This window comes from Chelonia mydas, chromosome 14 (genome assembly GCF_015237465.2).
Source record: "Chelonia mydas isolate rCheMyd1 chromosome 14, rCheMyd1.pri.v2, whole genome shotgun sequence".
NCBI classification, from domain to species: Eukaryota; Metazoa; Chordata; order Testudines; family Cheloniidae; genus Chelonia; species Chelonia mydas.
In genome coordinates this window covers 41,420,712-41,491,118 of record NC_051254.2, presented here as the reverse complement: position 1 = coordinate 41,491,118, position 70,407 = coordinate 41,420,712, and the positions used below count along the sequence as shown (strand labels likewise).

Genomic DNA, 70,407 nt, shown 5'->3' with positions numbered 1-70,407 from the left:
GTCTCTATGCTCCTAGGAGGCCAACTCGGTGTGCATGGGTGGGGGGGGGGGGGGGAGTCCCACCAAGGAAGGAGGGAGCCCCCCTGTGGGAGGGACCCAGCCGAGGGCCAGGGAGAGACCCCTCAACTGAGCGGAGGGGAGCCGGGGGAGCCCCGGGGGAGGGAGCTGGGGGGAGGGGACCCAGGCAGTGGGGAGCTGGAGCCGGTTGTTAAATTTGGAACCGGTTTTAGAACCGGCTGTTTCGCCGCTGCCCTGCAGGGGGCGCTGAGGCTTTGCTGGGCTCTGGCCGGGAAGTGCTGCAATTCCTCCTCCGGCCGCCGGGGGCGCTGCGCTGCGGGAGCCACCTGGGCTGCCGCCTGGTCCTGGGCACCAGCCCTGGGGCTGCCGCTGCTGCCAGGTGGGTCCCCGGCTGCTCTGCTGGGGCTGGGCTACGTCCTGCTGCTCCCCCCGTGAGCCCCCCCCACCCTGCCCACAGCCAGCCCCTGCCTCCAGCCAGCCCCGCACCCCCTGCCCTGCCTCCAGCCAGCCCTGCACCCTCCTGTCTCCAGCCAGCTCTGCACCCCCTGCCCTGCCCACAGCCAGCCCCGCACCCCCTGCCTCCAGCTAGCCCTGCCCCCCGCCCCTGTCTGCAGCTGGCCCCACGTCCACTGGTGCCCTACAGTTCCCAGGGTAGTAACCCTACACACCTGCTTCAATGAGGGGGGCAGGGAGCAGCTGGGACCCACACATGTGCACACCCTAGGGTGACCAGACAGCAAGTGTGAAAAATCAGGACAGGGGTTGGGGGGTAATAGAAGCTTATATAAAAAAAAGACCCCAAAATTGGCACTGTCCCTACAAAATTGGGACATCTGGTCACCCTAGCACACCCTCAGGGAGTGGCAGGGACCCACACATGTGAAACAGAGCTCATTTCTAGTTCAGGCCCATCTTTTTTAAAAAGAACTTTAGGCAGGGTTAACATACATCTGTATTTTCCCGGACAGGTCAGGTTTTTTGGTTTTTAAATCGCCGTCCGGGAGAAATTTTTAAATTTTAAAAATTCCTCCCGGGAAAATACGGACATATGGTAGCCCTGTTGGTACAAAAAATACATACTGGGGCACATCCCTTAAATCAGAACTTTTTATAGGGAACCGATTATTAAGATTTTAGCAGCTCATCACTGGACACAGGGGTGTTTAAAATCATGAGAGCTGATTGTTATTTTGCCACAACCAGCTCATATATATTTGCATACAACTGTTAGCGTGTGTACGAGGTGCGAAGGCTGGAATTTTCAAAAGAACTGAAGCGACGTCAGACTCACTGATTTCCAGTGGAACTTGTGCTGCTAAGTAACTTCAGGTGGGATTTTCAAAAGCACCTAAGTCATTGAAAGCACCCTAACCTTATTAAAGTCCCTCCGACAATGGACCTGAGAGGGAAATTTGTCTGTTTAAACTTTCTGGAAAGCACTGGTTTGCTGTGTGAGATGTATTTTGAGACAGAAACAAAAGGTTGGTTTCCATATGAATTTTACCAAAAGTGATTTAAAATGAACAGAGCCCTGAAAGCCCAATCAGTTCCCTTGTGCCTGCTGCCCATTATAGGATGTAAAGGCAAAAACAGATGAGAAATATAGTGTTGATGACAAATACATGAATAATGCTGAATTCCATCATGCACGACATTTCCTGCTCGATCATCTCTTCCACCCCATTATACTGTCAAGTAAATGATCTAACTGTCAGGGTGGGAATGACTCTGGTAATACCAGGAATATAAAATAAAAATGAACGGATCATATGGAAAACCCCCTTGAGTTACACAGAGTTCAAACTAAAATGTCCAGCATCTGTCACATCTGAGTTGTTTTCATGAGGTGCAAACTGTGTATAAAAATTACCATATGTGTTCTTCATGTAAGTCATTTTTCTTTTCGAAATCTCCCTGATTTTGCTGTAAGCAATTTATTGTATCTGAGTTTTCTCCCAAAGTGGTCTTTCTAAAATGTGGATGAATGCATATTTTGACGGTGTGGGTTCGTATTATTAAATTTGCTGACAGTAGAATTGTTACTGGTGTGACTGTTGCCTGGTATGATTCACCACTGAGAATGCCCAATTCGGGACAGGGCAGATACATCCCAAACACTGGTGGTTTATTCTGTATATAGATTCACCAAAACAGTAACAGAACGAGCTCTTATATCCCCACACTGGTTAACAGGAAGCCAAAGCACAGTCCCCTCTCGGCATTCCAGCTCCTGGCTTGTCCACCCAAACTGGTCTTTTGTGATAAATGATTACTAAATCCAGAAATCACATGTAAAGTTCTTCCAATCCCAAAGCCCCTGTCCTCAGGTCAATAGAGACTTTAGATCTGATCCGAAAATCACGCTGCAGCCAATCCCCTTTGTAACTAAAAATGAAAGTCATACATCTGATGAAGTGGGTTTTAGCCCACAAGAGCTTATGCCCAAATAAATTTGTTTGTCTCTAAGGTGCCACAAGGACTCCTTGTGGTTTTCGCTGATACAGACTAGCACGGCTACCATGCTGAAACCTAAAAACAAAAGGTTTATTAATAAAAAAGTAAATGGTGAAAAGAATCATCTACATTACAATTGAACTAGAGAGTCTGTAGATCAGGATCATAGCAGAGACGGTCGTTCTGCTACCTTGCAATGAGTCTTTCTGGATCATCCAAAAGGTTAGATACCAAATGGCAGTTTAGATGTAAAAACCTCAAGGTGGCACCTTAGAGACTAACAAATTTATTTGGGCATAAACTTTCATGGACTAGAACCACTTCATCAGATGCATGGAGTGGAAAATCCAGGAGCAGATATATACACACAGTACACGAAAAGATGGGAGTTTCCTTACCAAGTGGGGGTCAGTCTAATGAGACAATTCAATTAACAGTAGAATACCAAGGGAGGAAAAATCACTTTTGTAGTGGTAATGAGGGTGGCCCAATTCAAACAGTTGACAAGAAGGTGTGAGTAACAGTAGGGGGAAATTAGTATGGGTACCCCCCCAACCCCGAGCAGTCAGAGGCATTGCTCAACCCCTCCCTTTAGGGATGGGAGGGGGATCCACAGGAACGCATCCCTTTATTTTAGGACTTTGTTGATTTTGGACAACCAATTGCAAGTAGTTTGCAGCAGAAGGAAAGGGGAGGGTGCGTTAAAGGGATATTTGTCTGTCAGACTGTCACACTGCAAAGTGGGAAACTGAGGCAAAGGACACTGCCCAACAGACTTTGAGGTCGGTGTTGACTTATGGTTTGCAAACTTTTGAATCATTGTTCTGGTGTCTTCCCAAATTAATGGTGAGCTCCCTCTTTTTAATGAAAGTTTTCTTTTGTTAAACACAGACTCAGTGCTTGCGAGTGGGGAAGTACTGACAGGGGTGGTGTTTAGTTTTCCCAGATTACTGGGTTGGGGTTCAGGCTGGTGTTGTTTTTTAATGTGAAGAGAAAGCCCTAGATATTGACTCCAGTCTTTGTCGCTACCGACACCACCTGGCAGAAGGGTTACAGTACAGCCGACTGAAAAACTTCAACAGAACCATGTTCCATCAGAGAAAGCACTTCTGCAGAAGCTGAAACACTGAACAAAATAGTGTCGAAGGAGAGACATTTCATTATGGGGAACAACCAGGGAGAAGAATTTCCAACAGTGTCAAATCATTCCCTTTTGACATTTTTCTGAATGAAAAGTTTCAATGTTTCATATTTTGCAAAAGATTTTTCATTTTGATTTTCTTCATTGTGTATTATAGAATATAAAATTAAAAGGCAATATCGAAATTAAGTCAGTTCAGAATAAAACGCTGAAACCTTTCATTCTAAGAGTGTCAAAATGGGATGTTTTGACATTGAAAGATTTTCCCCTCGTTTTTCTCCTAAATAGAAGTATTGTGTGGAAATGAAACACTTCCAATTAATGCCAAACAATTTTTTAAAAAACTCTTTCACTGAGAATTTTGAAATGTACACGTTTTGTTCCTAAGTGGAATGAAGACAAACATCAAAACCTTGAAATCCTTCATGAAATGGTATTTCTGTCCTCCCCAGAGCTTTAGATGGGATCCCAGTAATGAGCAAGTGTTGCCGGGATATGGAATTAGTCAGCTCTATGCTTGGCTGATACAGCAACTCATGGTATCAGGCGCCACCAGGCGGTCAAGGGACATCTATTTAGAACTCCTTACCGGACATCAACAATACCAGGAGAGATGCTGGAGTGCCATTGAGAAGTGAAGTCAGGAAAGTAACTGAAATACTTCCCTGATGGATTATATTTACTGAGGGACAATCTACACTCATTGCTATATTTGGGCTGAATTGGGAGAGCAGAAGGGAGGCCTGGCTGTAGAGGCTAGGGGGAGGGGAGACCAAGGGGAGGCCTGATTGAAGAGGGTGGGGAAGGGAAGAGCAGGGGTGTTTAAAACCATTTTAGCTGGTCATTATTGAGCCACAACCAGCTAATATATATTTAAATACAAATGTTAGCGTGTGTACGAGGTGCGAAGGCTGGAATTTTCAAAAGAACAGAAGTGACTTCACACTCATTGATTTTCAATGGAACTTGTGCTCCTAAATAACTAGGGTGGGATTTTCAAAAGAATCTACATCATAATGATTGTGTTCGTTAAATGTGTTAATATATTTTCCCCGTGTAGCTAAACTGCTTGTGTTCTCTCGTTCACCTTATTAAAGTCTCCCACTGGATGGGCCCGAGAGGGCAATTTGAGTGTTGAAACTTTCTAGAAAGTTCTGGTTTGCCATGTGAGGTGTTTTTTGAAACAGAACCAAAAGGTTGGTTTCCACATGAATTCTGCTAAAAGAAATTCCAATGAAGTGAGCTGTAGCTCACGAAAGCTTATGCTCAAATAAATTGGTTAGTCTCTAAGGTGCCACAAGTCCTCCTGTTCTTTTCACGAATACAGACTAACACGGCTGCTACTCTGAAACTTAAAATGAACAGAGACCTGAAATCCCGTTCCAATCTCTTGTGCCTGCTGCCCAATATAAAACATAAAGGCAAAAAGATGAGAAATATAGAATTGATGCAAAATATAGGAGCGATGCTGAAGTTCCATCCTGCTCGATCATCTCTTCCACCCCCTCTTGTACCGCCAAGTAAATAATCTAACTGTAAGGGTGAGAATTATTCTAGCAATACCAGGAATATGAATGGATCCTATGGAAAACCTTGAGATGCACTGAATTAAAACCAAAATATCCATCCTCTGTCACATCAGAGTTGCTTTCATGAGGTGCAAACTGTGTATAAAAATGGCCATATTTGTTCTTCGTGTAACTCATTTTTCTTTGTCTTGTAGCAGTCTCCCTGATTTTGCTGTACGCAATTTATTTTATCTGAATTCTCACCCAGTGTGGTCCTTCTAAAATGTGGATAAATGCATATTTTGAGGGTATATGTTCATATTATTACATTTGCTGGCAGTAGAATTGTTGTTGCTATCAATAAAAAGGTCCAGATTTTCTCTGACAAGCTCCTTTGCAGATCAGTGAAATAATGGTGCAAACCTTAGAGCTAGTTGAATTATTCAGTATAAATAACATCCTGTACCAATTTGGGGCCTGATCTTCAGTACTAAGTTTAAATTCACTATTTAACCATTCACTGCCGACCATTTCAGAATAAAAACCCAGTTAAGATGATTTATTGCACAATTCTGCTTCCCAAGTGTCAGAAGTCCCAAATATCCTCTGCCCAGACAACAAAACCTGCAGCTTTCCTTCAATATCCATATGACAATCAACACCCACAAGGCAGTCACCAATCAATTAAAAAACCCTGCTTTGAAAGAACATTTAGCATCAAAATAAAATAACCCAAAGGAAGCTTCACCAAACAGGATTATTTACAATGATGTTTTTCAGTGAAAAAGCATTTTTAATATGCAGATTCTGCTGCTGAACTTTCAACTCACCCACAGCTGTGGACCACAGCAGAAACCAGAGGCCCTTGCTGCAGCGGTTAGATCCAGTCTGCAGCAAAGCGTTGCAGATCTTGTTTATACCCACACAGGAATGCGCACACACACAGAGAAGTGAGAGGGGCAATTTATTGAAGCAAGACACATTTTTCCTTGAAGAACCCTTTCTACAGTGTTGGTTATGGTCCTTATTTCATTGAACCAAATCAACCTACCGCTTTCCCCTAATACATGTCACTGCCACTTATATACAGCAGCATCTTTCACTCTCCTGAGGGTTCAGACCAGATATAGAGCTTGACTTCATTATGCTGGTGCTGGCCCTCCTCTCCCTTTGTCTTTTTGCATGAGAAGATCTGGTGACGTTTACTCAGCGCTCTCTTGGCTTGCAGGGCAAGTCTGGGGAGAACGTCCTTAGTTTCCCACCATCACGCTGTACGCACTGCATAGCACAAAGTTCCTGCCGGCTGTTGTCCAACCCTGCTGTCCCTCCATTGTACTGCTGACCTCTCTCTGCTCCTGCCTGTACCCCAATATGACAGACAGGACATGAATTTCTAATACAGCAACTATGGCTCTGTGAGAAGGGCACTTAAATGGCTTGCAGGAATGGTGCGACCTGTTCCTGATCCTGAAACTGACCTGCTGCGTGATGTCGGTCAAGTCATTCCATCTCTCTGTGCCTGTATCCCCATGTATAAAATGCAGCTAATGGTGCTTCATAACATCCCTGTGACGTAGGGCAGTATTGCAAAATCTGAGGGGAATTTATATCAGTAATCAATAATTAGGAAAAGGGCCACATTTGATGGGATTTTCTATTACTATTTGAGAATTAGGATGGAAATGGGGCAAAAATCTGTGGCCATTTTACATCAATATTCAATTATTTGAAAGAGAAAGAAAATGCCCTCAGATTTTGTACTATCCTTTTTTGATAATTAGACCAAATCTGATGGGCTATTCTGTCAATAATTGATAATAGGAGAGACAAGGGATTTAATCTGAGGGGATAGTTGATCATAGGAGGTTTAACCCCTTCCACACCATCTGTCCATAATGTGCAGTAATAACTCAGGCTAACAGTTTCCCTCCAAAACCAGAAGTGGTAGCAATTTATTGCTGGTGGGGGAAAAAAGCCCCCAAAGGAGGGAAGTTAATACATATTCAAGAGGTAGAGAGGAAAGTAGGCAACATTAGAAAGGACTTGAGATCGATTTTTAAAAAAGAGAAAGCAGTGTAACTATCTGAGGGGATTTTCAGTCAGTAGTTGATCGTTAGAGATAACTGGCAGTATCTGAGGTAGGGATTGTGTCAGGGCGAGAGGGCGATGTGTGTTATAGAATATCAGGGTTGGAAGGGATCTCAGGAAGTCATCTAGTCCAACGCCCTGCTCAAAGCAGGACCAATCCCCAACTAAATCATCCCAGCCAGGACTTTGTCAAGCCTGACCTTAAAAACCTCAAAGGAAGGAGATTCCACCACCTCCCTAGGTAACGCGTTCCAGTGCTTCACCACCCTCCTAGTGAAAGTTTTTCCTACCATCCAACCTCGACCTCCCCCCGCTGCAACTTGAGACCATTACTCCTTGTTCTGCCATCTGCCACCATGGAGAACAGTCTAGATCCATCCTCTTTGGAACCCCCTGTCAGATAGTTGAAAGCAGCTATCAAATCATAGAATATCAGGGTTGGAAGGGACCCCAGAAGGTCATCTAGTCCAACCCCCTGCTCGAAGCAGGACCAATTCCCAGTTAAATCATCCCAGCCATTCCCCCCTCATTCTTCTCCTCTGCAGACTAAACAATCCCAGTTCCCTCAGCCTCTTCTCATAAATCATGTGTTCCACTCCCCTAATCATTTTTGTTCCCCTCCGCTGGATGCTTTCCAATTTTTCCACATCCTTCTTGTAGTGCAGGGATCCAAAACTGGACACAGTACTCCAGATGAGGCCTCACCAATGTTGAATAGAGGGGAACAATCACGTCCCTCGATCTGCTGGTAATGCCCCTACTTACACAGCCCAAAATGCCATTGGCCTTCTTGGCGACAAGGGCACACTGTTGACACATATCCAGTTCTCATCCACTGTAACCCCTCGGTCCTTTTCTGCAGAACTGCTGCTGAGCCATTCGGTCCCTAGTCTGTAGCGGTGCCTGGGATTCTTCCGTCCTAAGTGCAGGACTCTGCACTTGTCCTTGTTGAACCTCATCAGATTTCTTTTGGCCCAATCCTCTAATTTGTCTAGGTCCCTCTGTATCCTATCCCTACCCTCCAGCGTATCCACCTCTCCTCCCAGTTTAGTGACATCTGCAAACTTGCTGAGGGTGCAATCCACGCCATCCTCCAGATCCTTACTGAAGATACTGAACAAAACCAGCCCCAGGACCGACCCTTGGGGCACTCCTCTTGATACCAGCTGCCAACTAGACATGGAGCCATTGATCACTACCCGTTGAGCCCGACCATCTAGCCACCTTTCTATCCACCTTATAGTCCATTCATCCAGCCCATACTTCTTTAACTTGCTGACAAGAATACTGTGGGAGACCGTATCAAAAGCTTTGCTAAAGTCAATGAATAACACGTCTACTGCTCTCCCCTCATCCACAGAGCTGTCGGTCTTACTCTTTATTTCCTGGCTTTTATAGCTCTAAATTGGGAATTATTTGCTCTTAGCAACTTGAACTGGTTTAAACTAAGCTTTTTGTTTGTTTGAATAATGCAATGGGTTGCCAGGAGTGGCCATTGATGTAATCATCCCCACCCAAAGCACTTTTAAAAAGCTTAAACGGGTTAATCCACTCCACCTTCCTCATACAGTTAAAGCTTTGACACCCCTTTCCCTTGGCTGCACAGGGTGCGGTGTGTGAAAGGGGAGGCCAGGTGGCCCCAGCCAAGAAGCATGGAGCAGAACAGGGTGGTACCTCTCAGGTTGTTTACAGTTTTAGCAACTCACTTTAGGAACTCAATAAAATGAGCGGGGGGGAGTGATTAGAGGAGATGGGGTACCCTCCTCCATGGAGTAAGGCACAATCATAAATTCAAACCATGCATAAATTTAATACAATAGTCCCAAAAGATACTGCGTGGGGTTGCAATGTATATCACAACATGACTTCTAATGGCCAATCAGAACACAGGACTTCCTAACACGGTTTTATAATTTCCTTTAAATTATAGATTCACCCTGCTCCAAGAGTAGGGATGGGCTGAACTTCAGCCTTCAGATTTGCAGTGATAAAGTTAGATGAAATCCTAATGCTCATAAGCTCTTGCCAAGCAATATGATGGTTACCTGCCATATTAACTCTATCCTCAAAATGAAACCTCTGAACACAAAGTACCAAGTTGAAGGACTTGTTTTAAAGTTTGGAAGAGCAGCTCAGAGACCTCTCTCCTTAGCCTAAAGGATAGAACCTTGTTGCAGCCTGCATGAAAAGGTCCTCAGAGCAGACAAAACAATTGCAAAGCACTACCTATGGGATCCTCCTTGAAAGGAAAGGACAAAGCCACTCACCAGTGGTGCTAGGAGTTACAATTCATCACAGTCAGCGTATCAAAGGCATGTGACAGATGTTAAAAGAGTCAGCATGATTGGTTTGATCTTCACCCATAATCAGAACAAGGCCCTTTGCCAGTTTAGTCAGTATACAAAATGCTGGCGAACAATCAGATTGACAGCACCCAAGGAAATGACCCGAGTTGCCTTGTGTAAGCGTTCAGACTCACCCAGCAGCACCTCCTGCTGGCTGTCCTTGGGAATTAGCCCCGAGCAGCTTCCACAGGCCAGTGATCTGCCTTACCGCTGGCCCCCGGTCCCTCCCAGGACCTGGTGCCCTTGCCTTGGGTGCTGCCCCCTGGCAGTACCCCCACTCCCTGGGTCTCCCCACCCCAGGGAACCCTCACCCATTATCCCCACATTGCCTCAGTTGTGGCTACTGCCAGTCACCATCTAGCCCCCATACCCTGGGGCAGACTACAGCATAAAAGCCAATCACCACAGGCAAGAAGGAGTTTGAACTAGCTGCCTTTACTCACCCTCAGGCTGCCCCTCTGCAACCCCAATACTATATGGGCCTGGAACCAGGCCCTGCAGCCTAGGGAGTTGCTGGCCTAGGGCTTTTCAGCTCCTGAGACCTTTCCCCAGCCCTGCCTCACTCTAGGTCCCCTGGGTGAGTTCATTTGTCCACCCACCTGGACTCTCTCTCCTACTAGAGAGACTCTGGCTGAGCTTCTGGCTCCCAGCCTTTATAAGGGCCAGCTGGGCCCTGATTGGGGCGTGGCCCAGCTGCGGCTACTTCCCCAATCAGCCCAGCTTCTAGCCCACAGCCCCAGCCCTCTCCTGGGCTGTTTTAAGCCTGCTACACCTTGACAAAAAATTCTTCATAGTTTCCCTTTAAAAGGAGAATATAGACAAAGCAACAACAGAGAAGATTTTTACTGTCAAAATAATTTCTTTAGTAAGGCCCTAATGGTCACTTCCTTGCCCTAAATCTCTTCAGGTTAGAGGCTCAATGTCTCCCCGCTGGATTTGGTAGATATCTCTATTACCTTGGCTCATACACAAACAGAGATGAGAGTGTTTGTCCCCCCAAAATAAATCCCACCACTCTGGAGTGTGATAATTTGGTCTGAATCTGCATGTTATTTTCTGAGAAATGGGTTAAAAACCCCTCACAGTGAAAACTACTGGATTGCATACACAGATCCACCAGCCCTTTTTGTCCCTTGGAATAGCTTTGCCGGTCAGGACTTTGCAGAAGTTAGCTGGAGGCTAAGAAGCCCAGCTGTGCCTCACGCAAAGCCCTTGGCACCAGTGTAGTGGGGTGGCTGCCCCACTCCTGGAGACCAGGGGTTTTTTGAAGCAGTGAGGGCAGCTGAGTGAGTAGCTGACCAGAGGTGTGGCCAGCTCAATCAGGTCCACAGCTGGCCTGGATAAAAGGGCTGTGGGCACAGGTGCTGACTTTGTGGGTGCTTTGGGGCTGGGTGTGGGGGTGAGCGTGAGCACCCACCAACTCCAGGAAAAGTTGGCACTTATGGTTGTAGGGCCAAGAGACAGAGGAGTCTCACTATAGCCCTGGAGTGGGAAGGGCCTAGCTGCCTGGGAGCAAGGTACCTGAAGCGGAGCTGGGCTGGGGAAAAGGGCAAGAGGAGCTGGGGAGCTCCAGCCTGGCAACTCCCCAGGCTGAGGCCTTGGTTAAGGCCTTAAGAAGTACTGGGGCTGCAGAGGTGCAGCCCAGGGATGGATAAAGGCAGCTGGTCCAACCCCCTTGCCAATGATGAGTGGCCATTACAGACTGCAGTCTGCCCGAGTGAAAGGGGGCTAGATGATGACTTGAAGTAGCCACTGAGGCAAGGTGAGTATAGAGGGTTGGGGGTTCCCTGGGGAGGGGAGACCCAGAGTGTGGGGGTACTGCTGGGGCAGGACCCTGAGGTAAAGGGGCACTGGGGTCCGGGAGGGACACGGGGGCCTAAGGCAGGCGAGCCACCGGCCAGCAGAGGGTGCTCTGAGGCTGAAGAGCTAATTCCCAAGATGACCAGCAGGAGGCGCCCGGCGGTGAGTCTTGCTTCACTACAACAAGATATCGAAATGTTTTCATGCTGCAGTTGGTGAGAATCAGGCAGTGACTCCGGCCCCCATTATTCCAGCCACCTGTTTTCCCTCTTCCTCTGTCACAGACCATCTGTATATACCCTGCTAACCTGTGAGAACATGGCTAGGAAGACGGTATTTAGAAATTATTGTATCCATCACGGAGGGCAAATATTAAGCAGAAAAAAAGATGGTCACTGCCACAGTTATTGGGTTGACGGGGAGGGGCATGACTCCAGGATCCTCCCCTTCTAAAGGCTGAAATACCCCTGGCAGCTAACAATTCTCCCAGAACCACCTGCTGCAGAGAGCTGTGCCATGAGCTAGGCTGTCAGTACCTCTGGAGTCCCACAACACAGTGACCCAGCGATGACTGGAAGAAATGCTGTATAGAGCTGGGTGTGGATGTGACAGGTGCTGTTTTTCCAACAACTGTTCCTCAGGGTGGCCGTGCTGCACCATTGCAGGGATCCACAGCGTCAGGTGCTGTCACTGCATAGTCTTTCGTGGTAGAGCCTCCCTTTGCCAACTGAAACCACAAGGTGTTTCCGGACTCACAAGAGTAACATGAGACAATGTACACATAGAAAACACCTGTTTGGTGTGCAAAGTTCAGAATCAGCCCATTTCTGAGAACACTAAAACGAAACTAAATTAGTCTCTTCTCTGCAGAAGCAGCCATGGCTGCTGCGAATCCAGCACAACAGCTCCACGCTCAACTGACTTGTTCAGTGTGTCTAGATTATTTTAAAGATCCAGTGTGTCTGGACTGTGGCCACCATTTCTGCCAGGCCTGCATCACTCAGCGCTGGGAGGCACTGAGTGCAAACTTCCACTGTCCTGAGTGCAGAGAAACCTTCTCCCAGAGAAACTTCAAACCAAACGGACAGCTAAGGAATATTGTAGAAGCATCCAGAACGTTTACACTGGAGCCAGCAAAAGAACCAGAAGTTGGGACAGTGTGTGAAAAACACAACGAGGATTTAAAAGTCATCTGCCAAAAGGATCAAATACCCATTTGTTCGGGTTGCCACGTGTCCCGAGATCACAGAGAACACGCTGCGGTTCCCAAAGAGGAGGGTGCTGAGGATTACAAGGTAAGAAATCACAGGATGGTGTAAAAGCTGGAATGGCCAGGAACGGCATTTTAATAAAAAAATTATGGCAAAAAAAAAGGGGATATAGTTAGACACCCTTATGAACAATACTTTAGCAATGAGAACAGACTTATAACATGCTGTTATTAACCTGTTCTGGCCCCAAACCATTTTTAACACCAATAAGGACTCAGAAAAGTCAGTTCTGCATTGGCCCAGGGGCTGAAATGTATACATCTAGCACAGTACTACTAAAATGGAACTGCTGTTGACCTGGGATGCATATTTTGCTAGAAATGAGAGAACCTCTTGTGTGCATGTGTTGTGCACTTGTCATGAATCAGCGCAGCCACAGAAACTGCTGGATTTTCCTGCAAAAAGGCACATGAAGAGAGAGAGTAAAAGTCTCCGAGCTGAAATGTGGCATATGAAGTGTAGCTGGCTTCAATAGGATCACCTCTTTAAAAATACCAATAGCTTCTGGAAGATCCAAACTTACAGGGATTTCAGGGACCTGGCAGTACTGATACACAAAGCCTTCCAGGGCACAGTGAAGGTCATACCACATAAGTCATTGTGGCTGATTTGACTTTTCTGTTTTTCATACACAATTTTTTTTATTTGTTGTGTATTTTTGGGAAGAGTCACTCTCATACGTGCAGCTGAAACATTAGAGGCTGTTTTTCACTGGCAATTTTTAGGGAGATTTAAATGTTTCTGCTCCACAACTCTTGACAGTACAGATGGCAATGTACGACCATGAGATCTCCAAGGATATTGTCTCATATTCCTATAGGGCACACATGGGTCAGGTATTTCATCTTGTCCCAAATAATGAACAATCACTTTGTCCACATTTCCATCAAGAATTTTATATCCATATCTGTGACACAAAACCTCATCTGTATCGGTCAGCCTTCGGAAATATCTCTTCCTTGCCAGAGGATCCCCCGTTGGGAAAAGATGTCTTCCTCTGTGGATCCATTTGTCTTGATCACACCTCTGGTCATCTTTTTTTGTCCTCTTTTCTTTCATAACTGTATGCAAGCAGCTGTCCATTATTTTTTGGCTTAGAAGCTGGAAAAGTCGATATTTTGTCCTTTGCAGGATTTCTTAAAATATCCAGTGCTTCTTGCAGTGAAAGTGGTCCCAATTTATTTATATATAAACTACACAGACTAGAGGAAAAAAAGACTAAACAATCTATTTTATTGTATTTGTGCACCTGTGAACTTTAGGTTTTGTTAAATCTTCTGCAAAGCTTTGTGCAAATCAGATTAGAGTTGCGGGTGAGACACACCACTGACTGGACAATTGTCAAGACGTAACAGATGTTAGAGCAGGATGATTAAAGTAGAATAATGTATTGCATTTAAGCAACACACACTACCAACTCAATGATTGGAAACAATGATAGGGACCTAGGAGGTTAGTGGCCTATTCTGAACAGACTTATGTGCCATGCAACTGTACACATGGGATTTTCACACCCTCTAAGCAGCTCTGTGCATTCTCGACACCGATTGAGAGCTACGTGCTGGGGGGAATGTCAAGGTTCCAGACCGCAGAGGTGAAAGCGGGGTGAAAACAGGTGTTCCCACAGGTACATGGATTCTGAAGCAGGAAGAAAGCGGGTATTAGCCCTCATGGAATACCCACACTGTCCCCTTCACTGCCTGCTCCCTGACCCCATTTCTGTGGTAACATCTTAGCTGGTCTATGAGTGAGCACTTTCAGTGTTCAGTGACGGAAGAGTGAGATTAGAGTAAGGAAATGAACTTGCAGGGACAGACAGACAAGGTGGGTGAGATAATATCTTTGGACCAACTTCTGTTGGTGAGACAAGCTTTTGAGCTTACACCGAGAGAGGCAGCAAATCAGCTGCAAAGCAAAAGGGAGCAAGAGAGACTCAGACTTTTTAACCAAAGCCATGCAGTAGGAGGCAAACAACTCCTTTTCATCCTCTGGGCTACTTTCAATCAGAGTGTTTTAGTAATAATTAACCCCTTCATCGTTTGGACCAAAGAGAGAGAGACCACAAGCCTGAGAATGACTGACTGTATGGTGGTTAGAGCACTCACCCATTTAATGATGGATTTGATATTCTTGCAAATATAAATAAATGGGGGGGAAATCCTCCAAAAACAACCAAAACTAAACCAGTTTTTCTTTTGTTAGGACCAAATTCGGAGCCGTTTGGAGATTCTGAAGAAAGAGAGAGACGAGATTTTGTCATTTAAATTGAGTGAGGAAAATAAAAGCCAGGAACTGCTGGTAGGTGCCGTTATTACTCAGAAGCAAATGTGCACAGGGACATTATCAACACACTGCTTAGTTTGAGTATCGTAAGAGGACTAGTGAGTAACACGGTCTCATCCGTGAAAGGTGATTCCTTCTTTATTCTCATTGTAAAGAAAAACTCTTCTGCTTTAACTGAGAGTCAGCAGGAAAATGCAGCATTAAAGAAAGTTTTAATAATAATTCCCGTGTAATTTCTTTAATTAACAGTAGTTTCTCCTTTAGTCTTTCAATTAAAGCTGGTGGAAAACTTTCAACCAAAAAAAAGCTCCCTGAGGATAAATGGGGTTTAGTAGAAAACAACTTGCAAGATATTTTTTCAATTTTTTGACCGGAAATTTCAAAATGAAACAAACATTTTTGTGTCAATTCAAACTAAAATTTTTATTTTGTTTTTAAAAAACATTCTTTGGTTTTTTATCTCTTTCGTTCTACTGAGTGCACTAAAATAATTTACAGGGTTTTTTACCTTTGTTTTTTCCTTTTTCTTTTTGCCACTCTTTCAAAAATGGGAGCTCTTTTGAAGAGGTACAGGGAGGAAGTACTAAAAAGAAAAATGGGGGGGTGGGGAATGAACATTATTTTGTTCCACTTCAGGAAAAGGGAGAAACAAAAATGTGAAACTTTTCAAAAGTTATTTCAAGATATTTTTCAAACAAGTCAAAAGAAGTTCCATTTTGAAAACTGACAAATAGAAACCACTTTGAAATGTCAATTATTTTTGCAAATTTCCCCACCCCGGAATGTTTTGGCCAGCTGTACTTTCAACAGAGATAACCACAGCTGGACAGTCAGTGCAGCTGCTCTAGGAATCTGCTGCCCCACAGGAGGAGGCTCACTTAGGGCCTAAAACAAAGCACAAGGAAGTCCTTGGAAAGACTACGGGCCAGTTCAGTGAGCTTTGGAACAGACCCTTATTAATATCGCTGCTAGACATTGCCATGAAGAAGATCTGGGTTCCAAATCTGGTCTGATTTCCTTGCTCCTAGGGTACCAGGGGCCAGAGAGTGCTCCAGAAACAGCATGAATTGGTGGACGTCTGACCAGTTCACATGCACTCATTCCTAAGCAATCTGCAAACTCAGATTTGCATGTGCAAAAAGGGGTCTTCCCAGCAGCCCAATTTGTGCGCAAGGTCCCTGTGTGGCTTACAATCCAAGATTTATGGTGTGCCAAATTTTATGTATCCAAAACTGTTTTCAGAGCTTTTGAGAGCAAATGATGGAGCTCAAATGTTAGTACTTTTTTTTTTTAATGCCCTTCATGTCCAAATGTATTTTGTGGACAGCATGTGTTCCCCAGTTCAAGTCTAGAACCCAAACTAAGAAGCACTACTGTTTGCTCTCCAAAAATAATCCTTGCCAGTCCAGTTCTAAATCCCACACCTGCTGTGCTTCCTGTTATTAGACGGATCTGGTTTTCTGGAAGCCACTGATCACAGATTATCTGAATCATGCAAGAAAAATTCATACTCCTAAACACCAGTTAGGACTCTTGAAAATCTATTGGAAAATCTTCTGTCTACTGAGCATAAAGTATATTCTCCATAAAATGTCAGAAGTTAATTTCTGTGGGGTTGCAATGACGTGCTGCAACGTGCATAAAATGTCCCATGGCTTTATAAAATGTCTCATGACTCACTCCATAGTCTTGTCCTTGACCTGTGCTTTTCCTGTTTGTATCTCGTCATTTCAGAAACAGCTAGAAACTGAGAAGCAGAAGATTGTGTCTGAATTTCAGCAACTGTGCCAGTTTCTGGAGGAACAAGAGCAACTCCTGCTGGCCCAGTTGGAAGAGCTGAATAAGGAAATTGAAAAGAGGAGGGCTGAGTATGTTGCCAAATTATCTGAGGAAATATCATCTTTCAATTACCTGATCAGTGAGATGGAGCAGAAGTGCCAGCAGACAGCAAGTGAATTCCTGCAGGTGAGACAGTGTTAGAAACACCCCAGAACCTTTCACAGGGCAAGAAAGTCTCCTAACTCTTCCTTTTGGAGTGTAGGAGTGAATGGTCAGAACATATAGTATTGCTAAAATATACATTATTTTTCCTTAAGGGTTTGATCAAATGCCCATTAAAGTCAATGGAAATATACTTCTTGAGTATGATGAGCATTGGATCGAGCCCTAAATGAAAAGAAATTCTTCTTTTGAATTCAAGTGGGAGAAGACTCCTCCAAAAATGGCTAACTCCAAACTCTGTTCTCCCTGTCTCTTAATGCAAGAACAAAGAGACCTTCAATAAAATGAGAAGGTGACAAATTCAAAATTGATCCAATGAACAAATTTTCACACAGCACGTAATTAGACTGTGGAACTCATTGCCACCGGATGTCACTGAGACCAAGCATTTAGCAAAAATCAAAAAGGGATCTGATATTGATATGGATAATAAGAATATGCAGAGTGATATTAAACCTCATGCTTTATTGCTTCATCCAATCACTAACTATTAGAGAGAAGGATGAGAATGTGGGAGGCAGATTATCTTACACCTTCCTCTGAAGCATCTGGCACTGTCCACCTTTGGAGACAGAATACTGATTAGGTCGACCTACAGTCTGAGCCAGTCCAGCAATTCCTGTGTTCCAAACGCTAACTCCAAAAGATTAAAGATGGAACCTGTCATTAATTATGGAAATAGCTAAGATTGAAGCAGAGTTTCCGTTTTATGCCTGATTTGGCCACTCTTCCTACATATGCCACAAAAGGGAAAATATTGGCTTTAAAATTGATACATGAGGTCTGAAGCTGTGGTGATGTTTGTTTTTTTCTGCCAGAACTGAAGTTAGTGAGGGAAGCTGTTATGGTACCCTGAAAGTGTCAGAAGTAATGGAGTTGTTAGAATTCCAAAAGCCTTCTAATGATTTTAATGGTCAAAAAATGCCTCTAAATAGCAAGAAACGAAAAAAACAACAACATTCCATCCTGGACATCTGTAGCTGCTATCTAGGGCCAAATGCTGGGGGCAGCTCTCTTCACTCCTCAGGTTTCCTGCATTGATCCTGGGCCTTAGCATAGTGAATGGCCCTGTGTTACTCTGTACCCCACACTCATTGTTCTCACCCAGCCCTCAGGAAGTCCACAGGACGGGCCTTCAGAACGTTTGTGGGCGAGTGGGGAGAAAGTTTACAGCAGGGGGGCAGCACAGCCTGGGGGCGTCCCTCCCTCTGGACCCACTGGAGTCGGCAGGAGGGGATCTTCTCCAAACCTTTGAGTGTTAAGGAGATTTCATGTGCCCTCTGGTTGTCCAAATGTCACTACCCAAAGAGCTAGTGTGCCTCCACGAACAAACTTCCTTGGGCCTGGATCCTGCAGTCAGAGCACTTATCCAAAAGAGCAAAGGCAACACATTTAATGTTTTTGTTTGCAATAATAAATAACAAATTTCACTTTGAACCTCACACTGTGAAGCCAAAGTGAGTCCCCTCCAGAGCAGGAGGGATACTTAGTTTGAGATATGGGACTGAATTTCCTTTTATCTTTCTCCTCTAGGACATCAAAGGCACCTTGAGCAAGTAGGTGGCTCCTTCTCACTCTCCCTTTCACTTCACAAGGCAGAGACTTGATTTTCAACATGAGACAGTGCTCCCCGTGGTCCAGCAGTGCAGAGTGTGGGGGGTGGTTCCCAGTCTCTCTCCGTTAAATCTAATCTTGGGGCTCTTGTCATTTTTACTAGACTCCAGAATAGACCAGCCTGAGAAGTTATTTACCTACAGGCAAGGTTGTTATTTATAGTGTAGCTGGTGGAAGGGAGAACTCGGGGGATTGGGGATGGAGAATGCATTTTTCATTTCGAGGTCATAGACTCCAAACTCCACCTAGGTTGGTAGGGATGGAAAGTCAGAGCCAGCTGATGACTATTCAATGAGCTGTTTATTACTTGTTTCTTATCATGCAGTGAGTTCAATCAGTGGGCTTGGCGTGGCAACAGGTACGATGGAAAAGACATTCCCTGCTCTAAAGACTTTGTAATGTGCTATTATCAGTAGCACTATGGCAGGCTCTAGAGGCTCAAGGCAAAATCAGGACCCAACATGCTGGGTGCTGCACAGACACGTAGTAAGAGACAGTCCCTGCCCCAAGGAGTTTACAGTCTAAAGAGACAAAAGGCGGAGGGAGGAAGGATTAACATCAATTTCAGGGGACAGTCAATAAAAACAAACCGCTGCAGTTTGGAAGGAAAGATCAAATGTACAACTACGAAATGGGAATAACTGGCTAGGCAGCTGTACTGTGGAAAAATGCCCCACCTCTGCTCCCTTGGGCAGTGCAAGGTCATTAAGTAGTTTGCCACTCCCTCACGTGTGGAGTGGACACACACCAGCCTTTGTAAGCTGAGAACCCCTGTGCTAGTGGACTGATCATTGTATGTATCCAAAGAGCTAAATAAGAACATAAATCATCTTTGAAATGGATAAGTGGGTCTCACTCCAGGTGCTGGTACAATAGGTGTCTACATCACCACAAGGATTGTCACTAATTATCTCCCTTAAATAGTGTACAGGATATGTCAGGGGATTCTGCTTCCCACAGTCACAATACAAGACCAAGGGGATGCTCAGTGTAAGGCAACTAGTGTAAAGCTGAGAAAAGGAAATACTTTTTTTTTTTTTAAACACACTTCATTATTAACCTGTGGAACTCATTGCCACATGGTATTACTGAGTTTCATAGATGCATAAAGTTGAAGGCCAGAAAGGACCGTAAGATCATCACATTTGACCTCCTGTATATCACAGCACAGGCTTCGACTTTCTCATTCCCCTGGGGGTGTTCGACCCCTGCTTGGCCCCAGACCCTGCCCCCACTCCACCCCTTCCCCCAAGGCCCTGTCCCGCCTCTTCCTGAACTTGCTGCACCCCCTGTACCCCCAGCGCCTCCTGGCCGCTGCTGAACAGCTGATCCTCAGTGGATGGGAGGCGCTGGGAGGCAGGGGGAATATCTGATCTGTGGGGGTGGGTTTATTCTATTTATTTATTCGTGGGTGCTCCAGCCCTGGAGCACCCACAGAGTCGGTGCCTCTGTATCACAGGTGCTTAAATTTCACCCAGTTATTCCTGTGTTCAGCCCAGTAACTTGTATTTGACTAAATCCTAACGTGTGTTGACTAAAGCACTGTCCACAAAGCCATTCAGTCTAGATTTGAAGACATCAACAGACAGTAACACCTGAAGCTCCCTAGAAGTGGGGGGGGCCCCACCAGTGCCCAAACCATGGCCCCACCCCTGCTCTGCATTTTCCCCCAAAGCCCTGCCCCCTGCTCGCTCCTCTCCGCCCCCTGTCCCCATCACTTGCCTTTAAGGCAGGTAAAAAGGGAGAGAGCATCAAGAGATGGAGAATCCACCACTTCCCTTGGCAGTTTCTTTCAAGGTTAATCCACCCACACTTTTAGAAATGTCTGCTTTATTTCCCATTTGAATTTCTCTGGCTTCAGCTTCCAGCAATTGGTCTTTGTTATGCCTTTGTTGGCTAAACTGAGGAGCCCTTTAGTACCAAGTCTGTTCTCCCCATGACGGTGTTTATACCCCACACTCAAGTGCCAGGGTGCTCTCAGGGCAAGACATTTTTACTGGCCCTCAAATCATTTTTGTGGGTCTTCTCTGCACCGTCTCCACTTTTTCAACGTCCATTTTAAAATGGGGACACCAGACCTGGAAGCAGTTTTCCAATATCGGTCTCACCAAAATGAAGGGGAAGCTTGTAGTGTCAAGCTGGTATTGGACGTATTCCTGAGGCCATAGAGAATTTAATCCTCCACGGTCGGCTGAGCTACAAACATTCACTAGAATAAAATATATTTTAGTAAAACACAAATATGAACGGACTCCACAAGGAGTAACACTGGGTTGTTCTTCAGATGTGAGGGGGAGAAGTTTCAGAACCCAGTGGCCTTTTCTTCGGACCTGAAATGGAGAATCTGGGAATCTTCTCAAAGAACTGCGTCTCTGGAGACCATAATGAAGAAATTCAAAGGTAATAAACAGTCACCTGGGGAATTTTCTCACATACATTACATGGATAATTGACAGAGCTGGGGAAATGTCTGAGGGAAAATAACTGTGGATGGAGATAGTCAACTAATCATTTGGAACCTATGAATTCCCTACTCAGCTCTCAATGCGGCACATACACACTGGATTAGGGTCCTAAATTTGAACTCGCTGGGGATTTTCCTTTCCTAGCAGCTATGAACGTTAACCTTCGCTTGAGCTTCCTGCTGAATTAACTGTTTCTGAAGTATGTTTGTTTGGAATTTTTGTCTGCAAGGCCTCCTGTGTCATCATAGTCCCTCTCTTGCTTTAGAGCAGGGCTGGGGAACCTTTTTTCTATCACGGGCCATTGACCCACAGAAAAAAATCAATCGAAGGCCACTCCCCCGCAGGGGGACAGAGAGGCTTGGGACGTCCCCCCTGCAGCAGGCCAAGCCGGTGCTCGCGGCGCTAGCCCCACGGTGGGTGTGGAAGCAGTAGCGCTGGAAGAGTGGGGGTGCTGAAAGCCAGTGGTCCCAAACTTTTTATGTGGCGTACACCCTTACCCATGTCTGTGCCCCCTCAGCCCAGAGCTGGTGCCAAGACTGGGCTGTGACTTCGCGGGGGAGGCGGGATGCGGACGGGGGTAAGGGGGCTGAGGCTGGGACCACAGCTGGAGGTGGGAGCAGAGCCCCAGGTGGGGGTCTGGCAGCCATCCGGTACCCTGGGCATGGAACCCCCACGCAAAACCTGGGGGAGCTGCAGCACCCTCTGCACGCCTAGTCCCGTGGCTCTGCGCAGAGGCTTGGGGCTTCCACCCCATGTCGGGGCCAGTCTGCACTCACGGCTCCAACCCTGCGGTAGGAGGGGGGTGTTGGTGCTGCAGGCCGATGAAATTTAGCAACATGCCAGATCTGGATCACGGGCCGTACGTTGCCCACCCCTGATTTAGAGCTTCTCCACCTTTTATCCTCCTGAGCTGGAGAGAATGAGACCACAAGGTCTGTCAGGAAGGAAGAGCCAATTTTATTAAGTACTAATGATACAGGGGCAGATTTAAAGTTGATTGAATGCTAATCAGGGAAAAGGTTTCTGCTTATTGGTCTGTCTGTGAATTATGTGTTGGTTTCAGAGGGTTTGTCTACACAGCAATTAAACACCTGTGGCTCGCCCGTGTCCAATGACTCAGGCTCACACGGTTCGGGCTCGGGCTGGAGCCTGGACTCTGTGACCCTCTCCTGTCACAGGGTCCCAGAGCCAGACTTCTGCCCAGGCCCGAGCATCCACTCTGCAATTAAACAGCCCCATTGCCCGAGCCCAAGTCAGCTGTCATGGGCCAGCCACAGGTGTTTAATTGCTGTGTAAAACATCTCTGGGTATGTCATGTAACCTTAGGTCATGTGCTTTGTTTTCATGTTTGTGGTTATTTTTCAGTGAGTGTGTAATGGTTTGTATTGGTCTGAATTGCACTTAACCTCCTTAACTAGAACTTCATAAAGTTTGTTTTCTTTTCATTTGGCTTTTGTGTTAGAGAATGGACAGTGTGAATATGACATTCAATCTTTTTCACCCTTTTCTTCCTCTAGACTCTCTGTCGTCTAGACAGCGGTTGGACAAAGGTAAATTTCTGGAACCAAAGGGGGAGTGAAAACTTTCATATGAATCATGGTGGCTCATTGGCAGCACCGTAGTTCAGGTTTTGTTTCAAGTTTGCATTTGACAGGAGCTGAACACCGTTATTACTGGTGGCTGCCCAGATCTTTCCTAAAAACAGAAAAGTCGATTCTTTTCTCTATGATAATTTAGAATTAAGACTCACTCATGATCTCGCGATAGAGTTGTGGCTGAAAAAATATCCCGACATTTGAGAGTTCTAAACACGAGGCTTAATTTTACTTCGAAATCCTGTCAGCTGCCCTGGGTGTTGCTGGGGCTCCCGCTGTCAGCCACCCCGGTGCGGCTCCTTCCGTGCCAGCCTGGGAAGTGGGTGAGGAGACCTCACTGTAGCCCCCAGGCGTAGGGAGGATGAAGAACCCTAGAAGGAGCAGAGGTGAGGCTGGGTGGGCTTTATTATGGCCTGGGGGCTGTAGGGGGCCTGAAGTGAGCAGGGGGCTGGGGGGTCTGTATCGATGGTGGGTTCTGAGCAGATAGGGTGAGTGCTGGGAGGGTGAACTGAGGGCAGTGGGGTAGGGGTGCTGAACTGATGGGGCGGTGATGATGGGGCAGTGATGATGGGGGCTGGGGGACTGAATTGAGGGGGGTTGGGTGGGGACAGAACTGACGGGGGCCTGAGGGACAGGATTAATTGCTGGGCAGGAGATGGGCAGATGTGGGGGTGAGAGCTCCTTCAGCAGGAGCCAAAATCACCTTATCCCGTACATGTGGGAGAGTGGGCAACACTGATTGTCACATGTGCACGCCCTGGGGAGGGCCCAGGGGAGTTCAAACTCAAGAGACTGACCTAAAAATCACAATATAGTCCTTTTTAAAAAGGTCACGATTTTTGGGCTAATCTCATGAGATTTGATCTCTTGAAGTTGTCAATACTGTATTAGCCATTGTATAGCCTTGGGGCCATCAGTGTGGAGTTTGGAAAGTCCCCCTGATAGACCAGCACAAGACAAGCAGCCATTCAGTAAGTGTGCGGTGTCCTCAACCACACCGCAGCTACACAGAGTCATGGGGGGCCACTGATGTCTCTAAAAAAGCAATTTTATACAGGAGGACTTTGGATTCCCTGTAATCTGCTGGGAGCCTCCTATGATGCCAGGATCTCTAATCACATCTGTGGGGAGAGGTGGGTGCAGATGGGGAAAGATCGTCAGGCCCTTTGCTGCTGCTCTGTCAGAGCAAAGGGGCCTTAATATGCATGGAAACAGTCCCCAGAAAATAGCTTCTGTGCAAGGGAGCCACCCCCGTCCATGTGAAGTTGTCATAAGGGCTCTACAGCAAGTCTGCTCCCAGCCGTTATTGTAGGAGTGGGTTGGGGGGCCGGGCTGGGGGGCCATGCTGGGGGCCAGGGCCGTCCCTAGGGGGGGGGTGGGGTCCGGGGCTGAAGTGACAGATTCGTTTCTTCTGCGACTGACTGCACCTGCTTGCAGCGCCCCCCAAAGCGTGGGGCCCAGAGTGGTCAGCCTGATTCACCCTATCCAAGGGTCGGCTCTGGTGGGGGCATAGACAGGATGCATCACACTATGGCTGCTCTCTGCTTTGCAACGCTGAGGCCCCTGTAACTAGGGGCCAGGGAGACTAAAGGAAGGACAAAGGTGGCTTAAAACCACCTCCCTCTAACCCCCCTTGTCTTTCCCCCAAGCATATGGATGGAATAACTGAGAATCAGACACTGGGTCTGGGAGCCTGGCTGAGCTGAGCTGATCCTTTCACTCTGTCACTGAACTGGTTCTGTCAGGGGTGTGAATCCCCCCTGCACATGGCTGAGATCTCAGCGCTGCTCCCCTTGCAGAGCTGGGTAAATCCTGGAGGGGGGAGATTCTCTGATTCACCCCCCACCTCGGGCAGGTTCTGTCACTGACACGATCAGACCCTGCCCCAGGGCTGAGCTCTGCCCCTCACCCTCTGGTTCTCTCTCTGCAGTGAACGTGACTCTGGATCCAGACACGGCCCATCCCCAACTCATCGTGTCTGCGGATCGGAAAAGTGTGAGAAGGGGAGACACATGGCAGGATCTGCCCAACAACCCTGGGAGATTTGACACTGAGCTCTGTGTGCTGGGCTGTGAGGGATTCACCTCGGGCCGACATTACTGGGAGACAGAGCTAAAGGAAGGCGAAGTCTGTATTGTGGGGGTGGTCAGAGAGTCTGTGAGCAGGAAGGGAGATATCGATTTTAACCCTGAGCAGGGGATCTGGGCTGTGCTGTGCAGTGAGGATCGGTACTGGGCTCTCTCGTCCCCTGATGATCTCACCCCCTTCTCCCCGAGCCGGGGACCCCGCAGGATCCGGGTTTATCTGGACTATGAAGAGGGGCGGGTGGCGTTTTTCGATGCTGGCAACGGGGACCCGATCGTCACTTTCCCGCCGGCCTCTTTTGCCGGGGAGAGAATCCGCCCGCTCTTCTCTGGTCCGTTGCTTTTCATTTCCCTTTCCTCTCTCCTGGGATCATGCGCTTAGTGTGCGGCTCACACTGTGTCCCCGAGGTGCCCTGTCCGGCCCCGTGAAACAGGCTCCTCTAGCCCCCACCCTCCTGATCTCTATGACCTGGAGGACTCCGCCAGTCCTCCCCCCCGCACAGACAGGGCTGAAGGGAGGTGACGCTCTCCCCATAGCTCTATGGCTGTGGAGGTCTGTGTGAGGCGCTCTAGGCTGGGGCTCTATGCTCCTAGGCCAACTCAGTGTGGAGTTGGGGGGTCGGGGGGGGGAGTCCCACCAAGGGAGGAGAGAGTCCCCCTGTGGGAGGGACCCAGCCGAGGGCCAGGGAGAGACCCGTCAACTGGGGGGACGGGGGGGAAAGCAGCGGGGGATGCCTGGCTGAAGAGTCGGGGTGGGGGGAAATGGGGGTGTTTCAAATCCTGTTAGCTGATCATTATTTGGCCACAACCCGCTGATATATATTTAAATACAACTGTCAGCGTGTGTACGGGGTGCGAAGGCTGGAATTTTCAAAGGAGCCGAAGCGACGTCAGACTCGTTGATTTCCAGTGGAACTCGTGCTGCTAAGTAACTGCAGGTGGGATTTTCAAAAGCACCGAAGTCATGTTTACCATTGTCTTAGTTTTAATGTGTTAATATATTTTCTAGAATAATGAATTGTCCCCGTGTGGGCAAACTGCTTGTGTTCTCCTGTTCACCTTATTAAAGTCCTGCAGTAAATGGACCCGAGAGGGATATTTGTCACTCCATTTGTCACTCCATATGTCACTCCACTTCCTGCCGCCCGGTGATTGCAGGGCAGGCCCGACCCTGCACTCACGGGGCAGCGGGAACTGGAGTGACCTGGCCCCAGCCCACTCTGCTCTGGATTTGGGACTGGGGGGCAGGGGGGAACCACCCCCCAGCACTCGCCGGCGGTGCACAGCTGGCTGGGGCCGGGTCGCTCTACTTCCCGCCACCGGTGAGTGCAGACCGGACTCCTGGTAAGAATAAGCTGGAGTCCGCAGGGGAGCGGGGGAGGGGCTGGGGAGGAGCAGGGGTGGGAAGAGGAGGGTGGAGCAGAGAAGGGGCGGGGCTTTGGGGAAGAGGCGGGGTGCGGGCAGAGCAGGGGCGGGGCTTTGGGGAAGAGGCGGGGCTGGGGCAGAGAAGGGGTGGGGCTTTGGGGACGAGGCGGAGCAGGGGCAGAGCAGGGGCGTGGCTTTGGGGACGAGGCCGGGCAGGGGTGGAGGCAGCTTTCCTGGCTGGCTGAGCCGGCCAGGGGATCGGGCTGGCCGGGGCCCCTTCCGACTCTGGGCCCGGCGTCAGTACTGCTTCCTGCCCAGAGGGTCTGCGATGAACGTGCACTCAAAAATGTAACACGTTAATTGTGCTGTGCATTAATCGCAGGCATTAACGGCAGTTAATTGACAGCCCTAATAGGAATTAGATACGGTGTCCTGTCAGCTAATTTTCAGGTGCCTAAGTAGCTCCTGGAATCACAGTTAAAGTTGCGCCCCTACCAAAATCTGAAATGGCCCCCCTGGGCTCTTACCATGGTCGGCTTCAGGCCTGACTGGGGGTGGGTCCTCAGGGGGAGAGGAAGAGGATGGGGCGGGGCCCCGTGGCGAGGGGGGCTAAGGCCCACCTCAGCCCCGCACTGGGAAGACACTTCCTCTGCCAATCTGTGCCTGCCCCAGGTGACTACGCTTGTGTTAAAACATGGGCGGCCGTGAGGGCCCTGACGCAGCGTATTCTGAAGAAGGTTGAGTTGTTGAACACACTCTACCTCCCTCATTCAGTTAAAGCTTTGACGCCCCTTTCTGCTGGCTGCACAGGGTGTGGGGTGTGCGTGAAAGGGGAGGCCGTGTGGCCCTATCACAGGAGCGGAGACCTGAAGCAGTTGGCACCCCGGGGGCTGTTTACAGTCTTCAGTGACTCCCCTTAATCCCTCTCCCACCCACACACCCTTTCGAGTTCCTGGAGGACTTGTGGTACCCTCCCCCAGGGAGGAAGACACAATCATACATAATCCTTTCATCAGTGTAATACAGTGGTCACCAAAGATACTGCGTGGGGTTGCAATGTATGTCACAACATGATGTCTAATGGCCAATCAGAATACAGGGCTTCCTAATGCTGTTTTGTAATTTCCCATAAATTATAGAGTCACCCTTCTCCGAGAATAGGGCTGGGCTGGACTTTAGCCTTCAGATTAGCAGTGATAAAATTAGATTAAATTATTATGCCCATGAACTCTTGCCATGCACTATGATGTTTACTTATCATATTTGCTCTATCCTCAAAATGAAACCTCCCAACACAAAGGGCACAACTGAATGTCTTGTTTTAAAATTTGGAAAAGCAGCTCAGAGACCTTTCTCCTTAACTTGAGAATAGAAGCTTGTGGCAGCCTGCATGAAAATGTCCTCAGGGCAGACAGAAAATTGCAAAGCACTTACCCATGGGATTCTCCTGGAAAGAAAAGGACAAAGCCACTCAAGTGTAGCACTGTAAGTTACAATTCACCATAGTCAGTATATCAAAGACTTCTGACAGCATGATTGACTTGATCTTCACCCTGATGTGGAGAGGGTCCTTTAGCAATGTAGTCTGTGTACTAAACGCTGGCTAACAACCACACTGACAGGAGTCAAGGAAATCTGAGGTTCCCCACAACTAGCACTAGAGTGACCTTGACAAAAGATTCTTGATGAACTTTCCCTTAAAAAGGAGATAATAGAAAGGACAATAACTGAGAAGATTTTTACTGTCAAAAATGATTTCTTTAGTAAGGGCCTATTCGTCGCTTTCTTGCCCTAAATCTCTTGTGATAATAGTCTGAATGTCTCCCAGCTGGATTTTATTAGAGTCTAACTCAGGGATTATAACCCAAAGAGCCATAGGAACTTCCACTACCTTGGCAAGGGACAGTGGCTCTTATTGACAGTGTTTGTCCCCCAAAGATAAGTCCACCGCTCTGGAATCTGAAAATTTGGTCTGAATCTGCAGGTTATTTTCTGAGAAATGGGTTAAAACCCCCTCGCAATGAAAACTACTTGATTTCATATGTCACTGGAAGCAACACAGATCCACCGGCCCTTTTTGTCACTTCGAATAACTTTGCCGATCAGGACTTTGCAGAAGTTAGCTGGAGGCGAAGAAGCCCAGCTGTGCCCCATGCAAAGCCCTTGGCTCAAGATATCAAAATGTTTTCATGCTGCAGTTGATGAGAATCAGGCAGTGACTCTGGCCGCCATTATCCCAGCCACCTGTTTTCACTCTTCCTCTGTCACAGAGCATGTGTATGTACCCTGCTGACCTGTGAGAACATGGCTTGCAAGACACTATTAAGAAATTATTGTATCAATCACAGAGGGCAAACATTAAGCAGAATAAAAGATGGTCACTGCCACAGTTATTGGTATTTTTCAGGGGGGCGTATGACTCTAGGATGTTCCCTCTCTAAAAACTGAAATACCACTGGCAGACCACAGTGCTTTTTCCCAGAACCACCTGCTGCAGAGAGCTGTGCCATTAGCTAGGCTGTAGGTACCTCTGGAGTCCCACAACACAGTGACCCAGCGATGGCTGGAAGAAATGCTGTGGAGAGCTGGGTGTGGATGTGGCAGGTGCTGTTTTCCAACAACTGTTCTGCAGGGTGGCCGTGCTGCACCATTGCAGGGACCAACAGCGTCCGGTGCTGTCACTCCACAGTCTTTCATGGTAGAGCCTCCCTTTCCCAGCTGAGACCACACGGTGTTTTCGGACTCACAAGAGTAACATGAGACAATGTATACATAGAAAACGCCTGTTTGGTGTGCAAAGTTCAGAATCAGCCCATTTCTGAGAATCGTAAAAGGAAACTAAATTCCTCTCTTCTCTGCAGAAGCAGCCATGGCTGCTGCAAATCCAGCAAAAATTCTTCAAGGTGAAGTGACTTGTTCAGTGTGTCTAGATTATTTTAAAGATCCAGTGTCTCTAGATTGTGGGCACAATTTCTGCCAAGCCTGCATCACTCAGTGCTGGGAGGGATTGCGTGTAAACTTCTGGTGTCCTGAGTGCAGAAGAACCTTCTCCCAGAGAAACTTTAAACCAAACAGACAGCTAAGGAATATTGTAGAAGCTTCCAGAATGTTTACAGTGAAGTCAACAAAAGAACCAGAAGTTGAGAGAGTGTGTGAAATACACAAGAGGGTTTTAGATGTCTTCTGCGAAGAGGATCAAACACCCATTTGTATGGTTTGCCATCTGTCCCGAGATCACAAAGAACACACTGTGGTTCCCATAGAGGAGGCTGCCGAGGATTACAAGGTAAGAAATCACGGGACGGTGTAAAACCTGGAATAGCCAGGAACTGCCTTTTAAATGAAAAATTTATTGCAAAAAAGAGCAGATACTGTTAGAGACCCTTAAGAACAATATTTTAGCAATGAGAACAGACTTATAACACACTGTTATTAACCACTTCTGGCCCCAAACCATTTTTAACACCAATAAGGACTCAGAAAAGTCAGTTCCGAATTGGCTTGGGGCTGAAATTTATACATCTAGCACAGAACTATTACAGTGGACATGCTGCTGACCTGGGACACATATTTTGCATGAAATTAAAACTACATCTTTTATATAGTTGCCAATTTTGGTCGGAAGTATTCATAACCTAATCTTTAATTAATCCTGGAAGGTTGGCAACCGTAATCTTGTGTGCGTGTGTTGTGAACTTGTCATGGATCAGCGCAGCCACAGAAACTGCTGGATTTTCCTCCAAAAAAGGCACATGAAGGGGGAGAGTAAAAGTCTCTGAGCTGAAACGTGGCATATGAACAAGTGCGGTTGGCTTCAATATTGTCACCTCTTTAAAAATACCAGTAACTTCTGGAAGGTCCAATTTACAGCGATTTTCAGGGACCTGGGTGTACTGACACACAAACCCTTCCAGGGCACAGTGAAAGTCATACTCACCACATAAGTCGCTGTGACTGATTCTGCTTGTCTGTTTTTCATGTTACTTTTTATTTGTTGTGTATTTTTGAGAAGAGTCACTCTCATATCTGGAGGTGAGACCTTAGAGTCTGTTATTTTTCACTGGTAATTTTTAGATAGGCCTAAATATTTCTGCTCCACAACTTTTGACAGTGTTAAAAAGTGGTTCTGGGCTGGAATGAGTTAATAAGCATGTGCTACTAATCGGCTCTCATTCCTAAAATATTGTCCTCAAGGTAATATGCTAGATGTATACGTTTAATCCTCTGGGTCACTGAGGAACCGTGTGTTCCAGGTCCTATTTGGCATTTAAAAATGGTTCTGGGATGGAATGGGTTGATAACGGTGTGCTAGTCGGCAGTTCTCATTGGTAAGATATTGTCCTCAAAGTGTTTTTTGGTGTTTAAAATATGGTTTTGGGCCAAAACAGGTGTCAAGTTTCCTTCCCCACTCTGAACTCTAGGGTACAGATGTTGGGACCAGCATGAAAGATCCCCTAAGCTTATTCTTACCAGTTTAGGTTAAAAACTTTCCCAAGGTACAAACTTTGCCTTGTCCTTCAACAGTACGCTTCCACCACCAAGCGTTTTAAATAAAGAACAGGGAAAGAGACCACTTGGAGACGTCTTTCCCCAAAATATCCCCCCAAGCCCTACACCCCTTTCCTGGGGAAGGTTTGATAATAATCCTCACCAATTGGTACAGGTGAACACAGACCCAAACCCTTGGATCTTAAGAACAGTGCTCTGTGATACAACCGCATTTGCTCCAACCCCTCAGACAGAGACAAACACCTACAAGATCTTTATCAAGTGTTCTTACAACTACAATACCCACCTGCAGAAGTGAAGAAACAGATTGATAGAGCCAGAAGAGTTCCCAGAAGTCACCTACTACAGGACAGGCCCAACAAAGAAAATAACAGAACGCCACTAGCCGTCACCTTCAGCCCCCAACTAAAACCCCTCCAATGCATTATTAAGGATCTACAGCTATCCTGAAGGATGACCCAACACTCTCACAAATCTTGGGAGACAGGCCAGTCCTTGCCTACAGACAGCCCCCCAACCTGAAGCAAATACTCACCAGCAACCACATACCACACAACAGAACCACTAACCCAGGAACCTATCCTTGCAACAAAGCCCGTTGCCAACTGTGTCCACATATCTATTCAGGGGACACCATCACAGGGCCTAATAACATCAGCCACACTATCAGAGGCTCGTTCACCTGCACATGCACCAATGTGATATATGCCATCATGTGCCAGCAATGCCCCTCTGCCATGTACATTGGTCAAACTGGACAGTCTCTACATAAAAGAATAAATGGACACAAATCAGATGTCAAGAATTATAACATTCATAAGCCAGTCGGAGAACACTTCAATCTCTCTGGTCACGCGATTACAGACATGAAAGTTGCTATATTACAACAAAAAAACTTCAAATCCAGACTCCAGCGAGAAACTGTTGAATTGGAATTCATTTGCAAATTGGATACAATTAACTTAGGCTTGAATAGAGACTGGGAGTGGCTAAGTCATTATGCAGGGTAACCTATTTCCCCTTGTTTTTTCCTACCCCCCCCCCCCCCCCCGACGTTCTTGTTAAACCCTGGATTTGTGCTGGAAATGGCCCACCTTGATTATCATAAACATGGTAAGGAGAATGATCACTTTAGATAAGCTATTACCAGCAGCAGAGTGGGGTGGGAAGAGGTATTTTTTCATGCTTTGTGTGTATATAAAAAGATCTTCTACACTTTCCACAGTATGCATCCGATGAAGTGAGCTGTAGCTCACGAAAGCTTATGCTCAAATAAATTGGTTAGTCTCTAAGGTGCCACAAGTACTCCTTTTCTTTTTGCGAATACAGACTAACACCGCTGTTACTCTGAAACCTGAAAAATCAATCAGGTTCTTAAAAGAAGAATTTTAATTAAAGAAAAGGTAAAAGAATCATCTCTGTAAATGCAGGATGATAAATACCTTACAGGGTAATCAGATTCAAAACATAGAGACTCCCTCTAGGCAAAACCTTAAGTTACAAAAAGACACAAAAACAGGAATATACATTCCCTCCAGCACAGCTTATTTTACCAGCCATTAAACAAAAGAAAATCTAACGCATTCTCTAGCTAGATTACTTACTAACTTTACAGGAGTTGTACCGCTGCATTCCTGATCTCTTCCCGGCAAAAGCATCACACAGACAGAGAGAACCCTTTGTTTCCTCCCCGTCCAGATTTGAAAGTATCTTGTCCCTTCATTGGTCATTTTGGGTCAGGTGCCAGCGAGGTTACCTTAGCTCCTTAACCCTTTACAGGTGAAAGGGTTTTGCCTCTGGCCAGGAGGGATTTTATAGCACTGTATACAGAAAGGTGGTTTCTCTTCCCTTTATATTTATGACAACAGGGTAATCACAATTCGTTATGAGTCTGTTCTCTTTACTCTCTGTAACAGTACCTGCCGGTTTTTGCAACAATTTTATTGATTAAAATGCCATTCTGGGCCTTACTGGCTCGTTCCAGCTTTTACACCATCACCATGCCTATGCGCTGGACACGCATACTGCTGTCTCTTTCTGAGTATCCAGATGCCTATTTCTGACTTAAGCCCCAGAGTGATTCACAGACTGGAGGAAGACAGGCGTTTGGCTGCCTAGCTAGAGTGTGGGGTCTGACCTGGCAGGTGGCCTCTGAGCACACCTACCGGATCAGGCTCGCCCTTCGAACTTTTAGCCACGGGGTTAGGGTACTCACCTGATATGTAGGAAACACTAGTTCAAGTCCCTCCTCCACCTGATGAGAAGGGATTCAAACAGGGAACAGCTGACTCTCAGGTGAGTGCCCTAACCATGGACTATGGGATATTGTGATGTGGGGCTCCCTCCATCTCCTCTGTCAAAGCTATTCCACTGGGGATAAAAAGTCATTTGGACCAGAGAGAGAGAGACCAGATGCATGAGAATGACTGTCCAGCCAGCTGGTTAGAGCATTCACCCATTTTATTATGTATTTAATATTCTTGAAAATATAAAAAAATGTGGGAAAACCCTCCAAAAGCACCAAAACTAAACCACTTTTTCTTTTTTTAGGACAAAATTCAGACCTGTTTGGAGATTTTGAAGAAAGAGAGAAAAGAGATTCTGTCATTTAAATTGAACGGGGAAAGGAAAAGCCAGGAACTGCTGGTAGGTACTGAGAAGCAAATGTGCACAGGGACGTTATCAACAAAAGAGAGAGGAAGTATGGTTAAAAGATCAATATACATACAGACATGAGTTCAGTCCATTGAGGTTCAGATTCACAGCAGAGATGCTGAGCTTTGTAGTTGCAAAGAGTTCCTTTCGAATTCAGTTCATAGGTTATAGTCCAATGTCCAAATCTCATACCAGGGCATACCAGGTAACTGGGACCTCAGTCTTGCGACTCAAACTTCCCCTGATGAAGTCTCAGCAGATCTGAGATGACAGAATCAGGACCCAAGGATCTTTTATACAATTTCCTGTCTTTTGTCGAGTTGGAATTCCTCAGGGAACAAAAGTAATTCGGATGACTTTGAAGGAGGTCTGTCACCGGTACTTAGCTATCCCAGTTAACATAAGGCCATTTGCTTGTTCTTCCACCATTCACAGTACATGTCAAAGAGAGATGAATACTGTGTTTACAATTAATTTACAGGATAGGATGTTCTTTTGACCTCTGAATTATCAGAATACAGCACAGACAGGGACTGTTGACTACATTGTCCACCCTACTCATACATATATAAATACACAAAAGCACAAACATTATCTCCCCACATGTCTTCTGTGGGTTATTTATTTTGCAAGATGTTTAACCCTTTCTCGCCATGCACCACAATTCTAAACACCAGTTAGGACTCTTGAAAATCTGTTGGAAAATCTTCTGTCTACTGAGCATAGAGTATGCACTCGATAAAATGTCAGACGTTAAATTTGATGGGGTTGATAGAGTGTGGGGTCTGACCTGGCAGGTGGCCTCTGATATGCATATGCAATAATATGCTTTCATGTTCATACATAAGTCTTTATAAACTATCCCACGATTTTCCCATGTTCCTGGCTTTGACCTGTGCTTTTCCTGTTTCTATCTCTTCATTTCAGAAACAGCTACAAACTGAGAAGGAGAAGCTTGTGTCTGAAGTTCAGCAACTGTACCAGTTACTGAAGGAACAAGAGCAACTCCTCCTGGCCCAGCTGGAAGAGCTGAATAAGGAAATTGAAAAGAGGAGGGCTGAGTATGTTGCCAAACTATCTGAGGAAATATCTTCTTTCAGTCACCTGATCAGTGAGATGGAGCAGAAGTGCCAGCTACCAGCGAGTGAATTCCTGCAGGTGAGACAGTGTTAGAAACACCCCAGAACCTTTCACAGGGAAAGAAAGTCTCCTAACCCTTCACTTTTGGAGTATAAGAGTGAAATATACATTTTTTGTAAGGGCTTGATCAAATGCCAATTAAAGTCAATGGAAATATTCTTCTTGACTCCAGTGGTCATTGGATAGAGCCCTAAAAGAATAAAAAAAAGCTCTTCTTTTGAATTTTAGTGGGAGAACACTCCTCCAAAAATCTCAAACTCCAAACTCTGTTCTCCCTGTCTCATAATGCAAGAACAAAGGAACATTCAATAAAATTAGAAGGTGGCAAATGCAAAACTGATCCAAAGAAACATTTTCACACATCACCTAATTAGACCATGGAACTCATTGTCACAGGATGTCATTGGTACCAAGAATTTAGAAAACTCAAAAAGCGATTGGACGTTTATATGGACAATAAGAATATCCAGAGTTATAATAAATAACAAAAAAAATTAATTGATATTAAACTTCATTCTTCATTGCTTCAGCCAGTCTCTAGCTATTAGAGAGCAGCATGAGAATGTGAGGAGCAGATTTTCTTACACCTTCCTCTGAAGCATCTGATATTGTCCACTTTTGGAGACAAGATACTAACTAGATGGACCTCAGGTCTGATCCTGTTGATCATTTCCTGTGTTCCAAATGCTAACTTCAGAAGATCTAAGATGGAGCCAGGCTTTAATTATGGAAAAAGCTAAGATTCAACCTGTTCCATTTTAAGACTGATTTTGCCACTCTTAATACATACCACAAAAAAGGAAAAAGATTGGCCTCAAAATTGATACATGAGGTCTGAGGCTGGTGTGACTTTTTCTGCCAGAACTGAAGTTTAGTTAGACAAGGCGTTCGTTACTTATGGTACCCTGAAAGTGTAAGTAGTCGTTAGAATTCCAAAAGCCTTCTAATTATTTTAATGTTCAAAAAGTGCCTCTAACTAGCAAAAAAGGAAGGGAGAAATAAATCTTAGTCTACTGGACTTCTCTAGCTGATATCTAGGGTCAACTTCTCTGTTGTGACCAATATCTGCTGTGGGCAGCGTTCTTCACTTCCCAGATCTCCTGCATTGAACCTGGCGTGTAGGGCAGTGATTGGCCCGCTGTTACTCTGTACCCAATCCCCATTGTTCTCACCCAGCCCCAACTTCCTGTGGAGGTCAAGAAGTCCACAGGATGGGCCTTGCGAATGTTTGTGAGGCAGTGGGGAGAAAGTTTAAAGCATTGAAGCAGCACAGCCTCGGGGCATCCCTCCCTCTGGACCCACTGGAGTCTCCAGGAGTGGATCTTCCCCAAACCTGTGTGTTAGGAAGATCCTTGTTCAACACATGGTAAGACTGAGCCCTCTGATTCCATGTGCCAGCTGGTTATCCAAAAGTCACTCTATGAAGAGGTAGTGTGCCTCCATAGACAAACTTCCTGGGCCCAGATCCTGCAGTCAGAGCACTTATCCAAAAGAGCAAAGGCAACATGTTTGATAATTTTGTTTTTATTAATAAAGAACAAATAATTTCACTTTGAAACTCAAAACTGTGAAGATAAAGTGAATCCCCTCCAGAGCAGAAGGGATCCCCAGTATATGATCAATGAGACTGAATTTCCTTTTATCTTTCTCCTCTAGGACATCAAAGGCACCTTGAGCAGGTAGGTGGCTCCTTCTCACTCTCCCTTTCACTTCCCAGGGCAGAGAAGTGATTTTGGACATGAGACGTTGCTCCCCATGATTCAGCAGTGAAGACTGTGGGGGTGGTTCCCAGTCTCCCTCTGTTAAATCTAATCTTGGGGCTCTTGTCATGTTGGACTAGACTCCAGAATAGAGCAGCCTGAGAAAAGAGTGATTTACCTACAGATAGGGTTATTTGTACTGCGGCTGGTGGAATGGAGACCTCCGGAGATTGGGGATGGAGAATGAGTTTTTCATTTCTAGCTCATACACTCCATCTCCACCTCGGTTGGTAGGGATGGAAAGTCAGGGCCATCTGATGACTATTCAATGAGCTGTTTATTAATTGTTTCTTATTATGCAGTCAGCTCTATCAGTGTGCTTGGCGTAGCAACAGATATGCTAGCAGAGACATTCCCTGCCCTAGGGACTTTATAATGTGCTCTTATCAGTAGCACTATGGCAGGGCCTAGAGGCTCAAGACAAAATCAGGGCCCAGCAGGCTGGGTGCTGCACAGACACACACAGAGACAGTCCCTGCCCCAAGGAGTTTACATTCTAAATAGACACGAGAACAAGGGCGGAGGGAGGAAGGATTACAATACATTTAAGGGGACATTCAATAAGGACAAAGTACTGCACTTCAGAAGGAAAAATCAAATGTACAACTACAAAATGGGGAATAACTGGGCTGGCAGCAGTACTGCGGAAAATGCACAGAGGGTGGCTGGAGACTTTCTCACTGCAGCCAATTTTTGTTGCCAGTTTCCTGGCTTTCTACTAGCCCAGCCCACAACTGCTCAGCTGAGCTTCATCTTCCAATCAGGGGTTGCTTCTCTGGCCTAAACCGCTCATGTGTGGCCTGTCTCACTAATCTCCTCTTTCTCAGCTTCCTTCATCCTTTTTGGGGGCTGATGTGGGGTGAACATCCCATCACAGATGTATTAACGAGAGTGTCATATGGCATATTAACAGGAGTGACCCAGGTGGACGTTGTTCCACCCTTCTTGCCACTGTGAGGCCTCAGCTGGAATACCGTGTCCTGTTTTGGCCATCGCACTTTCAGAAAGATGGGGGAAAATTGGAGAGATTTCAGACGAGAGCAACAAACATGATCAGAGGTTTAGAATGGACGAGCTGTGAGGAAAGGTTGAAATAAATGGGTATGTTTAGTCTAGAGAAGAGAAGACTCAGGGAGGGCCTGATAACAGTCTTCAAATATGTCTGAGGCTGTTCTACAGAGAGCGGTGATCAGTTGTGCTTCAAGTCCAGTGCAGGTAGAACAAGAAGTAATTGGTTTAATTTGCAACAAGGGAGATTTACATCAGTGTGACGCAGTTGCCGGGGTGCAACCTGGACTGTGGGACTGCTGAGCCCTCCAAATCCCCGACCTGGGTTGCCTCTCGCACCTTGATGTTTATGTCAACCTACAAACCTGACAGGCCCTGCGCTGACACAGACACCCAAGGGCAGCGACATGCCCAGCTGTGTTACACGACTCACCTCCCAGCCATTGATGAAGCAGCAATAGACAGGCGCCAGCCAGTTCCCCCCAGCTCCAGCCCTGCCCCCCAGAACTGCACCGACTCACACTGCTCAAGGCTCCGTTGGACAGTGCAAGGTCATTAAGTCGTTTGCCACTTGCTCAGGGTGGAGTGGACACACACTAGCCTTTGTAAGCTGAGAACCCCTGTGCTAGTGGACTGACCATTTTATGTATCCAAAGAACAAAATAAGAACATAAATTATCTTTGAAATGGGTTAGTGGGTCTTACTCCAGGTCCTGGTACGATGGGTATCAACATCACCACAAGGATTGTCACTAATTATCTCCCTTAAATGGTCTACAGGATATGTCAGGGGATCCTGCTTCCCACAATCACAATACAAGAACAAGGGGACGTTCAGTGCAGCTGAAAGGCAACTAGTGTAAAGCTGAGAAAGGGAAATACTTTTTTTTACACGATTCATAATTAACCCATGGAACTCATTGCCACATGGTATTACTGAGTTTCATAGATGCATAAAGTTGAAGGCCAGAAAGGACCGTAAGATCGTCACATTTGACCTCCTGTATATCACAGCACAGGCTTTGACTTTCTCTTTCTCCTGGGGGTGTTCGACCCCTGCTTGGCCCCGGACCCTGCCCCCACTCCACCGCTTCCCCACAAGGCCCTGCCCTGCCTTTTCCTGCCATGCCCAGCCTCTTCCCGCCTTTGCTCGACCCCTCTCCCCCCCAGGGCCTTCTTTCCGTTACTAAACAGCTGATCCCCGGTGGGCGGGAGGTCCTGGGAGGCAGGGGGAAGAGCTGATCGGCAGGGCCCGCTAACAGGCAGGAGGCATTGGCGGGAAGTGGGGGGAAGCTGATCTGTGGGGCTGCTGGTGGGGCTGACCACCCACGATTTTTTTTCTGTGGGTGCTCCAGCCCCGGAGCACACACAGAGTCGGTGCCTATGTATCACAGGTGCTTAAATTTCACCCAGTTATTCCTGTATTCAGCCCAATAACTTGTATTTGACTAAATCCTAACGTGCGTTGACTAAAGCACCGTCCAGAAAGCCATTCAGTCTAGATTTAAAGACATCAAGAGACAGTAAAGCTTGAAGCTCCCTAGAAGTGGGGGGCTACCAGTGCCCAAACCATGGCACCACCCTTGCTCTGCCTCTTCCCCTGAAATCCCACCCCCTGCTCGCTCCTCTCCACCCCCTCCCCCCATCACTTGCCTTTAAGGCAGGTTAAAAGTGAGAGAGCATCAAGAGATGGAGAATCCTCCACTTCCCTTGGCAGTTTCTTCCAATGTTTAATTCACCCACACTCTTAAAAAGTCTGTCTTATTTCCCATTTGAATTTCTCTGGCTTCAGCTTCCAGCAATTGGTCCTTGTTGTGCCTTTGTTTGCTAAACTGAGGAGCCCTTTAGTACCAAGTATTTTCTCCCCGTGACGTTGTTTATGCCCTATACTCAAGTGCCAGGGTGCTCTCAGTGCAAGGCATTTTTACCCCAGCCGTCAAATAATTTTTGAGGGTCTTCTCTGCACCATCTCCTTTTTCAATGTCCAATTTAAAATGGGGACACCAGACCTGGATGCAGTTTTCCAATGTCGGTCTCACCAAAATGAAGGGGAAGCTTGTAGTGTCAAAGCTGGTAGTGGACCTATTCCTGGGGCCAGAGAGAATTTAATCCTCCAGGGTCTGCTGAGCTACAACCATTCACTAGAATAAAATACATTTTAGTAAAACACAAATATGAACGGACTCCACAAGGAGTAACACTGGGTTGTTCTTCAGATTTGAGAGGGAGAAGTTTCAGAACCCAGTGGCCTTTTCTTCGGAACTGAAATGGAGAATCTGGGAATCTTCTCAAAGAAATGCGTCTCTGGAGACCATAATGAAGAAATTCAAAGGTAATAAACAGTCACCTGGGGAATTTTCTCACATATATTACACTGATAATTGACAGAGCTGGGGACATGTCTGAGGAAAAATAATTGTGGACGGAGATAGTCAACTTATCATTCGGAACCTATGAATTCCCTCCTCAGCTCTCAATGCGGCACATACACACTGGGTTAGGGTCCTAAATTTGAACTCCCTGGGGATTTTCCTTTCCTTGCAGCTATGAACGTTAACCTGAGCTTGAGCTTTCTGCTGAATTAACTGTTTTTGAAGTATGTTTGTTTCAATCTTTTGTCTGCAAGTCCTCCTGTGTCATCAGAGTCCCTCTCTTGCTTTAGAGCAGGGGTGAGGAAACTTTTTTCTATCACAGGCCATTGACCCACAGAAAAAAATCAATCGTGGGCCACTCACCCGCAGGGGGACAGAGAGGGTGCATGGAGGCTCAAGACCACGCGCAAAACCTGGGGGGTGTTGCAGCACCCTCTGCACTCCTAGTTCCTGCAGCTCTTCACAGGGGCTCGGGGCTTCCCCCCCAACCCGCGGCAGGGCGAGTCTGCACTTGCGGCTCCATCCCTGCGGCGGGGGAGGGAAGTGGTGCTGCGGGACAGATGAAATTTAGCAACAGGCTGGATCTGGACTGCAGGCCGTAGGTTCCACACCCCCGCTTTAGATATTCTCCACCTTTTATCCCCCTGAGCTGGAGATAATGAGACCATCAGGTCTGTCAGGAAGGATGAGCCAGGTTTACTAAGTACGAATGGTACAGGGGCAGATTTAATGTTGATTGAATGCTAATCAGTGAGAAAGTTTCTGTGTATTGGTCTGTCTGTGAATTATGTGTTGGTTTCAGAGGGTTTGTCTACACAGCAATTAAACACCTGTGGCTGGCCGTGGCTGCTGACTCAGGCTCACGAGGTTTGGGCTGGGGCTGGAGCCTGGGCTCTGCGACCCTCTCCCGTCACAGGGTCCCGGAGCCCAGGCTTCTGCCGAAGCCCGAGCATCTATACCACAATTAAACAGCCCCATTCCCCGAGCTCTGCAAGCCCAAGTTGGCTGTGTGACCTCACAGATCATTTTTGCAACCAAGGTCCTATAGTGGCACCAAATCTTTTACAAAGTAAGGTCAAGTAAGTCATGAAAAGGTTATGATTTGCTGGTTATGATTATGCTATCTGTATGCATGTATCTTTTCAAACTTGTGCTATGCTTCTGGGTGACAACTCAGACAGTTTGGCATCAGCACTGCCTAGCCTGCTAGATGGCCCATTAAGGACCATCAGCTATCAAGTGACCCATTGAGAGAAGGCAGATACACCTTATGACCTTTTTTTCCTTTTACTGCTGCATCCCCATAAGGAGTGGCACTGGTGGTGATACTGGGAAACGGGAGTGTCTGAGGGAATTGCTTGTATGACTTCTGGTTAGCCAGTAGGGTGAGACCGAAGTCCTCTCTGGTTGGTTGGTTTGGTGTGCCGTCCTACCCTTGGGCTGTGACTGCCCTTCTCTGAGCAATTTGTCCTGAATTGATACTCTCAGTAGTGTCTTGCCAGAGGCCGCTTTGTTACAGGCTGTCATGGGCCAGCCACAGGTGTTTAATTGCTGTGTGATACATCTCTGAGTATGTCATGTAATCTTAGGTAATGTGCTTAGTTTTTAATGTTTGTGGTTATTTTTTAGTGATGTGTGTAATGGTTTGTATTGGTCTGAATTGCACTTAACCTCCTTAACTAGAACTTCATAAAGTTTGTTTTCTTTTCATTTGGCTTTTGTTTTAGAACATTAACAATGTGAATATATTTATAAACACGACAACCTGACATTTTGTCTTTTTCATCCTTTTCTTCCTCTAGACTCACTGTCATCTAGACAGCAGTTGGACAAAGGTAAATTTCTCGTATAAAAGCGGGAGTGAAAACTTTCATATGAATTATGGTGGCTCATTGGCAGCGCCATATTTCAAGTTTTGTTTCAATTTTGCATTTGACAGGAGCCGAACACCATATTACTGGTGGCTACCCAGATCTTTCCTAAAAACAGAAAAGTAGATTCTTTTCTCTATTATAATTTAGAATTTTTAACTAGTGGTTGGGTTAACTAGCTGGGGCTGGGGTGCGGGCGAGGGGGCGAGCAGTGTATCTCCATAGAGATCTAAGAGTTTAAAAATGAGCCTTTTGGAAAATCAGAGAGGAACATCTCCCCTCATTTTCAGAACTCTTTATGCACATACATCACATCCCCTGGCCACATGATTATTATTAGCAAATGCACAAGTGGTAGAATGAAGAATAGGAAAATTCAACATACAAAAATATACATTTTTGTTTTATCTCTCTACTTTATAAGTGAAAAGAAAAAAATGCTAAAAATGTCAAAAGGGGTTAGGTAGACATCACATATTAGCTGGGTGCATAGACAGGATGCATCACACTATGGCTGCTCTCTGCTTTGCAGCCCTGAGGCCCCTGTAACTAGGGGCCAGGTAGACTAAAGGAAGGACAAAGCTTAAAACCACCTCCCTCTAACCCCCCTTGTCTTTCCCCCAAGCACAAGGATGGACTAACTGAGACGCAGGCCTTGTCTACACTACGAAATTAGGTCGAATTTATAGAAGTTGGTTTTGTAGAAAGCGTTTTTATACAGTCAATTGTGTGTGTCCCCACACAAATGCTCTACGTGCATGTAGTCGGAGGAGTGTGTCCACAGTTCCGAGGCAAGCGTCGACTTCCGGAGCGTTGCATTGTGGGTAGCTATCCCACAGTTCCTGCAGTCTCCGCCGCCCATTTGAATTCTGGCTGTCGGGGAAAACGGTGTGCTGTGTGCTCTCCCCAAGCTCGTCCTCCTCCTCATCTTCCCCATCTGCAAAGTCCTCAGCCTTGGCGGAGAGTATCCCATCCTCGGAGTCCACGGACAGGGTGGGGTAGTGGTGGCGGCCCCCCCCTAGCATTGCATGCAGCTCAGCGTAGAAGCGGCATGTCTGGGGCTCTGTCCCGGAGCCTCCGTTTGATTCTTTGGTTTTCTGGTATGCTTGTCTGAGCTCCTGAAGTTTCACGCGGCACTGTGTTGCGTCCCTGATGTAGCCTCTGTCCCTCATGGCCTCTGAGATTTTTTGAAAGGTTTTGGCATTTCATCTTTTGGAACGTAGTTCTGATAGCACGGATTCCTCTCCCCATACAGCGATCAGATCCAGTACCTACCATTTGGTCCATGCTGGAGCTCTTTTTCGATTCTGGGACTGCATGATCACCTGTGCTGATGGGCTCACCTGGCCAAACAGGAAATGAGATTCAATAGTTTTTCCTGTACACCTGGCCAGTGCATCTGAGTTCAGAGTGCTGTCCAGAGCGGTCACAATGGTGCACAGTGGGATAGCTTCCAGAGGCCAATACCTTCGAATTGCGTCCACACTAACCCGAATTCGAAACGGTGATGTTGATTTCAGTGCTAATCCCCTCCTTGGGGAGGAGTACAGAAATCGGTTTTAAGAGCCCTTTATGTTGAAAAAATGGCTTCGTTGTGTGGACGGGTGCAGGGTTAATTCGGATTTAATGCTGCTAAATCCGACATTATCTCGTAGTGTAGACCAGGCCTCAGACTCTGCGTTTGGGGGCCTGGCTCAGCTTAGCATATCCCTTCACTCTGTCACTGAACTGGCTCTGTCAGGGGTGTGAATCCCCCCTGCACATGGCTGAGATCTCAGCGCTGCTCCCCATGCAGAGCTGGGTAAATCCTGAAGGGGGGAGATTCTCTGACTCACTCCCCAGCTGGGGCAGGTTCTGTGACTGACACGATCAGGCCCTGCCCCAGGGCTGAGCTCTGCCCCTCACGCTCTGATTCTCTCTCTGCAGCGAAGGTGACTCTGGATCCAGACACGGCCCATCGCCACCTCATCCTGTCTGAGGGTCGGAGATGTGTGAGATGGGGCATACGGCAGGCTCTGCCCAACAACCCTGAGAGATTTGACTATGAGCCCTGTGTGCTGGGCTGTGAGGGATTCACCTCGGGCCGACACTACTGGGAGGTGGAGGTGGAGGTGGAGATGGGGGGCAGGGGAGTCTGGGCTGTGGGGGTGGCCAGAGAGTGTGTGGGCAGGAAGGGACGGATCAGCTTTACCCCTGAGCAGGGGATCTGGGCTCTGCAGGGCAGAGGAGATCAGTACCGGCCTCTCACGTCCCCTGATGATCTCACCCCCTTGTCCCCGAGCCAGGCACCCCGCAGGATCCGGGTTTATCTGGACTATGAAGAGGGGCGGGTGGTGTTTTTCGATGCTGGTCGCGGGGACCCGATTGTCACTTTCCCGCCGGCCGTTTTCGCCGGGGAGAGAATCCGCCCGTTCTTCTGTGCGGGATTCAAGGGAAGATCTTCTTCTTTACTGAACCGTTCCCTGCGCCGACGCTGCCAACTCACACTGTGTCCCTGAGCTTCCCTCTCTGCCCCCCGGAAACAGGCTCCTCTAGCCCCCTCCCTCCTGATCTCTAGGACCTGGAGGACTCAGCCAGCCAGTCTCCCCCCGCACAGACGGGGCTGAAGGGGGGCGGGGGGTGACACTCTCCCCGTAGCTCTATGGCTGTGGAGGTCTGTGAGAGTCTCTCTAGGCTGGGTCTCTATGCTCCTAGGAGTCCAACTCAGTGTGGAGTAGGGGGGGAGGGGGGAGTCCCACCAAGGAAGGAGGGACCCCCCCTGTGGAAGGGACCCAGCCCAGGGCCAGGGAGAGGGGAGCAGGGGGAGCCCTGGGTGAGGAAGCTGGGGGGAGGGGACACAGGGGTGTTTAAAATCACGTGAGCTGATTTTTATTTAGCCACAACCAGCTCCTATAAATTTGCATACAACTGTTAGCTTGTGTGCGAGGTGCGAAGGCTGGAATTGTCAAAAGAACTGAAGCGACGTCAGACTCATTGATTTCCAATGGAACTTGTGCTGCTAAGTAACTTCAGGTGGGATTTTCAAAAGCACCTAAGTCATGGAAAGCACCCTAACCTTATTAAAGACCCCCCCGAAAATGGACCTGAGAGGGAAATTTGTCTGTTAAAGGTTTCTGAAAAGCACTGGTCTGTTGTGTGAGGTGTATTTTGAGACAGAAACAAAAGGTTGGTTTCCATATGAATTTTACCAAAAGTGATTTAAAATGAACAGAGCCCTGAAAGCCCAATCAGTTCCCTTGTGCCCGCTGCCCAATATAGGATGGAAAGGCAAAAACAGATGAGAAATGTAGGATTGATGACAAATATAGGAATGATGCTGGATTCCATCATGCACGACATTTCCTGCTCGATCCTCTCTTCCACCCCATTATACCGTCAAGTAAATAATCTAACTGCAGGGTGGGAATGACTCTGGCAATACCAGGAATATGAAATAAAAATGAACGGATCATATGGAAAACCCCCTTGAGATGCACCGCGTTCAAACTAAAATGTCCCGCATCTGTCACATCCGAGCTGTTTTCATGAGGTGCAAACTGGGTATAAAAATTACCGTATGTGTTCTTCATGTAACTCATTTTTCTTTTAGAAATCTCCCTGATGTTGCTGTCAGCAATTTATTGTATCTGACTTTCCTCCCAAAGTGGTCTTTCTAAAATGTGGATGAATGCATATTTTGACGGTGTGGGTTCGTATTATTAAATTTGCTGACAGTAGAATTGTTACTGGTGTGACTGTTGCCTGGTATGAATCACCACTGAGGATACCCAATTTGAGACAGGGCAGATACACCCCAAAAACTGGTGGTTTATTCTATATATAGGTTCACCAAAACAGTAACAAAATGAGCTCTTATATCCCCACACTGGTTAACAGGAAGCCAAAGCACAGTCCCCTCTCGGCATTCCAGCTCCTGGCTTGTCCACCCAAACTGGTCTTTTGTGATAAATGATTACTAAATCCAGAAATCACATGTAAAGTTCTTCCAATCCCAAAGCCACTGTCCTCAGGTCAATATAGACTTTAGATCTTATCCAAAAATCATGCCGCAGCCCATCCCATTAGTAACTAAAAACTAAAGATGTATTAATAAAAAAGAAAAGGAGAGAGTTAGTAAATGGTGAAAAGAATCGTCTACATTACAATTGATTTAGTGCGTCTGTAGATCAGGATCAGAGCAGAGATTGTTGTTCTGCTACTTTGCAATGAGTCTTACTGGATCATCCAAAAGCTTAGATACCAAATTATAGTTTAGATGTAGAGTCTGTTAGAGTCCTTCCTTGAGTCTTTCCAGGGCGTTCAAGTAATCACGTGGGGATCTCATCCCCACGGCTCAAACGGTCCCTGTTTAAAATTCAGCAGAGTGGAGATGGCAGGATGAGGGCCAAGGTCTCTCTTTTGTAGCTGAAGCAGGCTGGCAAGCTGATCAGCCAAGTTCACCCTGGGGGGCTTTGATGAGAACAAACACCAATACGCTGTGACCCTTATTCAATGGGTCGTTCAAAGACAACGCTCTTCGTCACAGCCCTTTAAACTACCAAGATGATTTCCAGTTGGTTCACAATATGGAATCACAAGTTTCAAAGAGAGATGAGGACAATAACATTATTGCTTCCCGAGCTTCATCTAAATGCTAACCATCCCTTTTGATCTTGGAGACAATTGAGTACAGTAATATAGCGTATTAAGACATTTCATGGATTTAGCAACTACCAACTAATTTGGTTACAGGGATACACTTCCTACAGGATGTAGGTAAACATAGACACATACATTTAGTACCTACCCTTGATCCTTATCACTACACATGGATAAGTTAGTGATTGCTAGTCTAATTGGAATGCATCCGATGAAGTGAGCTGTAGCTCACAAAAGTTTATGCTCATATAAGTTTGTTAGTCTCTAAGGTGCCACAAGTCCTCCTTTTCTTTCTGCAAATACAGACTAACACGGCTGCTACTCTGAAACCTAACATTTCTTTGATACTCTCACACAAGTGAATAGTCCTGAATACAATAGCAATGCCTCTTGTTACTCCTCTAAGGGTCATACACATTTTAGCTGGTTTGTCAGCACCACAGCTGGTATCAATAAAGAGGTCCAAATTTTCTCTGACAAGCTCGCTTGCAGATCAGTGAAATAATGGTGCAAAACATAGAGCTTGTTGAATGATTCAGCATAAATAATATCTGGTACCAGTTTGAGGCCTGATTTTTCAGGAGTGCTGAGTTCAAATTCACTATTTAACCATTCACAGCCGGGCATTTTGGACTCAAGACCCAACTCATACAATGTATTGTACAGTCTCAAACTGCTTCCCAAGTGCCAAAAGCCCCAAATAGCCTCTGCGTAGCCAACAAAACCTGCAGCTTTCCTTCAATATCCATTTCCTTCAATATCCAACAGCCACAATGCAGTCACCAATCAATAAAAAACTGCCGTTCTTTGAAAGCAGGAAATGTAGCATCAAAATAAATAACCCAGTGGAAGTTTCACCAGACTGGATTACACATGTTTATGCTGTTCAATGAACAAGCATTTTTAACGGACAGACTCTGCTGCTGAACTTTCAGCTCACCCACCGCAGTGGAACACAGCAGAAACCAGAGGCCCTTGCTGCGGCGGGTAGATCCAGTCTGCTGCTAAGTGCTGGGGCTCTTGGGCTGCACAAGCACGGAGAAGTGAGAGAAGCAGAATTTATTGAAGCATGACACACATTTTCCCTTGAAGGACCCTCTGTAAGGTGTTGGCTATTCTGCTCTTTATTTCATTGAACCAACTCAACCTCCCTCTTTCCCCAATACGTGCCACTACCACCTACGTACACCAGAAGATCTGGTGACGTCTACTCAGCGCTCTCTTGGCTTGCAGAGCAAGTCTGGTGAGAACTTAGTGGCCACCATCACGCTCTGCGCACTGCATGGCACGTAGCTCCTGCTGGCTGCTGTCCAACCCTGCTCTCTCTCCATTGTACCGCTGACCTCTCTCCGCCGTTCATTGGAGGTGGGTTTATTTTGCTGGCAGGAGAGCTCTAAGGTCACAGCTGGAGCAACACACCTGTGCCACTGTGAGGCATGCAGTGTAGACACAGCCTGAGTTATCGGCCATTAGAAATGAGCTAGTTTAGAGGTGGCCCGTCCCGGGCTCGCTAACTGTGTTCGGTGGTGTCCAGGAGCTCACTGGGGAAGTTGGGAGGAAGTCTGTTATTAGAGAAGTCTTACATCAGCTGGTAGGTACCGGTAGCCGGAGATATTTGCCTAGAGTAACTCTTGCCCTGCCCCGCTTCCGTGCTGCCCCAAACTGTCTCTGATCCCCGGCGTATGCTCCCCACGTGAACCTGCCTTCACACTGCCAGAGCCCTCCCTGAATCTCAGTTCTCTGCTGCCACAAACCCTCACTGATCTGGCACATGCCCAGCGTGAGCTATTGCCATGCTGGCAGTGTATCTGGCAGCGCCCATGGGAGTCATAGGGGAATAACTGGCAGACAGCCAGAGCCAGGTTGCAGGCTGGCAGCAGGTGGGGAGAAGGAGGGAACTGGCCGTCAGATTGTCAGTTTCTACGGCTGTAAAACGGAGACGCTTGCTCACCTCACAGGGACATTGAGGATTAATTCATTTTTATAAAGTGCTTTATGTGTCTCAGATGGGATATATGTACTGAGTATTAAAATACTGATCAATATTCAGTGCTATCTGAAGTGCTAAGTACCATAATTCTACCCTGGAGTGGGTATCTGGAGTTTCTCATCTTGGGCTGTAGATTTAATAGTGTAACCTGCTTCATCCTCTTCTAGTCTTGGGTTTTATCTTCCAGCAAGTGATTAGAAGCACTAGCAGGACCTGTAGTGAGATTGTCCAAGTTAGGGCACAGGGCTGCACAGTGGAAGTGATGACACCTCCATTAGGTCAGCATGGAGAAACCACCCAGGAAGCTTAGATGCTGCCATGGACACAAGGAGAAAGGCAATAATTCAATGTGTCAAATAGACTGGACCTCTCAGAACTTTTAGACGCAGGGAGATTATATTGTTGTTATTATAGTGCCTAGGAGCCCCCATCACGGACCAGAACCCCATGGGGATAGGTGCTTTACAAACAGAACTAAAAAGACATCCCTGAAGAATTCACAGTCATGGTGCAAGGCTCTCACGGAGCCACAGGATCGGTGTTGTGCCCCCTGCTTTTGAAGAGTCTCTTGGAAGAACCCCTTTAGTATGCCAGACCCCCGAGGGGTCTCACTCTTAATTCATGGTGGGTAAATTGGTTAGTCTCTAAGGTGCCACAAGTACTCCTTTTCTTTTTTCTTAATTCATGGTAGGCCATGTTGCCTCGCAGCCTCCTAAGACTGAATTTCTGGGGCTTCACACCATGAGCTCTGCTCAGTGAGTCCAACTCCTGGTGAGAGACTTGGACACTCTTTGGGGACTAATGCACCCCAGCTGGTAGTTGCAGGGATACCGCAAACAGCATTTTCAAAACAGAGTAGGGTTTATTCGTCACTTGGAACACAGCATTGGGAGTCCTTAGGTTAGCAGAGAGAAATCAAGGTTAAAGCACAGCCCATTGTGGGCAAGTCACAATTCACCAGCCAAGCTGCAGTGAGCTCCATTTTCAGGCTCTGTGCGCGGGGCCGGATTAACTGCTTAAAAGGGGTGCCCCAGCTGTTGCCAAGGGGATCCACATGCTGGGCCCCCGCTTCCCCCATCCCCTTCTCTTCCTCATCCCATGCCCCTTCCCCACCGCTCCATCTCCTCCCCAGGCTTGCAGGGCAGGGGGGAACTGCCCCTCCCCAGCACGAGCCGGCGGAGCGGGCTGTTCCACTTCTTGCTGCCGGTGAGTGCAGACCCGACTGTGGCTGGAGTCCTCAGGGGAGTGGGGGAGGGGCTGGGGAGGAGCAGGGGTGGGGGCAGAGCAGGGGCGGGGCTTTGGGGAAGAGGCGGGGCTGGAACAGAGAAAGGGCGGGGCTTTGAGGAAGAGGCGGGGCTGGGGCGGGGCAGGACCAGCAACTTTGGGGAAGAGGTGGGGCTGAGCTCAAAAATGTAACGCGTTAATTGTGCTGTGCATTAATCACAGGCATTAACGGCAGTTAATTGACAGCCCTAATAGGAATTAGATACAGTGTCCTGTCAGCTAATTTCTAGGTAATAATCTGCTAAAAAACCTCTATAGTTTTCAGGTGCCTAAGTAGCTCCTGGAATCACAGTTAAAGTTGCCCCCCTACCAAAATCTGAAATGGCCCCCCGGGGCTCTTACCATGGCCGGCTTCAGGCCTGACTGGGGGTGGGTCCTCGGGGTGAGAGGAGGAGCAGGGGGCAGGGCCCCGTGGCGAGGGGGGCTAAGGCCCACCTCAGCCCCGCACTGGGAAGACACTTCCTCTGCCAATCTGTGCCTGCCCCAGGCTACTATTCTTGATGAACTTTCCCTTAAAAAGGAGATAATAGACAGGACAATAACTGAGAAGATTTTTACTGTCAAAAAATGATTTCTTTACTAAGGGCCTATTGGGACGCTTTCTTGCCCTAAATCGCTTCTGATCATAGTCCGAATGTCGCCCAGCTGAATTTTATTAGAGTCTAACTGACGGATTATAACCCAAAGAGCAGTAGGAACTTCCACTACCTTGGCAAGTGACAGTGGCTCATACTGACAGTGTTTGTCCCCCAAAGATAAGTCCACTGCTCTGGAATCTGAAAATTTGGTCTGAATCCGCAGGTTATTTTCTGAGAAATGGGTTAAAACCCCCGCACAATGAAAACTACTTGATTTCATATGTCACTGGAAGCAACATAGATTGACCAGCCCTTTTTGTCCCGTGGAATAACTTTGCCGATCATGACTTTGCAGAAGTTAGCTGGAGGCGAAGAAGGCCAGCTGTGCCTCATGCAAAGCCCTTGGCTCAAGATATCAAAATGTTTTCATGCTGCAGTTGATGAGAATCAGGCACTGACTCTGGCCGCCACTATTCCAGCCACCTGTTTTCGCTCTTCCTCTGTCACAGATCATGTGTATATACCCTGATGGCCTGTGAGAACATGGCTCAGAAGACGGTATTTAGAAATTATTGTATCAGTCGCAGAGGGCAAACATTAAGCAGAATAAAAGATGGTCACTGCCACAGTTATTGTTTTTTTTTCAGGGGGGCGTATAACTCTAGGATGTTCCCTCTCTAAAAACTGAAATACCACTGGTAGACCACAGTACTTTTTCCCAGAACCACCTGCTGCAGAGAGCTCTGCCATGAGCTAGGCTGTAGGTACCTCCGGAGTCCCACAACGCAGTGACCCAGCGATGGCGGGAAGAAATGCTGTTCTGCAGGGTGGCCGTGCTGCACCATTGCAGGGACCAACAGCGTCCGGTGCTGCCACGCCAGTCTTTCGTGGTACAGCCTCCCTTTGCCAACTGAGACCACAAGGTGTTTCCGGCCTGACAAGAGTAACATGAGACAATAAATACACAGGAAGTGCCTGTTTTGTGTGCAAGGTTTAGAATCAGCCCATTTCTGAGGACAGGAAAAGGAAACTAAATTAGTCTCTTCTCTGCAGAAGCAGCCATGGCTGCTGCGAATCCAGCAAAAATTCTTCAAGGTGAAGTGACTTGTTCAGTGTGTCTAGATTATTTTAAAGATCCAGTGACTCTAGATTGTGGGCACAATTTCTGCCAAGCCTGCATCGCTCAGTGCTGGGAGGGATTGCGTGTAAACTTCTGGTGTCCTGAGTGCAGAAGAACTTTCTCCCAGAGAAACTTCAAATCAAACAGACAGCTGAGGAATATTGTAGAAGCTTCCAGAATGCTTACAGTGAAGTCAACAAAAGAACCAGAAGTTGAGAGAGTGTGTGAAATACACAAGAGGGTTTTAGATGTCTTCTGCCAAGAGGATCAAACACCCATTTGTATGGTTTGCCATCTGTCCCGAGATCACAAAGAACACACTGTGGTTCCCATAGAGGAGGCTGCCGAGGATTACAAGGTAAGAAATCACGGGACGGTGTAAAACCTGGAATAGCCAGGAACTGCCTTTTAAATGAAAAATTTATTGCAAAAAAGAGCAGATACTGTTAGAGACCCTTAAGAACAATATTTTAGCAATGAGAACAGACTTATAACACACTGTTATTAACCACTTCTGGCCCCAAACCATTTTTAACACCAATAAGGACTCAGAAAAGTCAGTTCCGAATTGGCTCGGGGCTGAAATTTATACATCTAGCACAGAACTATTACAGTGGACATGCTGCTGACCTGGGACACATATTTTGCATGAAATTAAAACTACATCTTCTATATAGTTGCCAATTTTGGTCGGAAGTATTCATAACCTAATCTTTAATTAATCCTGGAAGGTTGGCAACCGTAATCTTGTGTGCGTGTGTTGTGAACTTGTCATGGATCAGCGCAGCCACAGAAACTGCTGGATTTTCCTCCAAAAAAGGCACATGAAGGGGGAGAGTAAAAGTCTCTGAGCTGAAACGTGGCATATGAACAAGTGCGGTTGGCTTCAATATTGTCACCTCTTTAAAAATACCAGTAACTTCTGGAAGGTCCAATTTACAGCGATTTTCAGGGACCTGGGTGTACTGACACACAAACCCTTCCAGGGCACAGTGAAAGTCATACTCACCACATAAGTCGCTGTGACTGATTCTGCTTGTCTGTTTTTCATGTTACTTTTTATTTGTTGTGTATTTTTGAGAAGAGTCACTCTCATATCTGGAGGTGAGACCTTAGAGTCTGTTATTTTTCACTGGTAATTTTTAGATAGGCCTAAATATTTCTGCTCCACAACTTTCGACAGTGTTAAAAAGTGGTTCTGGGCTGGAATGAGTTAATAAGCATGTGCTACTAATCGGCTCTCATTCCTAAACTATTGTCCTCAAGGTAATATGCTAGATGTATACATTTAATCCTCTGGGTCACTGAGGAACCGTGTGTTCCAGGTCCTATTTGGCATTTAAAAATGGTTCTGGGATGGAATGGGTTGATAACGGTGTGCTAGTCGGCAGTTCTCATTGGTAAGATATTGTCCTCAAAGTGTTTTTTGGTGTTTAAAATATGGTTCTGGGCCAAAACAGGTGTCAAGTTTCCTTCCCCACTCTGAACTCTAGGGTACAGATGTGGGGACCAGCATGAAAGATCCCCTAAGCTTATTCTTACCAGTTTAGGTTAAAAACTTTCCCAAGGTACAAACTTTGCCTTGTCCTTCAACAGTACGCTTCCACCACCAAGCGTTTTAAATAAAGAACAGGGAAAGAGACCACTTGGAGACGTCTTTCCCCAAAATATCCCCCCAAGCCCTACACCCCTTTCCTGGGGAAGGTTTGATAATAATCCTCACCAATTGGTACAGGTGAACACAGACCCAAACCCTTGGATCTTAAGAACAGTGCTCTGCGATACAACCGCATTTGCTCCAACCCCTCAGACAGAGACAAACACCTACAAGATCTCTATCAAGTGTTCTTACAACTACAATACCCACCTGCAGAAGTGAAGAAACAGATTGATAGAGCCAGAAGAGTTCCCAGAAGTCACCTACTACAGGACAGGCCCAACAAAGAAAATAACAGAACGCCACTAGCCGTCACCTTCAGCCCCCAACTAAAACCCCTCCAATGCATTATTAAGGATCTACAGCTATCCTGAAGGATGACCCAACACTCTCACAAATCTTGGGAGACAGGCCAGTCCTTGCCTACAGACAGCCCCCCAACCTGAAGCAAATACTCACCAGCAACCACATACCACACAACAGAACCACTAACCCAGGAACCTATCCTTGCAACAAAGCCCGTTGCCAACTGTGCCCACATATCTATTCAGGGGACACCATCACAGGGCCTAATAACATCAGCCACACTATCAGAGGCTCGTTCACCTGCACATGCACCAATGTGATATATGCCATCATGTGCCAGCAATGCCCCTCTGCCATGTACATTGGTCAAACTGGACAGTCTCTACATAAAAGAATAAATGGACACAAATCAGATGTCAAGAATTATAACATTCATAAGCCAGTCGGAGAACACTTCAATCTCTCTGGTCACGCGATTACAGACATGAAAGTTGCTATATTACAACAAAAAAACTTCAAATCCAGACTCCAGCGAGAAACTGTTGAATTGGAATTCATTTGCAAATTGGATACAATTAACTTAGGCTTGAATAGAGACTGGGAGTGGCTAAGTCATTATGCAGGGTAACCTATTTCCCCTTGTTTTTTCCTACCCCCCTCCCCCCAGACGTTCTTGTTAAACCCTGGATTTGTGCTGGAAATGGCCCACCTTGATTATCATACACATTGTAAGGAGAGTGATCACTTTAGATAAGCTATTACCAGCAGCAGAGTGGGGTGGGAAGAGGTATTTTTTCATGCTTTGTGTGTATATAAAAAGATCTTCTACACTTTCCACAGTATGCATCCGATGAAGTGAGCTGTAGCTCACGAAAGCTTATGCTCAAATAAATTGGTTAGTCTCTAAGGTGCCACAAGTACTCCTTTTCTTTTTGCGAATACAGACTAACACCGCTGTTACTCTGAAACCTGAAAAATCAATCAGGTTCTTAAAAGAAGAATTTTAATTAAAGAAAAGGTAAAAGAATCATCTCTGTAAAATCAGGATGATAAATACCTTACAGGGTAATCAGATTCAAAACATAGAGAATCCCTCTAGGCAAAACCTTAAGTTACAAAAAGACACAAAAACAGGAATATACATTCCCTCCAGCACAGCTTATTTTACCAGCCATTAAACAAAAGAAAATCTAACGCATTCTCTAGCTAGATTACTTACTAACTTTACAGGAGTTGTACCGCTGCATTCCTGATCTCTTCCCGGCAAAAGCATCACACAGACAGAGAGAACCCTTTGTTTCCTCCCCGTCCAGATTTGAAAGTATCTTGTCCCTTCATTGGTCATTTTGGGTCAGGTGCCAGCGAGGTTACCTTAGCTCCTTAACCCTTTACAGGTGAAAGGGTTTTGCCTCTGGCCAGGAGGGATTTTATAGCACTGTATACAGAAAGGTGGTTTCTCTTCCCTTTATATTTATGACAACAGGGTAATCACAATTCGTTATGAGTCTGTTCTCTTTACTCTCTGTAACAGTACCTGCCGGTTTTTGCAACAATTTTATTGATTAAAATGCCATTCTGGGCCTTACTGGCTCGTTCCAGCTTTTACACCATCACCATGCCTATGCGCTGGACACGCATACTGCTGTCTCTTTCTGAGTATCCAGATGCCTATTTCTGACTTAAGCCCCAGAGTGATTCAGAGACTGGAGGAAGACAGGCGTTTGGCTGCCTAGCTAGAGTGTGGGGTCTGACCTGGCAGGTGGCCTCTGAGCACACCTACCGGATCAGGCTCGCCCTTCGAACTTTTAGCCACGGGGTTAGGGTACTCACCTGATATGTAGGAAACACTAGTTCAAGTCCCTCCTCCACCTGATGAGAAGGGATTCAAACAGGGAACAGCTGACTCTCAGGTGAGTGCCCTAACCATGGACTATGGGATATTGTGATGTGGGGCTCCCTCCATCTCCTCTGTCAAAGCTATTCCACTGGGGATAAAAAGTCATTTGGACCAGAGAGAGAGAGACCAGATGCATGAGAATGACTGTCCAGCCAGCTGGTTAGAGCATTCACCCATTTTATTATGTATTTAATATTCTTGAAAATATAAAAAAATGTGGGAAAACCCTCCAAAAGCACCAAAACTAAACCACTTTTTCTTTTTTTAGGACAAAATTCAGACCTGTTTGGAGATTTTGAAGAAAGAGAGAAAAGAGATTCTGTCATTTAAATTGAACGGGGAAAGGAAAAGCCAGGAACTGCTGGTAGGTACTGAGAAGCAAATGTGCACAGGGACGTTATCAACAAAAGAGAGAGGAAGTATGGTTAAAAGATCAATATACATACAGACATGAGTTCAGTCCATTGAGGTTCAGATTCACAGCAGAGATGCTGAGCTTTGTAGTTGCAAAGAGTTCCTTTCGAATTCAGTTCATAGGTCATAGTCCAATGTCCAAATCTCATACCAGGGCATACCAGGTAACTGGGACCTCAGTCTTGCGACTCAAACTTCCCCTGATGAAGTCTCAGCAGATCTGAGATGACAGAATCAGGACCCAAGGATCTTTTATACAATTTCCTGTCTTTTGTCGAGTTGGAATTCCTCAGGGAACAAAAGTAATTCGGATGACTTTGAAGGAGGTCTGTCACCGGTACTTAGCTATCCCAATTAACATAAGGCCATTTGCTTGTTCTTCCACCATTCACAGTACATGTCAAAGAGAGATGAATACTGTGTTTACAATTAATTTACAGGATAGGATGTTCTTTTGACCTCTGAATTATCAGAATACAGCACAGACAGGGACTGTTGACTACATTGTCCACCCTACTCATACATATATAAATACACAAAAGCACAAACATTATCTCCCCACATGTCTTCTGTGGGTTATTTATTTTGCAAGATGTTTAACCCTTTCTCGCCATGCACCACAATTCTAAACACCAGTTAGGACTCTTGAAAATCTGTTGGAAAATCTTCTGTCTACTGAGCATAGAGTATGCACTCGATAAAATGTCAGACGTTAAATTTGATGGGGTTGATAGAGTGTGGGGTCTGACCTGGCAGGTGGCCTCTGATATGCATATGCAATAATATGCTTTCATGTTCATACATAAGTCTTTATAAACTATCCCACGATTTTCCCATGTTCCTGGCTTTGACCTGTGCTTTCCCTGTTTCTATCTCTTCATTTCAGAAACAGCTACAAACTGAGAAGGAGAAGCTTGTGTCTGAAGTTCAGCAACTGTACCAGTTACTGAAGGAACAAGAGCAACTCCTCCTGGCCCAGCTGGAAGAGCTGAATAAGGAAATTGAAAAGAGGAGGGCTGACTATGTTGCCAAACTATCTGAGGAAATATCTTCTTTCAGTCACCTGATCAGTGAAATGGAGCAGAAGTGCCAGCTACCAGCGAGTGAATTCCTGCAGGTGAGACAGTGTTAGAAACACCCCAGAACCTTTCACAGGGAAAGAAAGTCTCCTAACCCTTCACTTTTGGAGTATAAGAGTGAAATATACATTTTTTGTAAGGGCTTGATCAAATGCCAATTAAAGTCAATGGAAATATTCTTCTTGACTCCAGTGGTCATTGGATAGAGCCCTAAAAGAATAAAAAAAAGCTCTTCTTTTGAATTTTAGTGGGAGAACACTCCTCCAAAAATCTCAAACTCCAAACTCTGTTCTCCCTGTCTCATAATGCAAGAACAAAGGAACATTCAATAAAATTAGAAGGTGGCAAATGCAAAACTGATCCAAAGAAACATTTTCACACATCACCTAATTAGACCATGGAACTCATTGTCACAGGATGTCATTGGTACCAAGAATTTAGAAAACTCAAAAAGCGATTGGACGTTTATATGGACAATAAGAATATCCAGAGTTATAATAAATAACAAAAAAAATTAATTGATATTAAACTTCATTCTTCATTGCTTCAGCCAGTCTCTAGCTATTAGAGAGCAGCATGAGAATGTGAGGAGCAGATTTTCTTACACCTTCCTCTGAAGCATCTGATATTGTCCACTTTTGGAGACAAGATACTAACTAGATGGACCTCAGGTCTGATCCTGTTGATCATTTCCTGTGTTCCAAATGCTAACTTCAGAAGATCTAAGATGGAGCCAGGCTTTAATTATGGAAAAAGCTAAGATTCAACCTGTTCCATTTTAAGACTGATTTTGCCACTCTTAATACATACCACAAAAAAGGAAAAAGATTGGCCTCAAAATTGATACATGAGGTCTGAGGCTGGTGTGACTTTTTCTGCCAGAACTGAAGTTTAGTTAGACAAGGCGTTCGTTACTTATGGTACCCTGAAAGTGTAAGTAGTCGTTAGAATTCCAAAAGCCTTCTAATTATTTTAATGTTCAAAAAGTGCCTCTAACTAGCAAAAAAGGAAGGGAGAAATAAATCTTAGTCTACTGGACTTCTCTAGCTGATATCTAGGGTCAACTTCTCTGTTGTGACCAATATCTGCTGTGGGCAGCGTTCTTCACTTCCCAGATCTCCTGCATTGAACCTGGCGTGTAGGGCAGTGATTGGCCCGCTGTTACTCTGTACCCAATCCCCATTGTTCTCACCCAGCCCCAACTTCCTGTGGAGGTCAAGAAGTCCACAGGATGGGCCTTGCGAATGTTTGTGAGGCAGTGGGGAGAAAGTTTAAAGCATTGAAGCAGCACAGCCTCGGGGCATCCCTCCCTCTGGACCCACTGGAGTCTCCAGGAGTGGATCTTCCCCAAACCTGTGTGTTAGGAAGATCCTTGTTCAACACATGGTAAGACTGAGCCCTCTGATTCCATGTGCCAGCTGGTTATCCAAAAGTCACTCTATGAAGAGGTAGTGTGCCTCCATAGACAAACTTCCTGGGCCCAGATCCTGCAGTCAGAGCACTTATCCAAAAGAGCAAAGGCAACATGTTTGATAATTTTGTTTTTATTAATAAAGAACAAATAATTTCACTTTGAAACTCAAAACTGTGAAGATAAAGTGAATCCCCTCCAGAGCAGAAGGGATCCCCAGTATATGATCAATGAGACTGAATTTCCTTTTATCTTTCTCCTCTAGGACATCAAAGGCACCTTGAGCAGGTAGGTGGCTCCTTCTCACTCTCCCTTTCACTTCCCAGGGCAGAGAAGTGATTTTGGACATGAGACGTTGCTCCCCATGATTCAGCAGTGAAGACTGTGGGGGTGGTTCCCAGTCTCCCTCTGTTAAATCTAATCTTGGGGCTCTTGTCATGTTGGACTAGACTCCAGAATAGAGCAGCCTGAGAAAAGAGTGATTTACCTACAGATAGGGTTATTTGTATTGCGTCTGGTGGAATGGAGACCTCCGGAGATTGGGGATGGAGAATGAGTTTTTCATTTCTAGCTCATACACTCCATCTCCACCTCGGTTGGTAGGGATGGAAAGTCAGGGCCATCTGATGACTATTCAATGAGCTGTTTATTAATTGTTTCTTATTATGCAGTCAGCTCTATCAGTGTGCTTGGCGTAGCAACAGATATGCTAGCAGAGACATTCCCTGCCCTAGGGACTTTATAATGTGCTCTTATCAGTAGCACTATGGCAGGGCCTAGAGGCTCAAGACAAAATCAGGGCCCAGCAGGCTGGGTGCTGCACAGACACACACAGAGACAGTCCCTGCCCCAAGGAGTTTACATTCTAAATAGACACGAGAACAAGGGCGGAGGGAGGAAGGATTACAATACATTTAAGGGGACATTCAATAAGGACAAAGTACTGCACTTCAGAAGGAAAAATCAAATGTACAACTACAAAATGGGGAATAACTGGGCTGGCAGCAGTACTGCGGAAAATGCACAGAGGGTGGCTGGAGACTTTCTCACTGCAGCCAATTTTTGTTGCCAGTTTCCTGGCTTTCTACTAGCCCAGCCCACAACTGCTCAGCTGAGCTTCATCTTCCAATCAGGGGTTGCTTCTCTGGCCTAAACCGCTCATGTGTGGCCTGTCTCACTAATCTCCTCTTTCTCAGCTTCCTTCATCCTTTTTGGGGGCTGATGTGGGGTGAACATCCCATCACAGATGTATTAACGAGACTGTCATATGGCATATTAACAGGAGTGACCCAGGTGGACGTTGTTCCACCCTTCTTGCCACTGTGAGGCCTCAGCTGGAATACCATGTCCTGTTTTGGCCATCGCACTTTCAGAAAGATGGGGGAAAATTGGAGAGATTTCAGACGAGAGCAACAAACATGATCAGAGGTTTAGAATGGACGAGCTGTGAGGAAAGGTTGAAATAAATGGGTATGTTTAGTCTAGAGAAGAGAAGACTCAGGGAGGGCCTGATAACAGTCTTCAAATATGTCTGAGGCTGTTCTACAGAGAGCGGTGATCAGTTGTGCTTCAAGTCCAGTGCAGGTAGAACAAGAAGTAATTGGTTTAATTTGCAACAAGGGAGATTTACATTAGTGTGACGCGGTTGCCGGGGTGCAACATGGACTGTGGGAACGCTGAGCCCTCCAAATCCCCGACCTGGGTTGCCTCTCGCACCTTGATGTTTATGTCAACCTACAAACCTGACAGGCCCTGCGCTGACACAGACACCCAAGGGCAGCGACATGCCCAGCTGTGTTACACGACTCACCTCCCAGCCATTGATGAAGCAGCAATAGACAGGCGCCAGCCAGTTCCCCCCAGCTCCAGCCCTGCCCCCCAGAACTGCACCGACTCACACTGCTCAAGGCTCCGTTGGACAGTGCAAGGTCATTAAGTCGTTTGCCACTTGCTCAGGGTGGAGTGGACACACACTAGCCTTTGTAAGCTGAGAACCCCTGTGCTAGTGGACTGACCATTTTATGTATCCAAAGAACGAAATAAGAACATAAATTATCTTTGAAATGGGTTAGTGGGTCTCACTCCAGGTCCTGGTACGATGGGTATCGACATCACCACAAGGATTGTCACTAATTATCTCCCTTAAATGGTCTACAGGATATGTCAGGGGATCCTGCTTCCCACACTCACAATACAAGAACAAGGGGACGTTCAGTGCAGCTGAAAGGCAACTAGTGTAAAGCTGAGAAAGGGAAATACTTTTTTTTACACGATTCATAATTAACCCATGGAACTCATTGCCACATGGTATTACTGAGTTTCATAGATGCATAAAGTTGAAGGCCAGAAAGGACCGTAAGATCGTCACATTTGACCTCCTGTATATCACAGCACAGGCTTTGACTTTCTCTTTCTCCTGGGGGTGTTCGACCCCTGCTTGGCCCCGGACCCTGCCCCCACTCCACCGCTTCCCCACAAGGCCCTGCCCTGCCTTTTCCTGCCATGCCCAGCCTCTTCCCGCCTTTGCTCGACCCCTCTCCCCCCCAGGGCCTTCTTTCCGTTACTAAACAGCTGATCCCCGGTGGGCGGGAGGTCCTGGGAGGCAGGGGGAAGAGCTGATCGGCAGGGCCCGCTAACAGGCAGGAGGCATTGGCGGGAAGTGGGGGAAAGCTGATCTGTGGGGCTGCTGGTGGGGCTGACCACCCACGATTTTTTTTCCGTGGGTGCTCCAGCCCCGGAGCACACACAGAGTCGGTGCCTATGTATCACAGGTGCTTAAATTTCACCCAGTTATTCCTGTATTCAGCCCAATAACTTGTATTTGACTAAATCCTAACGTGCGTTGACTAAAGCACCGTCCAGAAAGCCATTCAGTCTAGATTTAAAGACATCAAGAGACAGTAAAGCTTGAAGCTCCCTAGAAGTGGGGGCCTACCAGTGCCCAAACCATGGCCCCACCCTTGCTCTGCCTCTTCCCCTGAAATCCCACCCCCTGCTCGCTCCTCTCCACCCCCTCCCCCCATCACTTGCCTTTAAGGCAGGTTAAAAGTGAGAGAGCATCAAGAGATGGAGAATCCTCCACTTCCCTTGGCAGTTTCTTCCAATGTTTAATTCACCCACACTCTTAAAAAGTCTGTCTTATTTCCCATTTGAATTTCTCTGGCTTCAGCTTCCAGCAATTGGTCCTTGTTGTGCCTTTGTTTGCTAAACTGAGGAGCCCTTTAGTACCAAGTATTTTCTCCCCGTGACGTTGTTTATGCCCCATACTCAAGTGCCAGGGTGCTCTCAGTGCAAGGCATTTTTACCCCAGCCCTCAAATAATTTTTGAGGGTCTTCTCTGCACCATCTCCTTTTTCAATGTCCAATTTAAAATGGGGACACCAGACCTGGATGCAGTTTTCCAATGTCGGTCTCACCAAAATGAAGGGGAAGCTTGTAGTGTCAAAGCTGGTAGTGGACCTATTCCTGGGGCCAGAGAGAATTTAATCCTCCAGGGTCTGCTGAGCTACAACCATTCACTAGAATAAAATACATTTTAGTAAAACACAAATATGAACGGACTCCACAAGGAGTAACACTGGGTTGTTCTTCAGATTTGAGAGGGAGAAGTTTCAGAACCCAGTGGCCTTTTCTTCGGAACTGAAATGGAGAATCTGGGAATCTTCTCAAAGAAATGCGTCTCTGGAGACCATAATGAAGAAATTCAAAGATAATAAACAGTCACCTGGGGAATTTTCTCACATATATTACACTGATAATTGACAGAGCTGGGGACATGTCTGAGGAAAAATAATTGTGGACGGAGATAGTCAACTTATCATTCGGAACCTATGAATTCCCTCCTCAGCTCTCAATGCGGCACATACACACTGGGTTAGGGTCCTAAATTTGAACTCCCTGGGGATTTTCCTTTCCTTGCAGCTATGAACGTTAACCTGAGCTTGAGCTTTCTGCTGAATTAACTGTTTTTGAAGTATGTTTGTTTCAATCTTTTGTCTGCAAGTCCTCCTGTGTCATCAGAGTCCCTCTCTTGCTTTAGAGCAGGGGTGAGGAAACTTTTTTCTATCACAGGCCATTGACCCACAGAAAAAAATCAATCGTGGGCCACTCACCCGCAGGGGGACAGAGAGGGTGCATGGAGGCTCAAGACCACGCGCAAAACCTGGGGGGTGTTGCAGCACCCTCTCCACTCCTAGTTCCTGCAGCTCTTCACAGGGGCTCGGGGCTTCCCCCCCAACCCGCGGCAGGGCGAGTCTGCACTTGCGGCTCCATCCCTGCGGCGGGGGAGGGAAGTGGTGCTGCGGGACAGATGAAATTTAGCAACAGGCTGGATCTGGACTGCAGGCCGTAGGTTCCACACCCCCGCTTTAGATATTCTCCACCTTTTATCCCCCTGAGCTGGAGATAATGAGACCATCAGGTCTGTCAGGAAGGATGAGCCAGGTTTACTAAGTACGAATGGTACAGGGGCAGATTTAATGTTGATTGAATGCTAATCAGTGAGAAAGTTTCTGTGTATTGGTCTGTGTGTGAATTATGTGTTGGTTTCTGAGGGTTTGTCTACACAGCAATTAAACACCTGTGGCTGGCCGTGGCTGCTGACTCAGGCTCACGAGGTTTGGGCTGGGGCTGGAGCCTGGGCTCTGCGACCCTCTGCCGTCACAGGGTCCCGGAGCCCAGGCTTCTGCCGAAGCCCGAGCATCTATACCACAATTAAACAGCCCCATTCCCCGAGCTCTGCAAGCCCAAGTTGGCTGTGTGACCTCACAGATCATTTTTGCAACCAAGGTCCTATAGTGGCACCAAATCTTTTACAAAGTAAGGTCAAGTAAGTCATGAAAAGGTTATGATTTGCTGGTTATGATTATGCTATCTGTATGCATGTATCTTTTCAAACTTGTGCTATGCTTCTGGGTGACAACTCAGACAGTTTGGCATCAGCACTGCCTAGCCTGCTAGATGGCCCATTAAGGACCATCAGCTATCAAGTGACCCATTGAGAGAAGGCAGATACACCTTATGACCTTTTTTTCCTTTTACTGCTGCATCCCCATAAGGAGTGGCACTGGTGGTGATACTGGGAAACGGGAGTGTCTGAGGGAATTGCTTGTATGACTTCTGGTTAGCCAGTAGGGTGAGACCGAAGTCCTCTCTGGTTGGTTGGTTTGGTGTGCCGTCCTACCCTTGGGCTGTGACTGCCCTTCTCTAAGCAATTTGTCCTGAATTGATACTCTCAGTAGTGTCTTGCCAGAGGCCGCTTTGTTACAGGCTGTCATGGGCCAGCCACAGGTGTTTAAGTTTATGGAGGAGATGGTATGATGGGATAACATGGCTTTGGTAATTAAATATTCATGGTAAATAGGCCCAATGGCCTGTGATGGGTTTTAGATGGGGTAAGATCCAAGTTACCCGGGAAAGAATTTTCTGTAGTATCTGGCTGATGAATCTTGCCCATATGCTCAGGGTTTAGCTGATCGCCATATTTGGGGTCGGGAAGGAATTTTCCTCCAGGGCAGATTGGAAGGCCCTGGAGGTTTTTCGCCTTCCTCTGTAGCATGGGGCACGGGTCACTTGCTGGAGGATTCTCTGCTCCTTGAGGTCTTTAAACTACAATTTGAGGACTTCAATAGCACAGATATAGGTGTGAGGTTTTTTTGTAGGAGTGGTGGGTGAAATTCTGTGGCCTGCGTTGTGCAGGAGGTCAGACTAGATGATCATAATGGTCCCTTCTGACCTAAATATCTATGAATCTATGAATCTCTGAGTATGTCATGTAATCTTAGGTAATGTGCTTAGTTTTTAATGTTTGTGGTTATTTTTTAGTGATATGTGTAATGGTTTGTATTGGTCTGAATTGCACTTAACCTCCTTAACTAGAACTTCATAAAGTTTGTTTTCTTTTCATTTGGCTTTTGTGTTAGAACATTAACAATGTGAATATATTTATAAACACGACAACCTGACATTTTGTCTTTTTCATCCTTTTCTTCCTCTAGACTCACTGTCGTCTAGACAGCAGTTGGACAAAGGTAAATTTCTCGTATAAAAGCGGGAGTGAAAACTTTCATATGAATTATGGTGGCTCATTGGCAGCGCCATATTTCAAGTTTTGTTTCAATTTTGCATTTGACAGGAGCCGAACACCATATTACTGGTGGCTACCCAGATCTTTCCTAAAAACAGAAAAGTAGATTCTTTTCTCTATTATAATTTAGAATTTTTAACTAGTGGTTGGGTTAACTAGCTGGGGCTGGGGTGCGGGCGAGGGGGCGAGCAGTGTATCTCCATAGAGATCTAAGAGTTTAAAAATGAGCCTTTTGGAAAATCAGAGAGGAACATCTCCCCTCATTTTCAGAACTCTTTATGCACATACATCACATCCCCTGGCCACATGATTATTATTAGCAAATGCACAAGTGGTAGAATGAAGAATAGGAAAATTCAACATACAAAAATATACATTTCTGTTTTATCTCTCTACTTTATAAGTGAAAAGAAAAAAATGCTAAAAATGTCAAAAGGGGTTAGGTAGACATCACATATTAGCTGGGTGCATAGACAGGATGCATCACACTATGGCTGCTCTCTGCTTTGCAGCCCTGAGGCCCCTGTAACTAGGGGCCAGGTAGACTAAAGGAAGGACAAAGCTTAAAACCACCTCCCTCTAACCCCCCTTGTCTTTCCCCCAAGCACAAGGATGGAATAACTGAGACTCAGGCCTTGTCTACACTACGAAATTAGGTCGAATTTATAGAAGTTGGTTTTGTAGAAAGCGTTTTTATACAGTCAATTGTGTGTGTCCCCACACAAATGCTCTACGTGCATGTAGTCGGAGGAGTGTGTCCACAGTTCCGAGGCAAGTGTCGACTTCCGGAGCGTTGCATTGTGGGTAGCTATCCCACAGTTCCTGCAGTCTCCGCCGCCCATTTGAATTCTGGCTGTCGGGGAAAACGGTGTGCTGTGTGCTCTCCCCAAGCTCGTCCTCCTCCTCATCTTCCCCATCTGCAAAGTCCTCAGCCTTGGCGGAGAGTATCCCATCCTCGGAGTCCACGGACAGGGTGGGGTAGTGGTGGCGGCCCCCCCTAGCATTGCATGCAGCTCAGCGTAGAAGCGGCATGTCTGGGGCTCTGTCCCGGAGCCTCCGTTTGATTCTTTGGTTTTCTGGTATGCTTGTCTGAGCTCCTGAAGTTTCACGCGGCACTGTGTTGCGTCCCTGATGTAGCCTCTGTCCCTCATGGCCTCTGAGATTTTTTGAAAGGTTTTGGCATTTCATCTTTTGGAACGTAGTTCTGATAGCACGGATTCCTCTCCCCATACAGCGATCAGATCCAGTACCTACCATTTGGTCCATGCTGGAGCTCTTTTTCGATTCTGGGACTGCATGATCACCTGTGCTGATGGGCTCACCTGGCCAAACAGGAAATGAGATTCAATAGTTTTTCCTGTACACCTGGCCAGTGCATCTGAGTTCAGAGTGCTGTCCAGAGCGGTCACAATGGTGCACAGTGGGATAGCTTCCAGAGGCCAATACCTTCGAATTGCGTCCACACTAACCCTAATTCAAAACGGTGATGTAGATATCAGTGCTAATCCCCTCGTTGGGTAGGAGTACAGAAATCGGTTTTAAGAGCCCTTTATGTTGAAAAAATGGCTTCGTTGTGTGGACGGGTGCAGGGTTAATTCGGATTTAATGCTGCTAAATCCGACATTATCTCGTAGTGTAGACCAGGCCTCAGACTCTGCGTTTGGGGGCCTGGCTCAGCTTAGCATATCCCTTCACTCTGTCACTGAACTGGCTCTGTCAGGGGTGTGAATCCCCCCTGCACATGGCTGAGATCTCAGCGCTGCTCCCCATGCAGAGCTGGGTAAATCCTGAAGGGGGGAGATTCTCTGACTCACTCCCCAGCTGGGGCAGGTTCTGTGACTGACACGATCAGGCCCTGCCCCAGGGCTGAGCTCTGCCCCTCACGCTCTGATTCTCTCTCTGCAGCGAAGGTGACTCTGGATCCAGACACGGCCCATCGCCACCTCATCCTGTCTGAGGGTCGGAGATGTGTGAGATGGGGCATACGGCAGGCTCTGCCCAACAACCCTGAGAGATTTGACTATGAGCCCTGTGTGCTGGGCTGTGAGGGATTCACCTCGGGCCGACACTACTGGGAGGTGGAGGTGGAGGTGGAGATGGGGGGCAGGGGAGTCTGGGCTGTGGGGGTGGCCAGAGAGTGTGTGGGCAGGAAGGGACGGATCAGCTTTACCCCTGAGCAGGGGATCTGGGCTCTGCAGGGCAGAGGAGATCAGTACCGGCCTCTCACGTCCCCTGATGATCTCACCCCCTTGTCCCCGAGCCAGGCACCCCGCAGGATCCGGGTTTATCTGGACTATGAAGAGGGGCGGGTGGTGTTTTTCGATGCTGGTCGCGGGGACCCGATTGTCACTTTCCCGCCGGCCGCTTTCGCCGGGGACAGAATCCGCCCGTTCTTCTGTGCGGGATTCAAGGGAAGATCTTCTTCTTTACTGAACCGTTCCCTGCGCCGACGCTGCCAACTCACACTGTGTCCCTGAGCTTCCCTCTCTGCCCCCCCGAAACAGGCTCCTCTAGCCCCCTCCCTCCTGATCTCTAGGACCTGGAGGACTCAGCCAGCCAGTCTCCCCCCGCACAGACAGGGCTGAAGGGGGGCGGGGGGGTGACGCTCTTCCCGTAGCTCTATGGCTGTGGAGGTCTGTGAGAGTCTCTCTAGGCTGGGTCTCTATGCTCCTAGGAGTCCAACTCAGTGTGGAGTAGGGGGGGAGGGGGGAGTCCCACCAAGGAAGGAGGGACCCCCCCTGTGGAAGGGACCCAGCCGAGGGCCAGGGAGAGGGGAGCAGGGGGAGCCCTGGGTTAGGAAGCTGGGGGGAGGGGACACAGGGGTGTTTAAAATCACGTGAGCTGATTGTTATTTAGCCACAACCAGCTCCTATAAATTTGCATACAACTGTTAGCTTGTGTGCGAGGTGCGAAGGCTGGAATTGTCAAAAGAACTGAAGCGACGTCAGACTCATTGATTTCCAATGGAACTTGTGCTGCTAAGTAACTTCAGGTGGGATTTTCAAAAGCACCTAAGTCATGGAAAGCACCCTAACCTTATTAAAGACCCCCCGAAAATGGACCTGAGAGGGAAATTTGTCTGTTAAAGGTTTCTGAAAAGCACTGGTCTGTTGTGTGAGGTGTATTTTGAGACAGAAACAAAAGGTTGGTTTCCATATGAATTTTACCAAAAGTGATTTAAAATGAACAGAGCCCTGAAAGCCCAATCAGTTCCCTTGTGCCCGCTGCCCAATATAGGATGGAAAGGCAAAAACAGATGAGAAATGTAGGATTGATGACAAATATAGGAATGATGCTGGATTCCATCATGCACGACATTTCCTGCTCGATCCTCTCTTCCACCCCATTATACCGTCAAGTAAATAATCTAACTGCAGGGTGGGAATGACTCTGGCAATACCAGGAATATGAAATAAAAATGAACGGATCATATGGAAAACCCCCTTGAGATGCACCGCGTTCAAACTAAAATGTCCCGCATCTGTCACATCCGAGCTGTTTTCATGAGGTGCAAACTGGGTATAAAAATTACCGTATGTGTTCTTCATGTAACTCATTTTTCTTTTAGAAATCTCCCTGATGTTGCTGTCAGCAATTTATTGTATCTGACTTTCCTCCCAAAGTGGTCTTTCTAAAATGTGGATAAATGCATATTTTGACGGTGTGGGTTCGTATTATTAAATTTGCTGACAGTAGAATTGTTACTGGTGTGACTGTTGCCTGGTATGAATCACCACTGAGGATACCCAATTTGAGACAGGGCAGATACACCCCAAAAACTGGTGGTTTATTCTATATATAGGTTCACCAAAACAGTAACAAAATGAGCTCTTATATCCCCACACTGGTTAACAGGAAGCCAAAGCACAGTCCCCTCTCGGCATTCCAGCTCCTGGCTTGTCCACCCAAACTGGTCTTTTGTGATAAATGATTAGTAAATCCAGAAATCACATGTAAAGTTCTTCCAATCCCAAAGCCACTGTCCTCAGGTCAATATAGACTTTAGATCTTACCCAAAAATCATGCCGCAGCCAATCCCCTTTGTAACTAAAAACTAAAGATGTATTAATAAAAAAGAAAAGGAGAGAGTTAGTAAATGGTGAAAAGAATCATCTACATTACAATTGATTTACCGCGTCTGTAGATCAGGATCAGAGCAGAGATTGTCGTTCTGCTACTTTGTAATGAGTCTTACTGGATCATCCAAAAGCTTAGATACCAAATTATAGTTTAGATGTAGAGTCTGTTAGAGTCCTTCCTTGAGTCTTTCCAGGGCGTTCAAGTAATCACGTGGGGATCTCATCCCCACGGCTCAAACGGTCCCTGTTTAAAATTCAGCAGAGTGGAGATGGCAGGATGAGGGCCAAGGTCTCTCTTTTGTAGCTGAAGCAGGCTGGCAAGCTGATGAGCCCCTGGGGGCTTTGATGAGAACAAACACCAATACGCTGTGACCCTTATTCAATGGGTCGTTCAAAGACAACGCTCTTCGTCACAGCCCTTTAAACTCCCAAGATGGTTTCCAGTTGGTTCGCAATGTGGAATCACAAGTTTCAAAGAGAGATGAGGACAATAACATTATTGCTTCCCGAGCTTCATCTAAATGCTAACCATCCCTTTTGATCTTGGAGACAATTGAGTACAGTAATATAGCGTATTAAGACATTTCATGGATTTAGCAACTACCAACTAATTTGGTTACAGGGATACACTTCCTACAGGATGTAGGTAAACATAGACACATACATTTAGTACCTACCCTTGATCCTTATCACTACACATGGATAAGTTAGTGATTGCTAGTCTAATTGGAATGCATCCGATGAAGTGAACTGTAGCTCACAAAAGATTATGCTCATATAAGTTTGTTAGTCTCTAAGGTGCCACAAGTCCTCCTTTTCTTTCTGCAAATACAGACTAACACGGCTGCTACTCTGAAACCTAACATTTCTTTGATACTCTCACACAAGTGAATAGTCCTGAATACAATAGCAATGCCTCTTGTTACTCCTCTAAGGGTCATACACATTTTAGCTGGTTTGTCAGCACCACAGCTGGTATCAATAAAGAGGTCCAAATTTTCTCTGACAAGCTCGCTTGCAGATCAGTGAAATAATGGTGCAAAACATAGAGCTTGTTGAATGATTCAGCATAAATAATATCTGGTACCAGTTTGAGGCCTGATTTTTCAGGAGTGCTGAGTTCAAATTCACTATTTAACCATTCACAGCCGGGCATTTTGGACTCAAGACCCAACTCATACAATGTATTGTACAGTCTCAAACTGCTTCCCAAGTGCCAAAAGCCCCAAATATCCTCTGCGTAGCCAACAAAACCTGCAGCTTTCCTTCAATATCCATTTCCTTCAATATCCAACAGCCACAATGCAGTCACCAATCAATAAAAAACTGCCGTTCTTTGAAAGCAGGAAATGTAGCATCAAAATAAATAACCCAGTGGAAGTTTCACCAGACTGGATTACACATGTTTATGCTGTTCAATGAAAAAGCATTTTTAACGGACAGACTCTGCTGCTGAACTTTCAGCTCACCCACCGCAGTGGAACACAGCAGAAACCAGAGGCCCTTGCTGCAGCGGGTAGATCCAGTCTGCTGCTAAGTGCTGGGGCTCTTGTGCTGCACAAGCACGGAGAAGTGAGAGAAGCAGAATTTATTGAAGCATGACACACGTTTTCCCTTGAAGGACCCTCTGTAAGGTGTTGGCTATTCTGCTCTTTATTTCATTGAACCAACTCAACCGTCCTCTTTCCCCAATACGTGCCACTACCACCTACGTACACCAGCTTCTTACACTCCCATGAGGGTTCAGACCAGATTTAGAGCTTGACTTCATTAGGCTGGTGCTTGCCCTCCTCTCCCTCAGGCAGCTGTTTGTATTTTCCCCGGAGAAGATCTGGTGACGTCTACTCAGCGCTCTCTTGGCTTGCAGAGCAAGTCTGGTGAGAACTTAGTGGCCACCATCACGCTCTGCGCACTGCATGGCACGTAGCTCCTGCTGGCTGCTGTCCAACCCTGCTCTCTCTCCATTGTACCGCTGACCTGTCTCCGCCGTTCATTGGAGGTGGGTTTATTTTGCTGGCAGGAGAGCTCTAAGGTCACAGCTGGAGAAACACACCTGTGCCACTGTGAGGCATGCAGTGTAGACACAGCCTGAGTATTCGGCCATTAGAAATGAGCTAGTTTAGAGGTGGCCCGTCCCTGGCTCGCTAACTGTGTTCGGTGGTGTCCAGGAGCTCACTGGGGAAGTTGGGAGGAAGTCTGTTATTAGAGAAGTCTTACATCAGCTGGTAGGTACCGGTAGCCGGAGATATTTGCCTAGAGTAACTCTTGCCCTGCCCCGCTTCCGTGCTGCCCCAAACTGTCTCTGATCCCCGGCGTATGCTCCCAACGTGACCTGCCTTCACACTGCCAGAGCCCTCCCTGAATCTCAGTTCTCTGCTGCCACAAACCCTCACTGATCTGGCACATGCCCAGCGTGAGCTATTGCCATGCTGGCAGTGTACCTGGCAGCGCCCATGGGAGTCATAGGGGAATAACTGGCAGACAGCCAGAGCCAGGTTGCAGGCTGGCAGCAGGTGGGGAGA

At 46.6% G+C, this 70,407-nt stretch overlaps 4 protein-coding genes across 4 annotated transcripts in view; all 4 read left to right on the top strand.

The window, feature by feature from the left end:
• Nucleotides 1-404, top strand: part of LOC119567488 (zinc finger protein RFP-like) — a 17,209-nt gene extending 16,805 nt beyond the window's left edge. The window contains exon 7 of the mRNA XM_037913453.2: nucleotides 1-404. This exon is cut by the window's left edge and continues 749 nt beyond it. The gene's annotated coding sequence lies outside the window, so the exon portion shown is untranslated.
• An 11,427-nt stretch (nucleotides 405-11,831) lies between these two features.
• Nucleotides 11,832-25,752, top strand: LOC119567489 (E3 ubiquitin-protein ligase TRIM7-like). The gene is made up of 7 exons (XM_037913454.2): nucleotides 11,832-12,649; nucleotides 14,828-14,923; nucleotides 16,643-16,873; nucleotides 18,443-18,465; nucleotides 20,808-20,923; nucleotides 22,506-22,538; nucleotides 24,514-25,752. Exons 1-7 carry the CDS (start codon nucleotides 12,233-12,235, stop codon nucleotides 25,047-25,049), a joined length of 1,452 nt encoding a protein of 483 aa, XP_037769382.1. The 5' UTR covers nucleotides 11,832-12,232; the 3' UTR covers nucleotides 25,050-25,752.
• Nucleotides 25,466-66,576, top strand: LOC119567486 (zinc finger protein RFP). Its single transcript, XM_037913450.2, has 9 exons — nucleotides 25,466-25,605; nucleotides 27,373-27,517; nucleotides 50,891-51,315; nucleotides 55,086-55,181; nucleotides 56,118-56,348; nucleotides 57,987-58,009; nucleotides 61,315-61,430; nucleotides 63,718-63,750; nucleotides 65,712-66,576. Exons 3-9 carry the CDS (start codon nucleotides 50,899-50,901, stop codon nucleotides 66,281-66,283), a joined length of 1,488 nt encoding a protein of 495 aa, XP_037769378.1. The 5' UTR covers nucleotides 25,466-25,605; nucleotides 27,373-27,517; nucleotides 50,891-50,898; the 3' UTR covers nucleotides 66,284-66,576.
• Nucleotides 28,739-44,133, top strand: LOC119567485 (zinc finger protein RFP-like). Its single transcript, XM_037913449.2, has 7 exons — nucleotides 28,739-29,318; nucleotides 33,092-33,187; nucleotides 34,124-34,354; nucleotides 35,993-36,015; nucleotides 39,321-39,436; nucleotides 41,279-41,311; nucleotides 43,274-44,133. The coding sequence occupies exons 1-7, from the start codon at nucleotides 28,902-28,904 to the stop codon at nucleotides 43,843-43,845; spliced, it is 1,488 nt and encodes a 495-aa protein (XP_037769377.1). The 5' UTR covers nucleotides 28,739-28,901; the 3' UTR covers nucleotides 43,846-44,133.
• Nucleotides 66,577-70,407: the final 3,831 nt, after the last annotated feature.

What these genes read in the sequence shown, in the direction of transcription:
- LOC119567489 (XM_037913454.2), top strand. Translation starts at nt 12,233, where the DNA reads ATGGCTGCTGCGAATCCAGCACAACAGCTCCACGCTCAACTGACTTGT. An exon ending in CAGCAAGTGAATTCCTGCAG is followed by an intron (nt 16,874 to 18,442) that starts GTGAGACAGTGT and finishes TTTCTCCTCTAG; the next exon opens with GACATCAAAGGCACCTTGAG. An exon ending in ATCAAAGGCACCTTGAGCAA is followed by an intron (nt 18,466 to 20,807) that starts GTAGGTGGCTCC and finishes GTTGTTCTTCAG; the next exon opens with ATGTGAGGGGGAGAAGTTTC.
- LOC119567485 (XM_037913449.2), top strand. Translation starts at nt 28,902, where the DNA reads ATGGCTGCTGCAAATCCAGCAAAAATTCTTCAAGGTGAAGTGACTTGT. An exon ending in ATCAAAGGCACCTTGAGCAG is followed by an intron (nt 36,016 to 39,320) that starts GTAGGTGGCTCC and finishes GTTGTTCTTCAG; the next exon opens with ATTTGAGAGGGAGAAGTTTC. An exon ending in CATAATGAAGAAATTCAAAG is followed by an intron (nt 39,437 to 41,278) that starts GTAATAAACAGT and finishes TTCTTCCTCTAG; the next exon opens with ACTCACTGTCATCTAGACAG.
- LOC119567486 (XM_037913450.2), top strand. Translation starts at nt 50,899, where the DNA reads ATGGCTGCTGCGAATCCAGCAAAAATTCTTCAAGGTGAAGTGACTTGT. An exon ending in AGGCTGCCGAGGATTACAAG is followed by an intron (nt 51,316 to 55,085) that starts GTAAGAAATCAC and finishes TTCTTTTTTTAG; the next exon opens with GACAAAATTCAGACCTGTTT. An exon ending in CAGCGAGTGAATTCCTGCAG is followed by an intron (nt 56,349 to 57,986) that starts GTGAGACAGTGT and finishes TTTCTCCTCTAG; the next exon opens with GACATCAAAGGCACCTTGAG.